We start from the raw sequence: 72,089 nt of genomic DNA on the forward strand, positions 1-72,089 counted from the left end.
ATCTGAAGTCACACCTGAAACTATCGGGTGCTTCAGTGCGGATATGAGAGCTGGGGAGATTGGAATATAGAGTTAGTATTGGTTGGGAGTGGGGAGAATCTCATCTGAACAAAGAAACTGATCAAACCTTAGGAATGCTACATCTCAGATTGAAAACGAATTCTGTGAAATCCTATGTGAAAAGCTTAGAGAGAACTTTTAACCAGTGTTTCAAGGAATTGGGAAGCTGCACAAACACTAGATGAGATGAATCTGTGAGAATGAAAAAACCTGTTTAGACTTGGTAGTGGCCTATTCTCCACCACTGAGAGCTACACACAGCCTAGTCACAGTACAACAAGCTGCTGACAGCAAACTATCTCCAACAAACCTTGTCCTGTGCTATGCACTGGCAAAGGTGGCAGCTACTATGAAGCACCAACACTGGCAATCAGGGCACATGGTAACAGTGGTGTGGATTCAATTTCTATGCAGAGACTTCCACAACAAGGAGTACATTTGAGATGAACTAGAATGAAGATTTTTTTTGGAAAGAAACCACTTTTAAAAGCATGACCTCTTAAGGAAGTCAGTCAGCAGCTGAAATGTGAATATCAACTGGGGCAGTTTAAACACTTGTCTTGCGAATCAAGGTCATTTATTATATGATGGCAATAAGAAGAACTTAAATTACAAGTCAGGCATAGTTACCAAGACTCTCAAGAGTTGTACAGAATACATCTGCTCCCTGCTAAGGCTCATGTAGAACAAGCTGTCTCCGCCCAAAGGCTGTTCGACATTATCAGCTTGCATGGAGCTCCTGCAACTTCAACATTAACTCATTGAGAACCATTACCTCATACAATATAGGGCTGTACAGCACAGAAGCTGACCTAAAGAGAAAGTTTATGCTTCACCCAAACATGCTCCCATTTTCCTAATTAAAATTGTCACCATTAGCCCTTTAAGCCTCCTGAATAGTTTTCTAGTCACTTGCGTGAGGCTCTCACCTTTGTCAACCCATGGAATGCCACAAGTCAGGAACAAGAAGTGTAAATAAAAATCAGAAAATTATCCTAATAATTTTCATTAAAATAGAAATAGAATACAAACATTGATATAAAGCATTTGCACAAATCTATACTTTGAATCACCTAACATTGTACAATTAGACTGCATCTTGAGAATATAATTTTACCACCCAACTTCTCAGCTGAAGTATGAAACTAAAACACACACACAGCCCATTTTAGATTTGGACAAAATCAAATCTTTGATCCACAGTGACATTCATCTTGATGATAATTAATTATCTTTATCACACAGGAGCTCTGAAATTCTTGCATTTTTTCTCCAATTACAGTCTGCAAAGCTTCTTTAAAGCAAGTTAAAAATCACACAACACCATGTTATAGTCCAACAGGTTTATTTGGAAGCACTAGCTTTCAGAACACTGCTCCTTCATCAGGTGGTTGTGGAGCAGGATCATAAGACACAGAATTCATAACAAAAGATCACAGTATTATGCAACTGAATGAATCAAAACCTGCAACCCATTCTAACAGATGAAAGACTTAACAGCAATCTAGGTTTATTCAATATATCATTTTAATATATTATTCCACATCCTTCCTATAATGCAGTGACCAGAACTGTATGCCATACTCCAAGTGCGGCTGCGCCAGAGTTTTGTACATTTGCAGCATAACCACATGGCTCCAAAACTTACTCCTTCACCAATAAAAGCTAACACACCGCATGCCTTCTAAACAACCATATCAAGCTGTATGGCAACTTTCAGGGATCTATGTACATCTATTGTGGTTCTGCACTTAATCTATAGCGATCAATGACTTGTAATTTAGGAGAAGCCTATGTTCTGCATCTGTCTTAGCCCCATTGTGGCTTTCCCTGCCCATATCTCTCTATAACCAACATGAGGCCCCTTATTCTGAAGGCTGCCGGTACATCAGCCTCTGTTAAATTGCCAGCCTCTGTTCCAGGAAAGCTGTTCCACCACGAAGGCCTCTTTACTGTCTCCATTGGCAGCCTTATCCATGTGAATAGGCTAGCTGGCTCCATTAGCCATCTCTGGGAAACCTCTCTACTCGTGAGACTCTGCCAAGGTACCATTCAAAAGTGATTCCCTGCTAATTTCTTCACTCACCTATTTATAAGTTAGGATCATGAGAATTCAGTCTGATAGGGCATCAGAACTAATCCTGAGCTATGAGGAAATCTTGACTGACAATGCTGAGCAGTTCACAACGGACAAGCCATGGGAGAAATAAAGCATTCCAAACACAGGTTGTTACACTCAGGATTATGGCAGATGCATGGATTGGCGGCAGTGAAAGCTTCCTAATTCTTCAGTTTGGGGACTTTCTTCAATGACAACTGGAAGGCACTCATCAACTTTTGAGACTGGTACCTGACAGTTCATCCAATTCTGTTGAGGAAGAAAAACTGCATTATTCTGAAATTGTTGTTTGTTATTGCAATTATCATTGGATCAAACACCCAGATTTTACAGAAACAGGCCATTCATCCCATCATAACTACACCTGCCCCAACTCTTTTACCAAGCTATTCCGTTTCACAGTCTCAGCTCTTTCTCCACCGCATTCAACTATCCAGCCAATGTACCTTTTAGTGGAATGGTGTACCTGCAATCAGCTATCCTTTTAGGTTGTGCATTGGAGATGCTTATAACTGGCAACACAAAACATTTCCCTCTCATTGTCTCTTATACTTTTGTTAATTCTCTGTAATTACTGGTGCACGTATAAAATTAGGGGTGGGATATAAATTGGACAGGGGCCTGTAACTAGAGAATGACCCCCTGTGCCAGATTACCATTTATAGAGCAAAGACAAACATTGACCCTACATCCCCAATTGTGCTCCTTTTTTTTGTTGAACACAGCAGCAATAAATGGTTTGAACCCTGAAGCTTTTGGTATTTGGATTATCAGACAGACTCTGGAGTTCCAGCTGAAATACTGCAAGTGAGAAAGAAGGAGAGCTTGCAACCCCTTCCCTTTTCACTTGTGAGGATGAGCTACTGGTTCAGTCATTGTGGATCATGTATGTTGCATGCATGAAGAGGAATTATTTATAAAATTAGAGATTTTCTATTTGAAGGCAAAGCACAAAATGCATCATTAGCTAAAAATAAGCAGGTGATTGATATTTGATTGTTTAGCCATTAAACATTTTATTAAATAAAAATCAAAAGTACTGCGGATGCTGTAAATCAGAAACAAAATCAGAAACTGCTGGAAAAGCTCAGCAGATCTGGCAGCATCTGTGGACAGGAGTCAGTGAATCTTCCTCATTAGACCCAAAATGTTAACTCTGATTTCTCTTCACAGATGCTGCCAGACCTGCCGAGCTCTTCCAGCAATTTCTGGATTTCATTAGCACCTGCCTACCTGGAAATCACCGTTGTATTCGTCAAATAATGATTTGAACTTCTTTTGAGGACAGGGGATTGGTTTGAGTACAAGTTCCAACATGCTGTAACTAAACATGTTCAATACGTTAGTTCAATCCGTATTCACTTTACATTAATTTGCAAATAAATACAGAAGAGCATTTGGGGTAGTTTGTGACTCTGTCTGATAGTTAAGAAGATGAGTGATATTGGGTCAACAGCCCAATTGTGATCTCACTCCTTATTATTTCCATTGAAGTCAATGGGAAAGCTGGAAAATAAACTGCCGGGTCACTTACATTCATCATATGCCATTCCACAAAGTCAAAATGTACCCTTTTGTTTGCTAACACAGTTTTGAAATACTCACTAAGGTAACATGATTTATTAGCAGAAGTGAGGACTGCAGATGCTGGAAACCAGAGTCTAGATTAGCGGGGTGCTGGAAAAGCACAGCAGGTCAGGCAGCATCCGAGGAGCAGGAAAATCGATGTTTTGGGCAAAAGCCCTTCATCAGGAATGGAGGCAGGGAGCCTCCAGGGTGGAGAGATAAATGGGTGGGGGTAGGGGGGAGGGGCGAGGGGCGAGGGTGGCTGGGGAGAAGGGAGCACAGAGTACAATAGGTGAATGGGGGTGGGGATGGAGGTGATAGGTCAGTGACAAAATACTTTATATTAGCTTTGCCATTCTGAATTCTATCGCACAATTTGAAACAAAAGAAGAAATAGATTTCTAGACACTTAAGGCGTCAGAGGACAAAGTGGAATTACAATATTGAGATAAAGGATGAGCAATGACCAGATTAAATGGTGAGAGATATTGGTGGGTTGAATGGCCTACTCCTCTTCCTGCTTCCTATGTTGCTCTAAGAGCAGCAATTTGTGAGGTCAGGGCTTTAATCCAGTGTTTGTTTTAGAGATGCCAGTAACCCTGGGTTAGGAAATAGAATAACAACTGAGATTGTTAAAATTGACAGCCAAAAAAATGACCCCTTCTGTAAGTCACATATGAAGATGTGAACTAAACTCAAGTCTTACAGTCACGGAGATCTACAGCGGAGAAAAACGGTATTTGGCCCATCGCATCTATACCCGCCAAAAACAATCACCTAATTATTCCAGCACAAAAGCAGAAATTGCTGGAGAAACTCAACAGGTCTGGCAGCATCTTTAGGAAGAAAGCAGAATTAACCTTTTGAGTTCAGTGACTCTTCGTCAGAGATTAGAATCATTGGACTCAAAATGTTAACTCAACTTTCTTTCTTCCAAGATGCTGACAGACTTGCTGAGTTTCTCCAGGAATTTCTGTTTGTGTTTCAAAGCTCCAGGATCTGAAGTTCTTTATTTGATTTTAATTATTTTAGAACTTGGTCCATAGCCTTGTCTTCCTTGGCATTGTAAGTTCACATCTGATTACTCCTTAAATGATATGAGGGTTTCTGTCCCTGACATCATTATGGGCAGTGAGTTCCAGATTCCTAGGCAAAAGTGGGTACTGCAGGTGTTGGAGTTTAGAGTGGTGCGGGAAAAGCACAGCAGGTCAGGCAGCGTCCGAGGACCAGGAAAATCGACATTTCGGGCAAAAGCATTCCTATCAGTCTCTGGTTGAAAATGTTCTTCCTCACCCCTCTTCCAAACCTTCTACCCCTTTCCTTAAATCTATGCCTCCAGTCATTCATCCATCCATCAAGAGAAAATGTTTCTTCCTATCTCCCATATCTCTGCCACTCACGAGTTTGTACATCTCAATCATGTTTCTTCTCAATCTCCTCTTCTCTAAGGAAAAAACCAGCAGCCTATCCAATTTCTCTTCAGAACTGAAACTCTCCAGCCCAAGCAACATCTCCTTTGCTATCACATCCCTCCTGTAATGTGGATTCCAGAACTGCACGCAAATATGATACCTCAGTCTCATAATCTGTGTGAACCCATTTTCGGGGAGGTGTTGGCCATTGGTATTATCGCTGGACTGTGAATCCAGAGACCTGAAATGTTCTGGGGACCTGCGTTCAAATCCTACCATGGTAGATGGTGGAATTTGAATTCAACAAATATCTGGAATTAAAAGTTTAATGGTGACTGTGCAATCATGGCCGACGGTTGAGAAAAAAAAAAGTCTGGTTGACTAATGCCCTTCAGGGGAGGGATCTGCTGTCCTAACCTGATCTGGCCTATATGTGATTCCAGACCCACAGCAATATGTTTGACACTCTGGCCAATTAGGGATGGGTAAAGAATACTGGCCTGGCTAGTTCGACCCAGATCCCGTGAACGATATTTAAAAAAAAAACAAAGGAAGACTGAAATTAAGACTGATAGAGCACATTCAGAACAGGAGATTTCGGGTGAATGTTGACAAGATTAAAAATATAAATCGGGCATTCAATAACCTCTTAAGCCATATCACGACCCAATTATTTCATCAAGGCTACAAGAATTGTATTGGCTGCTAAGTATGAGTTTTAGTAATAAAGATCCTTTGGCTTATTTGTGAAATCACAGATCACTTAATCTTAAAATGTAACATGCCAAATTCAAATAACAGATAATCATCCGTTCAAATAATTCAGAATAAAATTGGAAAATTTATACTCATTAAGGTCTGGGAAATCAATTATTTCTCCACTTCTTCCATCAGTGTCAGCACCAATTCCTTCCAAATCAACCCAAAAAATGCATTAATAATGTAAAACTGCTTATGTGTTGGAGTAACTTAGAAAGCTTTGCTCTTTCGTAATTTTGTGTCAGTAGATACCCTACCACCAATGCACACACCCTCCGGAATCCCTCTGTCTGTAGCAGATTTCAAGCTTTGAAGAATGAAGGTTATGAGAATTGACAAAGATCATCAAACACTCTACAGATACCAGGGTTAACCTCTTGCTATGGACAAGATCAATTACTTGTGGATCACAGCTGGTTTGAGCTGTCAGGTTAGTTGGAAATCTGGATTGATATCCTCAAGTTCTGGGAGAAAGGAAACTACATGCCAAAGCTTTTTCTTAATTATCTTCCACAAAAAAAAGGACAAATACAAGATAACACATATTGTGTATAACCAGGGGCAGAAGAGAGCTGAATGGAACAAATTGTTCCCATCATAACAAATTTAACGTCCTTAGCTCACAGCCAAGTGACGTAGCTGTAAATTGCCTGAAGTTCATTGAAGAAAGGCAGCTAGTTTTAAACACAGAGTAAAGAACTGAAGAAAGTATAGTTTGGAGGAATGAATAATGGTGGTAAAAGTAAACAAAAGGAATAAAATCCAGTTTCTTGATGATTTAGTGGGTAAGCCTCCAAGGCAATGTGGCATTCTGATACAAAGAACAAGTTTGACTCATGACACTCATTGAGAGGCACTGTGATGCTGGGCTGTGAGAATACAGCAATTCCATTCCGGTTTCTCCAAGTTAATGATGGGAATCCGTAGGAAAAAAAAACAGCCAGGGTACTTGTTCTAAATTGGTAGCACTGTGACCTCTGCTGGAAAGTGTACCAGTGCGGAACATAAATGAGGATTGGGTTCAAGTTCAGAAAGAACAGCCCTCCTGTGGGATAACCTTCCAATGTTCATAACTGTGGTGGCATTGACTTTGAAATTCCTTCATGAGTCCTCCAGCCTCCTGACAGGGCATGCCATCTGTGGTTCCTGGAGGTGTCATCATTGACCTCTTGTCTCTAGTTTTCCCACCGACACACCTCTGTCATCAGTCATCAATTACATCCTCACTTGTGATGATTTGAAGGTGCCAGTGTTGGACTGGGGTGGACGAACTTAAAAATCACACAATAGCAGGTTATAGTCCAACAGGTTCATTTGAAAGCACTTACTTTCGGAGCGCTGTTCCATCATCAGGTGGTTGTGGACTAGATGAAGGAGCAGTGCTCCGAAAGCTAGTGCTTCCAAATAAACCCGTTGGACTATAACCTGGTGTTGTGTGATTTTTAACTTTACTTGGACTATCTTCCCACACTGACTGAAATGCAAATGGACCCTTTATTCCTCAATTGGTAATACCTAATATTCATAGAATTATAGAATCCCTACGGTGCAGAAAAAGGCTATTTGGTCCATCGAGCCAGCAATGACCATCCAAAGAACATCTCACCCAGACCCAGCCCACTACCCTATCTCTGTAATCCTACATTTCCCATGGCTAATGCACCTCTCCTACGCATTCCTGGACACTATGAACAATTCAGAATGACCACTCCACCAAGCCTGTACATCTTTTGGACTGTGGGATGAAACTGGAACACTTTGCTCCATGGCAATGAATTCCACAGGCCCACCACTCTCTGGCTGAAGAAATGTCTCCTCATTTCCATTCTAAATTGACCGTCTCTAATTTTAAGGTTATGCCCACGGGTCCTAGTTTCCCCGCCTAACAGAAACAACTTCCCAGCATCCACCCTTTCTAAGCCGTGCATTATCTTGTAAGTTTCTATTAGATCTCCCCTCAACCTTCTAAACTCTAATGAATACAATCCCAGGATCCTCAGCCAATCATCTTATGTTAGGCCTGCCATTCCAGGAATCTCTGCTGGACACGCTCCAGTGCCAGTATGTCCTTCCTGAGGCGTGGGGCCCAAAACTGGACACAGTATTCTAAATGGGGCCTAACCAGAGCTTTATAAAGTCTCAAAAGCACATCGCTGCTTTTACATTCCAACCCTCTTGAGATAAATGACAACATTACATTTACTTTCTTAATCACAGATTCAACCTGCAAATCAACCTTTACAGAATCCTATACTAGCACTCCAGATCCCTTTGTACTTTGGCTTTATGAATTTTCTCACCGTTTAAAAAATAGTCCATGCCTGCATACTTTTTTTTCAAAGTGCAAGATCTCGCACTTGCTCATGTTGAATTTCATCAGCCATTTCCTGGACCACTCTCCTAAACTGTCTAAATCTTTCTGCAGCCTCCCCACCTCCTCAGAACTACCTGCCTGTCCACCTAACTTCATATCATCGACAAACTTCGCCAGAATGTCCCCGTCCCTTCATTCAGATCATTAATATATAAAGTGAACAGCTGCGGCCCCAACACTGAACCCTGCGGGACCCCACTTATCACCAGCTACCATTCCGAAAAAGAATCTTTTATCACAACTCTCTGCCTTCTGTCAGACAGCCAATCCCCAATCCATGCCAGTAGCTCACCTCAAACACCATGTGCCCTCACCTTACTCAGCAATCACCCATGAGGCACTTTATCAATGGCCTTTTGGAAGTCTAGATAGACCACATCCACCGGGTTTCCCTGGTCTAACCTACTTGTCACCTCTTCAAAGAATTCTAACAGGTTTGTCAGACACAACCTCCCCTTACTAAATCCACGCTGACTTGTTCTAATCCAATCCTGTACTTCCAAGAAGTTAGAAATTTCATTCTTAACAATGGATTCTAGAATTTTACCGACAACTGAGGTTAGGCTTAATCGGCCTGTAATTTTTCATCTTTTGTCTTGATCCTTTCTTGAACAAGGGGGTTACAACTGCAATTTTCCCATCATCATTTTCCCTGACTTCAGTGATTTTTGAAAGATCACTGTCAGCACCTTCACTATTTCCTTAGCTAAATCCCACAGAACTCTCAGGTTTAGTCAATCGGGATCAGGAGATTGATCGATTTTTAGACCTTTTAGCTTTTCTAGAACTCCCTCTTTTGTATTGATTACTATACTCAACTCTGCCCCCGACTCTCCTTAATTGTTGGGAGATTACTCATATCTTCCACTGTGAAGACTGACACATAGTACTTATTAAGTTCTTCAGCTATTTCCTTATCTCCCAGCACTAGCCTTCCAGCATCATTTTGGAATGGCCCAATTTCTACTTTTGCCTCTTGGTTGTTCCTTATGTATAGAAAGAAACATTTACTATCATTTCTGATATTACTGGCTAGCTTATCTTCATGCTCCTGTAATTACCTTTATTTAACTGTAACACCATTACTTCTCGCTTTCGAACTGCAGACTGAACTCTACTATATTACGATTGTTGCCTCCTAAGTGTTCCCTTACTTTAAGATCTTTTATAAAGTCTGGCTCATTACATAGAACAAGGTCCAGAATAGCCTGCTCCCTTGTGGGCTCCATCACAAGCTGTTCCAAAAAGCCATCCTGTAAGCATTCCTTGAATTCCCTTTCTTTGGATCCATTGCCCGAAATGTCGATTTTCCTGCTCCTCAGATGTTGCCTGACCTGCATTGCTTTTCCAGCACCACTCTAATCTAGACTCTGATTTCCAGCATCTGCAGTCCTCACTTTTGCCTAACATTATTCACTGAGTCCACCTGGATATTGAAGTCCCCCATGATCACCATGACCTTGCCTTTCTGACATACCCTATTTATTTCCTGGTATATCTTGCACCCCTGGTCCTGACAACTGCTGGGAGGTCTGTGCATAACTTCCATTATGGTTTTTTTTTGCCTTTGTAGTTCCTCAACTCCACCCACACAGACTCCACAGCATCTGACCCTATGTCATTCAGTGCCATACATTTAATCTCATTCTTAACTAACAAGGCAACCCTGACCCCTCTGCCCATCTCGCTGTCTTTTCGATGAGTTGAAGATCATTGAATGTTTAACTGCCAGTCCTGAACCACCTGCAACCATACCTCTGTGATGCCTACCACATCATAATTATTGACGATCATTTATGCTGTTCATTCATCTGCTTTGTTACAAATACTACAAGCATTTAGATAAAGCGCCTTAAAGCTAATTTTCTTATTCTCATGATTTTCAATAACTCTAATAATATGTCCTAATATATCATTCCTTTTTGCTTCATTCCTAGTCTGTCTTGAACTTAAACTCTGCACACATGCTAATCTGCTGCTTATCTTTCTACTTGAGTCATATTCCCTGCTGCTTTCCCTTTCCTTTCCCCCTGACTCACAAGTTTAAAGTCCTACTGACCACCCTATTTATCCTTTTTTGCCAGAACACTGGTTCCAGATCAGTTCATCTAACCTGCACATCTTTGGACTGTGGGAGGAAACTGGAGCACCCGGAGGAAACCCACATAGATGCAGGGAGAATGTATAAACCCTGCAAAGATAGTCACCTGAGGTTGGAATCAAACCCAAGTCCTTATGCTACCCACTGAGGCACTGTACCGCCCCTGTAAACAGAGAGAGTAACTCAATCAAAGGGCTTTTTTTTAACAACTCAACATCTAACATCTTTAGAATTTATTAACTAAAGTGTCTTTTAATTCTCAAGTTTCACATAGCAACATGGAACCTAGTCGTCTGCCTTTGAACCTGCTCCACCAGTCAATAAGATCCTAACTGCACATGATCTTCTCACAGCTTCAATTCCTGGGTGATTCCAGGGAAAACTGAGAAGTTTAGTAATCCTATTATCCACTCCGTTAAACCAGGAGGTTGATGGCACTCTCCCTTACTCCCAGGTGAATGGTCTCACACCAAAGCTCCAATGTAACTCATTGATCCTCAGGACAGTGCAGTAGATTTGGAGCTGAACCCTTTGCCAGTCAATGTAATCAAGGCTGGAACAACTAGTGATAACCAATGAACCTTTGGATGGAGAATTACCTTTTGAATGCAAGCATTACAATCAATCCTACCACCATTACCAATACGGCCAATATAATCAGCATCCAATAAACGTTAAACCTCTGGACTGGTTCTGTAAATAAACAAGGCAGTTTTTATTGATCACAAGTAATATTCAAAAATTATATCTAAAAAAGAGTTGCATTGTGATGTGACCTAACGTAAAATGTGATAAAGGCGAATTACATTTAAAGATATGGCCTGAGAAATGTAATCATGTCCTGCAGTATTACAGAAAGGAAACAAATGAAGTCTCCAATATGACAGACAGAGAACACTCAATAATTCCGCAAGAGAAATTTCTAATTGGATTGGGTGCTTTGGGAGTCTTTGTGCCTGCAACTAGAGTTAGGCCCATTGCTACGCCTGCCCGTCCCTCAATAAAATTTGACTGCGTAGGACTAAAAAACAGTGACGCGCACAGGCAGTCTGATTGCCCTTGGGGTCAGCAATCTTGAGAGGGAACACTAGAGGCTGCCACCTGAATGGGAAGTTTCCAATTGTCTCACTCAATTTTGTTGGAGTTAGGAAGAGAATGACTGCACCTTATAAATCAGGGGTAACTTTGCCATCCATGGTTAATTCTACTTACTCCTAAGACCTTGTTCCACAGTTCAAGCCAATCTATCTTATTGATGCCCACAGAGTTATCCAAATGGGGATGCTGATGGTAGCACACCAGTACTACATTAATGAGCCCTGTGGGTCAATTTGATGTGGTCTGCCTGTAAGCTTCATCAGGTGTAGGCAGTGTGAGCAACAACAAGATCACAGCCTCACATGAGGCCTCCAGGGTAGCCATTGGTCTCTTGGAACTTGCAAAATTGTGGATCTTGACCCACTGGGGCAGTCTGTGGTGTAGAAGCAAATAATCAAAAAGAAATGAGCCCACAATCTCACTGGCATCAGTGAGAAAGAAAAGCTTCTATGTTTCAAAAACCTAGGATGCATGCTACGAAACAGAAAACCCAATGCACACGACAATTAACAAAGGTTCATGAAATGCAGGAAATTGGGAACTCACCGATAAAATCCTCATTGCTCCAGTTGCTCCAGAATTTTGTTTCTTTGCAATACTTCAATTTCATCCTTACTTTCACGGAGTGACGTGTTGTGGGGTTGATGTTTACAAGGACATACTGTGTTTCATACCGGCAAGTGAAGAGCTAGAACAGAACAAAACAATTAACAATGAGTGTGTGTCTGTGTGTGTGTGTCTGTGTGTGTGTGTGTGTGTGTGTGTGTGTGTGTGTGTATGTGTGTGTGTGTGTGTGTGTGTGTGTGTGTGTGTGTGTGCGTGTGTGTGTGTAAGAAGCAGTTCCTGTTTGCTTTTACACAGAGAGGTATGATGATTAGGAATGTACTGTCTGAAAGAAATGGAAGCAAGTTCAACAAGAACTTTTAAGATGGATTTGGGTGCATACTTTGCTTCCTCTTGAACTTTGTCAATCAGCCAGTACTATCACAATGGGCTGAATGGCCTCTTATCTGTGCTACCTGATTCTCGAGCGGACTCCATGTTAAGCATGTCTTCCCTGATTCACAAGTGCAGAGAGAGCGAGCTATTGGCTCTGAAATCCGGGAGGAGGTTCAGTCAGTCAGTCTCCTGCCTGATGCTCAGTTGAATGATTCGTTTGGGAATTGGAATAATTGGGAGGTTTCACTGGCGTTCTGCCTCGGAGAACAGCACAAATTTAGTTGAGATGAAGTTAGGCAGAAACATGAGGGAAATAGGATTAGGTTAAAGGGCTGATAGGTGATTGAAGACTTGTGTGGAGCTTAAAGACCAATATGGACAAATAAAAGGACGTAACGGCTTGATCTTGTGCCATAAAAAGCAGTGCAATGTGAATTTGACAGATTCAATGGATTATTTCTCTTTGGCAATGTAGATTGGTGAAACAAAGAGAGGAGAATGTGCATCTGAACCCCCAAGATCAATGGCTAGAATATTGGGAGCAGCATAAAACATTTACAGGCCTCTGTTTTCTTTCAGTTCCATTTCCTGTTAATTGCGGTTTCTCCTTTCTCAGGTTCGCTTTCTACAAATTTATTCACTCATGGGATATGGGTGTCACTGGCTGGGCCAGCATTTATTGCCCGTCCCTAACTGCCTATGAGAAGGTGGGGATAAGCTACCTTCATGAACCACTGTAGTCCATGTGTTGTAGGTTGACCCACAATGCCTTTTAGGGAGGGAATTCCAGAATTTTGACCCAGTGACATTGAAACAATGGTGATATATTTCCAAGTCAGGATGATGACTGACTTGGATGGGAACTTGCAGCTGGTAGTATTCCCCATGTATCTGCTGCAGTCATCCTTCTAGATGGAAGTGGTTGTGGGTTTGGAAGGTACTGACTAAGGATCTTTGGTGAATTTCTGCAATGTAACATGTATCAGAAGAGATTTACCAGGATGTTACCAGGAATGGAAGGTTTGAGTTATAAAGAAAGGCTGGATAGACTAGAACTTTTTTCACTGCAGTATAGGAGATTGACAGGCAACCTAATAGACGTTTATAAAATAATGAGGGGTATAGATAGAGTTAGTGGTAGTTGTCTTTTTGTTAGGATGGTGGATTTCAATGGAGTATATTTGTAAGATGAGAGGAGAGAGGTTCAATAAGACATGAGGTAAGTGTTTTACACAAAGGGTGGTTCACATGTGAAATGAACTGCCTGAGGAAGTGGTGGACATGGGTACACTTACAATGTTGAAATGACATTTGGCTAGGTGCATAAATAGGAAAGATTTGGAGGGATATGGGCCAAGAGCAGACAGATGGGAATAATTTAGTTTGAGATTATATTCAGCACCAGAAGATATTGGAGCAGTTGAACCGCAGGATCTGTTTCCGTGCTGTATGACTCTAAGTAGATAGCACACATTGTTACTACTGAGCATCGGTGGTGGAGGGAGTGGACGTTTGTGGATGTGGCACCAATCAAGCAGACTGCCTTGTCCTGGATGGTGTCAAACTTCTTAAGTTTTGTTGGAGCTGCACCCATCCAGGCAAGTGAGGAGTATCCCATCACACTCCTGATTTATGCCTTGTAGATAGTGGACAGGTTAATATTATGAAATCAGAGTTCTCTTTATGCAATCAGGGCATTACACCTGTAATCTCTATTTAAACCATCTGCAAACAATGGTGGATTTAAAAATATTTCAAAGGTTAGCAATTCAGAGAGTGAACTTTACCTCAGTTCTACCCTGATCCAGATCGGTGACGTTCAGTTCAAACGCAAAGCAATGAATATTAATATCATAGGCGGGAGGCATGTCCCACTTCACTGTCAGGTTTGGCAAAACCTCAAGGTTTACTGGTGGGTTGTAAACCTCTGAAAGTTAAGAACACAAAGCTATTCACAATCAATTCAACCTTTAATGCATTGAGCAACGCAACAGTTGACAAAACTTAAAACACTGCACTTAGAAAAGAGCAGGTGAGTACCATATTCCTGTGGGTCAAATTCTGTGTAATATTGTTGAATCGTTCTTGAACTATTCGATCCATTGACACATATCAGAATGTTCTCCTCGACATCAACTGTGCCTGGATCAATGTGGCATCCCTTTTTCCCACCGACATCCATATAATGAGTACACTGCAGAGTTACATCATTCTGTCTTAAAGGGAAAATGTTTGTCTTTAATGTAAACACCTTAGCAATGGATTTGAAGATGTCTTAACTTATTATGTACTCACATTTGATGCTTAGATCATAGCACCAGAAGATATTGGAGCAGAATTCTGCTATTTGTGGCTCATCGAGTCTGGTCAGCCATTCAATCATGGCTGATATGTTCCTCAACCCCATTCACTTGTCTTATTTCCACAACCTTTCATCCCTTTAATAATCAACAGCTTATCTATCTCTGTCTTAAATACATTCAATGGCCTCCACAGCCTTCTGTGGCAATGAGTTCCACGGATTAACCATTCTCTGCCTAAAGAAACTCCTCCACAACTCACTTCTAAAGGGTTGTCCCTTTACTCTGATGCTATACTCTAGGATTCTGCTCTCTCCTATGAATAATCATCTTCTCCATGCCCACTTTATCCAACCCTCCTAGTATTCCACAAGCTTTAATGAAACTTCCCCTCATCCTTCTAATCTCCATTGTGTACAGACCCAGAATAGCAATTAGATCTTTATTCACTTTAATTTAAACAAGCAAATTATTGAAATACATATGATCCTGAGGGTTTTTGACAGGGAAGATGCCGAGATGTTGACATTATGTTCCAGAGTGTACAGTTGCGGAATAAAGGAACACTCACTTAAAATTGAGATAAGACCTAATTGAGCTTACCTGTAATACATTTTATATTGTGTGTCATTTGCTGCTTGCCTGCCACTGTTCCATGTACAATTCATGGTTGAATGATTATAGAGAACACATGAGAAATTGAAAGCCAATGTTTCTTGATCACCTGCATGATACAAACAGGATTTTAGTTAAATCATTTCTTATGTCCGGGGCTCGTTAAAATATTTTTAGTTGACAAAATTTTTTTTAAACAGATTGTTGTCAGAGATATTTTCTTTCAAAATTAAATCTGATACACGTAACTACAATGTTGAGTGAAAATGCACTGGTCTCAGCTTTAAAGTAAACTTTAATATAGATTTCCCTCTAATCCCAGCTTTGACAAGGTACGTATTTTTAAAAATATGGACCTTGGAATGATGTACAACCAAGGACAACATTTATTGCCTTGGAAAAGGCTGTGCGAAGCTTTCTTAACGTAACAGACCTCCAACAGTAGGTGGCAATGGTGAGAGAGGACCTGAGCAAGGCCATGAGCAGTTCACCAGGACTGATTCTCGCTGGTGGTGATTATGTGGGAGAGGAGCTGGGGCAGTGAAACAGACTCTCGCACGGGAGAAAAGGGTGCGTTAGTGTCAATGTAGCTGACAGGAAATGGAAGAAGGACAAACAGTCAAAGGTTTTCCTCAGGCTCATTCCACGTGAATCTTTTGACATTTCTTCTTAATTTCATATTTGTAATGACCTGATGCCAGTGGAAGAAGAATCCCTGTTTCATGATCTTTGGCTGTCCATGTGTTCCAGTCTCATGTTATATTCCACAATTGCGGTTCCATGTGGTCCAAGTACTTTGATCTTTAATGGTGGCAGGACTTATTGAGAGTGCGGTTGGAAAAGCAGAAAGGACCTTGGACTTAATAAATAAAGGGTGTTGTACTAAAGCAAAGATAAACCCTTGGAAAGCTCAGCTTTGACCACATACAACATATTCTTAACCAGCTCACCATAACTTAGAAGGATCCTTAAGAAGGTGTTAAGGAGATTTACCAGAGTAGTTCCAGTGATGATGGAAAGTTGAAGGTTGAAGAGGCTGGGCTTATTCTCCTCAGAGTAAACCAGATTGAGGGGAGATTAGAGAGAGTTGGGTAATCTTTTGGCAGTGTCAGGTAAAACAGATGAAGTGCAGTTGTTCTTATTAACTAATGGTAGTTGGATTAAGGGACATAATTAAAGCTTTGGAGAAGTGAGAAAGGGTGTGGGAATGTGAGGAAATAATCATCTGGCGTGTAATGCCTTCAAAGGTGCTAAAAATGGAGATGATGAATAATTATAAATTTTTAATGAAAATATTGAAGATTAAAATTATTATGAAGTTAAGGTGTGTACTGTACCTTTAAGAGAGAGCAAATGCTGTCTGAACTGAGAGCTTACAAGCACCTGTATATATGACTAGATGACAATCTCAGTGTGTACTGGAAAATTGAAAATATGTAACATTTGGCTGTGAAATGGATTCCTGAGTTTTAGTTGCTGTTCTGACACAGCAATTTGAATTTAACCAATCAATTTAAATTATACCCCAGGATGCTAAAACCCAATTGAGTTTGAATTTATTGTTTTGCAAACATTGAACCAATGAGACGATCCGATGTTGCGAAAGTGTAAAATGCAAACGTTTTGAAAATTGGTCAGAGAACAACTGCCGTTGAGACAGAAATGCATAGATAGCTAACACCTTGCTTCCCATGATATTAGGAGACAATCTCTATTAAAGATACCTTTTTTTATATGAAACATACTAGCATAAAAAGAAAGAAGATGACCCTGGGAGATCTTCAGATGAAAGATGAAAGACACAGAAGATGACAGCAGATGGGTGGTTTTGAAATTAAGTTGATGTAATTTTAATAAGTTTCTTATTGGAACAGCATATTGTATAGAGTTGGTGGCAACTAATAAGTTAAGAGAAAGGGAGGCTTAGAGTTGTGAATAGTTGTTTAATGTTCACTTTTAGAGTTAAAAAATAAGTTGATGTTATTTTCTTAAAATAGTAGAATTCAGAAATTCTCTGTCAAGGCAAGGTGAGCTCAGGCAAGGTGAGCTTTTCTGGATGTTTGGTTTAATTAACAGGAGGGTTCACCGCAGTGTCAAAACAAAATTAATAACATTTTTAAACAAGGAAACAAACTTAGAGGGATGGGGAGAAATGAAAAATAAAACATGAATTGTTCTCTTGAGAACTGGCATGGACTCAAAGGACTTCTCTCTGCTATGTAATGACTCTGGCCCAAATTTTCTGAGAGTTAGAATGATTCCAGAATCGTTTAAAAATCGCCAAGATTCCAGTCCACATTTCTGGTGCAATCTAAGTTTCACTGACATTGTTCCAGCAGAGGCTAATAGCCAAGTTCATGAGGAAGGCCTCAACCAGGATTCATATCACGCTACAGGTGACCCCAATACACTACACACTCTGACACACATACTCACACACATGAACACATACACGCACACTCTCACACACAAACACACACGCACACATAAACACATAGACACAGATAATCCGTCACACTCGCACACACCCTTTACCAAGCATACATCGACACACACTCACATGTTTTCTCTCTCTCTCAAACACACACATACACAATACACAAATCTGCACTCCCCCCTCCCCGCGCCCACCATACCAGGTGGTGGTTGAATGTCCATTACTGTCCAGTTGCTTTCTTTTATTGTTCTTTTGTGTTCATCCAGAAGCACATTTTTAACTCGTATGTAAACACCCCTGTGCAATTCAAATCTTTTCATATATTCTGGTTGCAGAAGCCTGGAATCCTATGGTAGAAGTTAGAACAATTTGTGTAATTACTGTTGTTTGAAATCATCCAATCAGTCACATTTTTCTTGTGTTCCTACACTTTGCTAAATAGTTCATGGCGTAGGTTGCACTTTATAAGGGTGTCACAGTCCTCTAAGGTTAAGCAATGGGGAGATCGTGCACCTCCATGATTGGCAGTACTGGCTTTAGAGAAACACAAGTGGTGATTTGAACTTGTGCTGGACCTCAGTTATTATATGATTGTAGAATAGAATGATTACAGCACTTCGATCCATTGTGTCTGTGCCAACTCTTTACCATAGCAATTCTCCCTCTCCAGTGTCATTTTTTTTCAGTAGTCTTGCAATTTTTCTTTTCTATTCAGAAAAAAATCCAATTCTCTCTTGAAGGCACGATTAGACTTCCCACCACCACACCCTCAGCCTGTGCAGTTCACATTCTAACCACTCAATGGATTCAAAAGAACTCTCATTTCATCAGTTTTTAAAAAAATCCATCACCTTAAATCTCTAGTTCGTGAGTGTTGAACTTTTTAAGAACAGTTTGTCTCTCCCCACCCTAACCAGGCTTTTCAACTTGTACTGAAGGAGATTCTCCCCAAAGAGAGTAGACCTATTTCAGCGATCTATCCACATTACCAAACTTCTTCATCACTGGAACAATTCCTTAAAACTTTTCCTTAATCCTGTCATACCTTTTATGTAGTGTGCTACTCAGAACTGGACCACATTCTCCTGATGTGGGTGAACCATTGTTTTTTTTTTAAATTACTGTCAACAATTTTTATTCAAACCAAAACCAGTAGTTAAAACAAATCAGAAAATATGAAACCACAGAACAGGAAACAAGACAAACTTCAGAAACAGGTCTTAATGCAACAAAGAAAACATGTTTAAAAATTCAAAACATGCAATTCTATTTATGCAGCCTCTTCCTCACCCTCTTTTTCAAATTTACCTTCATCTCCAATTCTAGTGTCCTGATATTGCTGGGACTCAGAAACTAGGCCATTCATGTTGCTCTCAGCCTTAGTACGCTCCACCTCATCCAGTGTACCATTGCAAGAAGGCTTTATGCTGTAACATGGCAGTAAACTATTCAAAGATGTGTTTAAACAGATCCTGCTTGGTGTATTACTGCAAATAAAGGTGGCAGACATCTTGAGGTGTGATGTTACCAACATCCACCTTAACTTTATTGGGAATCCATTCGACAAAATTTATTCTGGATATATAGAGGTTTGTCATAATGTCCTTGCTTTTACAGACCACATCTGAAACTCTATGGTCACGTAGGCTTGATTAACTGCTCTCTCAGCCTGCCTTGTCATCTTTAATAAATTTGAACATCAATAATCCTAGAGCCCTCTGTTCTTCAGAATGTTATCCATTATTTTATTTTATTTCGCTGTCATTCACGTTGTCCACATTCCATTTCATCTTGTACTTTTCAACACATTCCAGCAATTTTTTGCCATTATCAAATGTCCATGTCCATCACATCGCTGCATTACCCTCATCTGCCCTCTCTGTGACCACCTCAAAAAACTCAGTCAGGTTTATTAAACACAATCTGTCCATATATAATTTGCACTTGATTTTGTTCACTCATCCGAGTTTGCCAAAATGATGCTTAATTTTATCCCAAATGTTAGTGCTGAAATGCTTCCCCATTACTGAGGTTAAAGTGATTATCCTCACAGCTTTATGGCTGACCAGTGTAACTATGTGATAAAACTATGTAACATGACACTATGGCTGACCCTTTGTCATATTTTGGAGGTGCCGGTGTTGGACTGGGGTGTACAAAGGTAAAAGTGACACAACACCAGGTTATAGTCCAACAGGTTTTTTATTGGAAGCACTTGCTTTTGGAGCGCTGCTCAAAAAGCTAGTGCTTCTAATTAAACCTGTAGGACGATAAACTGATGTTGTGTGATTTTTACCTTTGCCTTATTGACATTGTGCCTGCATCATTCCTGGATAGTGATAGCTGGGACATAAAATAACCCTGACAGCATGGGATAAAAGCAAATTACTGCAGATGCTAGAATCTGAAACCAAAAGAGAAAATGCTGGAAAATCTCAGCAGATCTGGCAGCATCGGTAAGGAGAGAAAAGAGCTGACATTTCGAGTCTAATGGAGGTATTTATACTAGGCTGAGAGAAGGTGAGTCATGGCTCCAGAAGCAAAGGTAGCAATAAAGAGGTGATAATGACAGCGCATAGAGAGATCACAGGGAGATTAGAAGTTGTGAATGACCAAGACTGAAGCCAGTGCTATGTGACAAAATATGTGAAGGTAGTGGGGGGTGGGGAAATGGGTGAAACAGAGGCAAATTGGAAAACAGGGGAGAAGGGTAGCAAAGGGGGAAGAGGAGAGGAAAAAGGTGATGAGAGAGTGGGGAACAAGAGAAAGAGAGACAATCAAGAAATAAGAGGTACAGAACAGTGAAAAAAACTTTAAAAATATGAAATAAATGAAATAAAAGTACAGAGCAGAATGAAAACAGAGGGGTCGAGATGGGATAATCATCTGAAATTGTTGAATTCCATGTTGAGGCCGGCAGGCTGTAACGTGCCTAGTCGGAAGACAAGATGCTGTTCCTTCAGTTTGCGTTGAGCTTCACTGGAACATTGCAGCCAAGGACAGACATGTGGGCATGGGAGCAGGATTATGTGTCAAAGTGGCAAGCCACGGGACCTGATTGCGTACAGACCGAAGGTGCTCAGCAAAGCGATCACCCAGTCGGCATTTTGTCTCTCCAATATAGAGGAGACCACATTGACAGCATGGATTCCCTCATGCTTCTGAATTTCCAAACTCAGTTGTGTTTGCCCAGAAAAGGCAAGAAACATTAAAGACTAAAATGCTATATCTTTTTTTCCCTGCCAATTAAATGTAGCATCTGCAGAAGTTTCACAATTGTTGGCCATCAATGTCTTAAAGGGAGACAGGAGCATTTCTGGGAAGCGCAGAAAGCGAATTCTCCATAACCACATTCCTGTTTTTCTTCCAAGTGAAAGTTTGTAATAAACTACAGCACTTTGGAATTAGATTTCGACACGGAGAGAAAATATCTAAATCTTACTTCTTGCCAAGTGTGAGAATCAAAGTACTTGTATTCAAATGGATATCTAATGCAGCTATGTTGCTTTATGATTTCACTGAGGCCATCATTCCAAGAAATTGTCACTTCCCCAAGCTGTCTATCCACAATCGTGAGGTTGGTCGGCGGATTAAGGTCGGCTGTTAAATGATAAATAAACAAAAATAAATGGTTTGAGGAGAAAGTTATAAACATTTTCAGTATCACGTCCTAATTGCAATTCAACATTAGTCACCACTGATAAAAATGTATGTACTCCTAGCGACTTAATACAACTTTTAGTAACAGTGCAAGGTAGGAAATTCCATCTAAACTCCCCTTCAAAACTATCTATCAAGTTCTTTACCGGGAATCTGCAAACAAAGTCTTCTCTTTAAAGAGAAGGATCCACTTGTTGTTTGATCCACAATTCTATCACATGTTAATCACAAAATTGTTACAGTGCAAAATTAGGTCATTCAAGCCAACATGTCTTAACCACAGTGTCAAAGAACATAGAACATATAGCAAACAGTACAGAACAGTGGTTAGCACTGCAGTATCATAGCGCCATTGACCTGGGTTCAATTCCAGCCTCAGTGACTGTTTGTGCAGAGTTTGCACATTCTCCTCGTGCCTGCGTGGGTTTCCTCTGGGTGCTCCGGTTTCCTCCCACAGTCCAAAGATGTAAAGGTCAGGTGGATTGGCCATGCTAAATTGCTCATAGTGTTCAAGGATGTGCAGGCTAGGTGGATGAGTGTAGGGTCACAGGGCTAGGACAGGGAGTAGGGTCTGGGTAGAATGCTCTTCTGAGGTTCAGTGCGGACTTGTTGGTCCGAATGGCCTGCTTCCACACTGTAGGGATTCTATGATTCACTGAATGAGCATTCTGACTGAGTGCCATTCTCCTGCCTTTTACCCCAAACCCTGAATATTGCTTCCACTCAAATAATCACCTATAATGTCCTCTTCAATGCCTCAGCTGAACCTGTCGACTGCAGTTCTAAGCAGTCCATTCCCGACCCAAACCACGAATGATGTCAAAATATTTGTCTGACATCACGTTTGCTTCTTTTGTAAATGGCCTGATATCTATACTCTCTCATTCCCAATCTATTTGTCAGCAGAAACATTTTTTACCAATTTGCTCTGTCTAGATCCCTGTACATAAGCTTCCAGTAGAGGTTTAAGTAGTGTTTTATACAGTTTCAGCACAACCACTCTGCTCTATACTCTATACCCTATAAATAAAACTTATGATACACTATATTATATTGACTGGTGTCTCCATCTGACCAGCCACATTAGTGTCTTGTGCACATGTCTCTTGGTTCCATTCTCTATTTCCTTTCTTCCAAAATGTATCACCTCACATTTTTCTGCATTGAACTTCGTCTGCCATCTATCTGCCCACTCCACCAACATGTTAGTATATGTTATGTCCTCTTTACAGTTTATAACACTCCCAAATGTTGTATCATTCATAAATATTTACCACCAAATCTTATTACTTTAGACTCAGTTGTGTTGAATCCTAACCCACTACTTGTTTAGCTAACCTTAGTTATTCAAATCTCCCTTAGTTCCAGGCATTGACTCTCCACTTACTTTGACTTCACCTGTTAACATGAGGACCTGGATCATTGATCTGTCCTTTTTTTATTATTTTCCTTATTCTTTCATTTGGTAGACCAGACCAGACCCCTTCAAATATTTTAGGAAGGTAACATAACCCTAACATTTTCTTATTTTAAAGGTAAATGTGAAGTGTTGTGTTCCAGATACAATGTGACTGGTCAAACTGTTAAGCAAAACAGAATTTATTGAAGTATTATAGTTAAAATGCAAACAAAAGAAAGAGAAATTTGGAATAACTTAACTATTGGAAAACCTAATTCAATAATAAATACAACACCCATTACTATTAATCATTACTACTTAACTGTTACAATATAATAACATTCCATAAACATACCCCTTGGCAAAAAGGCAAATTTAGACACAAATTCTTACATGCAGTTCTCCAATCCAGGAGGAAAAACATCAAGAGAAGGTTCAGAGAGAATAGCAGCCAATTAACTGAAGCCTCCAACTCTTTTCAGACCCCAGAAGGCTTCTGATGTTACTGAGTTAACTAAAACCTAGAAATCTGGATCTGTGAGAGCTGGTCATACCCATCCAGGCTGTTTCCATTGTTCCAAATTTAAAAAAAACTAAAGACCTCACAAGCTGTTTACTTAAGGCAGGTCGGCATGGACAAGTTGGACTGAAGGGATTGTTTCTGTGCTGTACAACTCTATAACTCCATAGCATCTTCAGTAGCCAATTCAGCACCTCTCCCTTACAAACCCTCTTCAAAAAAACAAATCAGGACAAATAACTTTTTGTCACAAATGTGGGCATCACTGACAAGGTCAGCATTTGTTGCCAAACTCTAACTGTAATTCGATATGAGGCCATTACAGAGGGAAGTTGAAAGTCAATATTTTGCTATCAGCCTGGAGAGACCCTAGGCTGGACCAGATAAGAATTGCTGTTTACCTTCCCTAAAGGGTATTTCTGAACCAGATAGGTTTTTGCAACTGAAAAACAGAAAGAAATGCAGTTGTTGTAAATCAGAAACAAAAACAGAAGTTGCTGGAAAAGCTCAGCAGGTCTGACAGCATCTGTGAAGAGAAATTAGAGTTAACGTTTCAGATCCAGTGATCCCTCCTGTTCTCACAACAATTGATTGAAGTTGATTTCGTGACTATTACTGAAACAAGCTTTCAATGTGATATTCAATAATTGAAATTGCATTAAGTCAATCGTCTGAGCAATTATTTCTATCTTCTTTTTTATAAGTTGGAGGTATTCATTTGTGACTTTCAAGGCTAATTAATGTTACTTGTTTCCAATAACGTGTGAAGCAAAATCTTGAACTTATATTACATTTTTCACATTCACAGAAATGTTGCAATGTGGTAGTCAATTGTCTCAGACCAAGTGGGAGATAAATGATGAGTTGACCTGGTTTGAGGTAATGTTGGTTGAGGGGTGTGAATTAATCAGAACACTGAGAACGTTTCCTTTCTCTGCCTATGTAGTATCATTATATCTGTTTATGTCGATCTGGGAGGTTAACATTCTGAGGTCAGCAACAAAATTATGCAGGCAAAATTACTGCACTTTGATGGCGCAAAGTGTACACTCTGTATATATGCTTGAAGGCCTGGATGTTAATGTTAACGGGGTAATAGAATTAGAATCAGGTTTATTGTCATGTGTACTCAAATACAGAAGTACAGGGGCACAGTGAAAAGTTACAATGTCACCTCCCACTGTGCCGTCTTCGCTACAAAGTTCCGAAGTATAAATCTGAAATAGAAAATAGAAAAGTAAAGAAGAGAACATGACAGTGATTCACATTATAGGTTAGAGAGTAAGAAATAATGTTAAAACTATGAACATTACAATCAGATAAACAGATTACGGATAAACATTACATTGCAGTAGATCAGTGCAGTGGGCTTCCACACGTGGTCAGACCAGGCTGGCAAACTACTGACCACGTGCAACAGGCCCTTGTGCAACAACTGTCCTTGCTCCACTCCAGTCTTCAGACACTCTGTTCTGCTTCATCCTTCCAGTTCTCCCTGCTCCATGTTTCCACTCTCCCTGCTCCATGTTTCCAGTCTCCATGCTCCATGTTTCCAGTTCTCCCTGCTCCATGTTTCCAATTCTCTCTGCTCCATGTTTCCAGTTCTCCCTGCTCCATGTTTCCAGTTCTCCCTGCTCCATGTTTCCAGTTCTCTCTGCTCCATGTTTCCAGTCTCCTTGCTCCATGTTTCCATTTCTCTCTGTCTCTATGTTTCCAGTCTCCTTGCTCCATGTTTCCAGTCTCCCTTCTCCATGTTTCCAGTCTCCCTGCTCCATGTTTCCAGTTCTCCCTGCTCCACGTTTCCAGTCTCCCTGCTCCATGTTTCCAGTTCTCCCTTCTCCATGTTTCCAGTCTCCCTGCTCCATGTTTCCAGTCTCCCTGCTCCATGTTCCCAGTTCTCCCTGCTCCATGTTTCCAGTCTCTCTGCTCCATGTTTCCAGTCTCCTTGGTCCATGTTTCCGGTTCTCCCTGCTCCATGTTTCCAGTCTCCCTGCTCCATGTTTCCAGTCTCCCTGCTCCATGTTTCCAGTTCTCCCTGCTCCATGTTTCCAGTCTCTCTGCTCCATGTTCCCAGTTCTCCCTGCTCCATGTTTCCAGTTCTCCCTGCTCCATGTTTCCAGTCTCCCTGCTCCATGTTTCCAGTTCTCCCTGCTCCATGTTTCCAGTCTCCCTGCTCCATGTTTCCAGTTCTCCCTGCTCCATGTTTCCAGTCTCCCTGCTCCATGTTTCCAGTCTCCATGCTCCATGTTTCCAGTGCTCTCTGCTCCATGTTTCCAATTCTCTCTGCTCCATGTTTCCAGTCTCCCTGCTCCATGTTTCCAGTTCTCTCTGCTCCATGTTTCCAATTCTCCCTGCTCCATGTTTCCAGTCTCCTTGCTCCATGTTTCCAGTTCTCCCTGCTCCATGTTTCCAATTCTCTCTGCCCCATGTTTCCAGTCTCTCTGCTCCATGTTTCCAGTCTCCCTGCTCCATGTTTCCAGTTCTCTCTGCTCCATGTTTCCAATTCTCCCTGCTCCATGTTTCCAGTCTCCATGCTCCATGTTTCCAGTTCTCTCTGCTCCATGTTTCCAGTCTCCCTGCTCCATGTTTCCAGTTCTCCCTGCTCCATGTTTCCAGTCTCCATACTCCATGTTTCCAGTGCTCTCTGCTCCATGTTTCCAATTCTCTCTGCTCCATGTTTCCAGTGCTCTCTGCTCCATGTTCCCAGTTCTCTCTGCTCCATGTTTCCAGTTCTCCCTGCTCCATGTTTCCAGTCTCCCTGCTCCATGTTTCCAGTTCTCCCTGCTCCATGTTTCCAGTCTCCCTGCTCCATGTTTCCAGTTCTCCCTGCTCCATGTTTCCAGTCTCCCTGCGCCATGTTTCCAGTTCTCCCTGCTCCATGTTTCCAGTCTCTCTGCTCCATGTTTCCAGTCTCCATGCTCTATGTTTCCAGTCTCTCTGCTCCATGTTTCCGGTTCTCCATGCTCCATGTTTCCAGTTCTCCCTGCTCCATGTTTCCGGTTCTCCCTTCTCCATGTTTCCAGTTCTCCCTGCTCCATGTTTCCAGTTCTCTCTGCTCCATGTTTCCAGTTCTCTCTGCTCCATGTTTCCAGTTCTCCCTGCTCCATGTTTCCAGTGCTCTCTGCTCCATGTTTCCAGTTCTCCCTGCTCCATGTTTCCAGTCTCCATGCTCCATGTTTCCAGTTCTCCATGCTCCATGTTTCCAGTTCTCCATGCTCCATGTTTCCAGTCTCCCTGCTCCATGTTTCCAGTTCTCCCTTCTCCATGTTTCCAGTCTCCCTGCTCCATGTTTCCAGTCTCCCTGCTCCATGTTCCCAGTTCTCCCTGCTCCATGTTTCCAGTTCTCCCTGCTCCATGTTTCCAGTCTCTCTGCTCCATGTTTCCAGTCTCCTTGGTCCATGTTTCCGGTTCTCCCTGCTCCATGTTTCCAGTCTCCCTGCTCCATGTTTCCAGTCTCCCTGCTCCATGTTTCCAGTTCTCCCTGCTCCATGTTTCCAGTCTCTCTGCTCCATGTTCCCAGTTCTCCCTGCTCCATGTTTCCAGTTCTCCCTGCTCCATGTTTCCAGTCTCCCTGCTCCATGTTTCCAGTTCTCCCTGCTCCATGTTTCCAGTTCTCCCTGCTCCATGTTTCCAGTCTCCCTGCTCCATGTTTCCAGTTCTCCCTGCTCCATGTTTCCAGTTCTCCCTGCTCCATGTTTCCAGTCTCCCTGCTCCATGTTTCCAGTCTCTCTGCTCCATGTTTCCAGTCTCCATGCTCCATGTTTCCAGTGCTCTCTGCTCCAGGTTTCCAATTCTCTCTGCTCCATGTTTCCAGTCTCCCTGCTCCATGTTTCCAGTTCTCTCTGCTCCATGTTTCCAATTCTCCCTGCTCCATGTTTCCAGTCTCCTTGCTCCATGTTTCCAGTTCTCCCTGCTCCATGTTTCCAATTCTCTCTGCCCCATGTTTCCAGTCTCTCTGCTCCATGTTTCCAGTCTCCCTGCTCCATGTTTCCAGTTCTCTCTGCTCCATGTTTCCAATTCTCCCTGCTCCATGTTTCCAGTCTCCATGCTCCATGTTTCCAGTTCTCTCTGCTCCATGTTTCCAATTCTCTCTGCTCCATGTTTCCAGTCTCCCTGCTCCATGTTTCCAGTTCTCCCTGCTCCATGTTTCCAGTCTCCATACTCCATGTTTCCAGTGCTCTCTGCTCCATGTTTCCAATTCTCTCTGCTCCATGTTTCCAGTGCTCTCTGCTCCATGTTCCCAGTTCTCTCTGCTCCATGTTTCCAGTTCTCCCTGCTCCATGTTTCCAGTCTCCCTGCTCCATGTTTCCAGTTCTCCCTGCTCCATGTTTCCAGTCTCCCTGCTCCATGTTTCCAGTCTCCCTGCTCCATGTTTCCAGTTCTCCCTGCTCCATGTTTCCAGTCTCTCTGCTCCATGTTTCCAGTCTCCATGCTCTATGTTTCCAGTCTCTCTGCTCCATGTTTCCGGTTCTCCATGCTCCATGTTTCCAGTTCTCCCTGCTCCATGTTTCCGGTTCTCCCTTCTCCATGTTTCCATTTCTCTCTGCTCCATGTTTCCAGTTCTCCCTGCTCCATGTTTCCAGTTCTCCCTGCTCCATGTTTCCAGTTCTCTCTGCTCCATGTTTCCAGTTCTCCCTGCTCTATGTTTCCAGTTCTCTCTGCTCCATGTTTCCAGTTCTCCCTGCTCCATGTTTCCAGTTCTCTCTGCTCCATGTTTCCAGTTCTCCCTGCTCCATGTTTCCAGTCTCCATGCTCCATGTTTCCAGTTCTCCATGCTCCATGTTTCCAGTTCTCCCTGCTCCATGTTTCCCGTCTCCCTTCTCCATGTTTCCAGTTCTCCCTGCTCCATGTTTCCAGTTCTCCATGCTCCATGTTTCCAGTTCTCCCTGCTCTAGGTTCCCAGTTCTCTCTGTCTCTATGTTTCCAGTTCTCTCTGCTCCTTGTTTCCGGTTCTCCATGCTCCATGTATCCAGTTCTCTCTGCTCCATGTTTCCAGTTCTCCCTTCTCCATGTTTCCGGTTCTCCATGCTCCATGTTTCCAGTTCTCCCTGCTCCATGTTTCCAGTTCTCCATGCTCCATGTTTCCAGTCTCCCAGCTCCATGTTTCCAGTTCTCCCTTCTCCATGTTTCCAGTTTCCCTGCTCCATGTTTCCAGTCTCCCTGCTCCATGTTTCCAGTTCTCCCTGCTCCATGTTTCCGGTTCTCCATGCTCCATGTTTCCAGTTCTCCATGCTCCATGTTTCCGGTTCTCCATGCTCCATGTTTCCAGTCTCTCTGTCTCCATGTTTCCAGTTCTCCCTTCTCCATTTTTCCAGTCTCCATGCTCCATGTTTCCAGTTCTCTCTGCTCCATGTTTCCAGTCTCCCTGCTCCATGTTCCCAGTCTCCCTGCTCCATGTTTCCAGTCTCCCTGCTCCATGTTCCCAGTTCTCTCTGCTCCATGTTCCCAGTTCTCTCTGTCTCCATGTTTCCAGTCTCCCTGCTCCATGTTTCCAGTTCTCTCTGCTCCATGTTTCCAGTCTCCCTGCTCCATGTTCCCAGTTCTCTCTGCTCCATGTTTCCAGTTCTCCCTGCTTCATGTTCCCAGTTCTCTCTGCTCCATGTTTCCAGTTCTCCCTGCTCCATGTTCCCAGTTCTCCCTGCACCATGTTTCCAGTCTCCCTGCTCCATGTTCCCAGTTCTCTCTGCTCCATGTTTCCAGTTCTCCCTGCTCCATGTTTCCAGTTTCCCTGCTCCATGTTTCCAGTCTCCCTGCTCCATGTTCCCAGTTCTCTCTGCTCCATGTTTCCAGTCTCCCTGCTCAATGTTTCCAGTTCTCCCTTCTCCATGTTTCCAGTCTCTCTGCTCCATGTTTCCAGTTCTCCCTGCTCCATGTTCCCAGTTCTCTCTGCTCCATGTTTCCAGTTCTCCCTGCTCCATGTTTCCAGTCTCTCTGCTCCATGTTCCCAGTTCTCCCTGCTCCATGTTTCCAGTTCTCCCTGCTCCATGTTTCCAGTCTCCCTGCTCCATGTTTCCAGTTCTCCCTGCTCCATGTTTCCAGTTCTCCCTGCTCCATGTTCCCAGTTCTCCCTGCTCCATGTTTCCAGTTCTCTCTGCTCCATGTTCCCAGTTCTCCCTGCTCCATGTTCCCAGTGCTCTCTGCTCCATGTTTCCAGTTCTCCCTGCTCCATGTTTCCAGTTCTCTCTGCTCCATGTTTCCAGTCTCTCTGTCTCCATGTTTCCAGTTCTCTCTGCTCCATGTTTCCAGTCTCCCTGCTCCATGTTTCCAGTTCTCCCTGCTCCATGTTCCCAGTTCTCTCTGCTCCATGTTTCCAGTTCTCCCTGCTCCATGTTCCCAGTTCTCCCTGCTCCATGTTCCCAGTTCTCTCTGCTCCATGTTTCCAGTTCTCCCTGCTCCATGTTTCCAGTTCTCTCTGCTCCATGTTTCCAGTTCTCCCTGCTCCATGTTTCCAGTTCTCTCTGCTCCATGTTTCCAGTCTCCCTGCTCCATGTTTCCAGTTCTCCATGCTCCATGTTTCCAGTCTCCCTGCTCCATGTTTCCAGTTCTCCCTGCTCCACGTTTCCAGTCTCTCTGCTCCATGTTTCCAGTTCTCCCTGCTCCATGTTTCCAGTCTCCCTGCTCCATGTTTCCAGTCTCCTTGCTCCATGTTTCCAGTTCTCCCTGCTCCATGTTTCCAGTTCTCTCTGCTCCATGTTTCCAGTTCTCCCTGCTCCATGTTTCCAGTTCTCCCTGCTCCATGTTTCCAGTCTCCCTGCTCCATGTTTCCAGTTCTCCCTGCTCCATGTTTCCAGTCTCCCTGCTCCATGTTTCCAGTCTCTCTGCTCCATGTTTGCAGTCTCCCTGCTCCATGTTTTCAGTCTCTCTGCTCCATGTTTCCAGTCTCTCTGCTCCATGTTCCCAGTTCTCCCTGCTCCATGTTCCCAGTTCTCCCTGCTCCATGTTTCCAGTTCTGCCTGCTCCATGTTTCCAGTTCTCCCTGCTCTAGGTTCCCAGTTCTCTCTGCTCCATGTTTCCAGTTCTCTCTGCTCCATGTTTCCAGTTCTCCCTGCTCCATGTTTCCAGTTCTCTCTGCTCCATGTTTCCAGTTCTCCCTGCTCCATGTTTCCAGTTCTCTCTGCTCCATGTTTCCAGTCTCCCTGCTCCATGTTTCCAGTTCTCCATGCTCCATGTTTCCAGTCTCCCTGCTCCATGTTTCCAGTTCTCCCTGCTCCACGTTTCCAGTCTCTCTGCTCCATGTTTCCAGTTCTCCCTGCTCCATGTTTCCAGTCTCCCTGCTCCATGTTTCCAGTCTCCTTGCTCCATGTTTCCAGTTCTCCCTGCTCCATGTTTCCAGTTCTCTCTGCTCCATGTTTCCAGTTCTCCCTGCTCCATGTTTCCAGTCTCCCTGCTCCATGTTTCCAGTTCTCTCTGCTCCACGTTTCCAGTCTCCATGCTCCATGTTTCCAGTTCTCCCTGCTCCATGTTTCCAGTTCTCCCTGCTCCACGTTTCCAGTCTCTCTGCTCCATGTTCCCAGTTCTCCCTGCTCCATGTTTCCAGTTCTCCCTGCTCCATGTTCCCAGTTCTCCCTGCTCCATGTTTCCAGTCTCTCTGCTCCATGTTCCCAGTTCTCCCTGCTCCATGTTTCCAGTTCTCCCTGCTCCATGTTTCCAGTCTCCCTGCTCCATGTTTCCAGTCTCTCTGCTCCATGTTTGCAGTCTCCCTGCTCCATGTTTTCAGTCTCTCTGCTCCATGTTTCCAGTCTCTCTGCTCCATGTTCCCAGTTCTCCCTGCTCCATGTTCCCAGTTCTCCCTGCTCCATGTTTCCAGTTCTGCCTGCTCCATGTTTCCAGTTCTCCCTGCTCTAGGTTCCCAGTTCTCTCTGTCTCCATGTTTCCAGTTCTCTTCACTCCATGCTTCCAGCCCACTCCTCTCTAAACCTCAACTACTCCACTCAACTGTATTAAGTTAATTTTAGTTCTCATTAAGTGAAGGCTGATAGCCATGTACGCTAGTGATCTGAAAATAACCTCAACCAACTCCTCCAACATCCTTGCAATGTAATTAACAGGGCGACTATTTTTACTTTGTGTTTCCAACCTTTTCTCCCATATTGTCTTGTGGGATACCGACCCTTTCCAGCCTGTGCTCTTTCAAGCAGTCATCTCTCATCGTTTTTCAGTGGCTAAAAATTGCAACAAATGACTTGGTACATCCTTTACTTCTGTGTTCTCAAATATTACTTCCCTGACACAATTATAACTAGGTTAATATCCCATGATGCTGCTTAGATACATAACAAATGCAGTGTAACATCCATAAAGCTCTTGTTATATTTTTTATATCTGCATCTCATGTATCTTTTCAGGCATGTAGATATTACTTTAATGGAATTTTCATCTTCCCTAACAGTGATGTTTCTCAATTACTGTTTTTAAAATCATCTTCTTTCATCTTATTGCATTCTCTACTTCTCACCTTACTCATCTGTTTTAACTTTGTCTTGTTTCTGGGATAGATAGCTTCTGTAAAGTAAAACATTTCTCCCTTAAATTTCACTGACGTGTTCTCCTCATCCTTTTCCTTAAATAATCCTTCTCAACTTATTCATTTCCTGCAACATTTTAAACCTTCAAAAGTTAGCAATCCCGGTCCACCATTTCTGAACACATTTTCATTACGTGTTCCATCCTCGTTTTTACCTTAAAATTGCGAGAGTTCAAATGTTCCCTCCTTTCATGCGTAACACAGTATGTTGTTTTCTACATATGTTTTTCTACATTGTGGGCGGCACGGTGGCACAGTGGTTAGCCCTGCTGCCTCACAGCGCCAGAGATCCGGGTTCAATTCCCGTCTCGGGCGACTGACTGTGTGGAGTTTGCACGTTCTCCCTGTGTCTGCGTGGGTTTCCTCCGGGTGCTCCGGTTTCCTCCCACAGTCCAAAGATGTGCAGGTCAGATGAATTGGCCGTGCTAAATTGCCCGTAGTGTTAGGTAAGGGGTAGATGTAGGGGTATGGGTGGGTTGCGCTTCGGCGGGGCGGTGTGGACTTGTTGGGCCGAAGGGCCTGTTTCCACACTGTAAGTAATCTAATCTAATCTAATCTAATCTAATCTAATGTTAGTCCATGTAAGATACAGCACAGATAGTTAGGATCTGTTGAGTCAGATATCTTGGCGTTTAATCACTATACTAAATATTTGCAAAGCTATGACAGCACAGATTCACACTTAGGTCTGGGCTCTGTGCTTACTGATATTATTATAGGTTACACATATGTACTGAACTGACTACAACCAACAAAACGTTGAATCCATTATTGAACCTATACACTGGAACATCATTTATCATAATGTCATGTAACTTTATTAAATACAGAGTTGTCTTAAATCCAAGTTATAATACAACATAGCTAATATAAATTTAATACTTACTGAGGTTTGCGAGGAAGTCCATATATCCATCACTTAGAAGTATTGGTAAAACAAAGGAAATTGCAAAGCAGGTGATTGGTGGAACCATGGTAGAAATCTTCAACAGAAATATTGCCTATTCTGAAGCAAAGTCAGGTGCTGATAATGAAACATCCTGAAAAATAGCAAAAAGAAAAATGCATCATATTATTTAAAAAAAGGAAGAAAAACTGTAAGCATAGTTCTGAATAAAAATTATTTTTATCAAAGTTTAATTCATGGCCAGCAAGGGAAGCAAATTCCATAAACACTCAGACAGCTCAAACTGTCTAATTTCAGCATTGTCCAGGAGTGTTAGCCTCTGTAAATCAGAGGAGTGAATGTTATCCTGTGAACCACAATGACTAAGTGTGTTATTGAACAAAAGAGAAAGAGGAGACTTCAAACAAATATAAAAATGGACACTACCTGAATTATTTTACACAGTAGAAAATAAAAATCAAGCTGTGATCATCTTTTGCAGGTCAAAAACCAGGCTGGGATTTTTATGACTAAGGTGAACAGCTTGAGTCACTAAATTAGTTCAGAGACAGGCCTACTGTGTTTGGAAGTAGGTCAGAGGTAGTGTCGAAGAAATGTGCCCAATAGGTTAGAGGTCACAAAACACAGCTCAAAGTGAAATTGACAAACAGTTTATTGCAAGCCATATCACTGGAAGAGAAACTAACTCGGCTGACACAGAACTGACAGTTTGTACAGGTAGATCAGATTTCTCTTTCCAGAGCTGAGGATGAGACCAGTTTTATAATAATGCTGCACAATAAAATGGATTAAGAAATGGGAAACTACAATGTATTGGGAAATGGAGTAATCTAGTTACAAAGATGCTAATTGGAAAACAGTTATTGGATGCATGTCCTGTTCCTTCACACGATGCAACATCCTGACAGTATCGATGGTTCCGTTCCTCTTCACAGGTAGGTGTTAATGTCTCCTCTGAAGTGGTGAGGTGCTTCCATTGTTCTGTTCCTGGAGCATGTCCTTGCTGGTGCCTTTCTGTCTGACCTGCTCTTTGTGTGGCTTTGATATTGCTGGGTTGTGAACGGGTCCTTGGGGCTTTGAGATATCTGTGGTGCTCTGTCATTGTTAACGAGCTTAAAGTGTATTCTTTTGTCTGCATGGGCTGTCTGATTTGGCTTGTGAGCCTGCTTGGGAATTCTGGGTGTTTTTGGTACAGTTTGGCCAATTTTGCTTTTGTGGGCCTATCATGGGTTAGCAGATATTTTCCCACAGGTAGCAATGCAGATTGGTTAAAAGATCACATTTGTCCTCTGGAGCAATTTACCAGTCGTCTTTTCTTTTTAGATTTTTAGATCCTCGAGCCCTCACCCTTCACACACCATCACCCCACTACCCAAACCCATTCTTATTCTCCATGGCACCTCATGCCCCCCATCCTGCCCCAGTGCTCCTCATACCCACCATGTGAACTCAAGTCACTTTCATGCCTATTAATCCAATAGAAACTCTGTACAGAACTAATGAGCCATACAGTAACAAATGCATGTTTAAATGTTTCAAAGTATGCTTTAGAAAACATCCATTCATAATAATCTTAAAAATATGGCAATTGTTACAATTCTATAGAAGTATCAATAAAACAGATCTTCAAAGTATCAATAACAGAAGCTCTTGAATCAAACAGCAGAGAAAAAGGCCCTTCAGCGCATTGCGTCCATAACTATCAATTCATTGACTCTGTCTACACTTCCTATTGCCTCGGGAAAGCAATCAACATAATCAAAGACTCCTTCCACCCCAGTTATGCTCTCTTCCACCCAAAGACGATACTGAGGTTTAAATATACGCATGAACAGTTTCAAGAACAGCTTCTTCCCTGCTGTTATCAGACTTCTGATTAGATTCCCTACGGTGTGAAAACAGGGCCTTCGACCCAACAAGTCCACTCCGACCCTCTGAAGAGTAACCCACCGCCCCCACCCCCCCCCCACCCCCACCACCACCACCGCCTCCCCCCCTACCGACTAATGCACCTAACAGCTATAGACAATTTAGCATGGCCAATTTAGCTGCCCTGCACATCTTTGGACTGTGGGAGGAAACCGGAGCACCCGGAGAAAACCCACGCGGACATGGGGAGAATGTGCAAACTCCACACAAAACACCAACTGGATCATTGGGTTAATAACCAAGTGATGATACCATTAGCCCATCAACTTCTCTTTCTTGGAAAGGAGATGGCTAGGGGCCATAAAACTCTGCCTCTCAGATGATACTCTTGTCCAGCACTGAGGCTCTGCCTTTCAGTTGAAATACTAAAGAGGTCCCACTTGGGTGCTTGGGCTGATGTAAAAGTGAAGAGAGCCTCATGACAAACATTTTTTCTGGAGATGTCGAAAATCCTGAGACAGCACTTTCAAAACCAGGACTACTTCTATCTAGAAGGAGAAGAGCAGCAGATACATGGGAAGACCAGTTTCTGCAAGTTCCCTTCCAAGCTACTCTCCTGGAGTGGCCTGATGGCTTAGCGATTAGTATGTTGCCTCATAGTGCCAGGGAACTGGGTTTGATTGGACCCTCGAGTGACTGCCTGTATGGAGTTTGTGCATTCTTCCTGAGTTTGAAAGGTGCTGTCTAAGAATCTTTGACATCGTCAGATTAAATGTTTGCTATGAGGTTCTCTTCACTTTTACATTCTCCCTGTGTCTGTGTGGATTTCCATTGGTGCTCTAGTTTCCTCCAACAGTCCAAAATGTGTAGCTATCATGGATGAGCCATGGGAAATGCAGGGTTAAGGGATGGGGTGGGTCTGGGTGGAATGTTCTTTGGAAGCTCGCCATGGATTGGATGATCTGAATGGCCTGCTCCTACACTGTGGGGATTCTATGGTACTTGTTTGGAAATATATTGTTGTTCCTTCATCGTCACTGGGTCAAAGTCCTGGAATCTCTTCCCTCACAGTATTGTGGGTCTGGCTACAGCTACAGATTACTGTGGTTCAAGAAGGGAGCTCACCACCAACCTCTCGAGGGCAACTAGGGACAGGCAATAAATGATGGCCCAGTCAGTGATGTCCACGTCCCATGAATGAATTTTAAACATGCATTTTTTTTAAACCTTTCTCGACAGGTAAAACCTCTTCTCTGGCCATGGGTGAGATAAAGTCAACAGCAGGATTGGAGCAAGCTTCTTATTCTGTTTTACAGCTCTGTATTATAAATAAAGTCACACACACATCTCCAAATGTAAGGAAACCATCTTACGCAGGGGGATGAGTAGGTTTCAGCGGTGAGCATTGTTGCCTCATAGCACCAGAGATCCAGGTTCAATTCCAGCCTCAGGCAATTGTCTAGAGTCTGAACATTCTCCCTGAGTCTGCATGCATTTCCTCCGGTTTCCTCCCACAATCCAAGGATATGCAGGTGAGGTGGATTGGCCATGGCAAATTGCCAATGGTGTCCAGAGATGTGCAGGTTAGGTGTGTTAACCATGGGAAATGCGGGCTTACATGGATAGGGTAGAGGAGTGGGTCTGGGTGGGATGCTCTTCAGACTGCCAATGTGAACTCGATGGGCCAAATGGCCTGCGTCCGCACTGTGGGGATTCTGTGTATTCGATTTGGTCAAGCAAGACATGAGGGTTGGGCAAGTCACAGTCTTGGCATGATATGTACCTTCCTTCACTGAGGTGGTACTTAATCTAAAAATGCCTTCATAAGTCAGTTGCTCCTTGTTAAATGAGCTGGAGCTGAATGATTTCAGTTCAGTAGACATTATATCCAACAAGGTAAAAACAATGACTGCAGATGCTGGAAACTAAATTCTGGATTAGTGGTGCTGGAAAAGCACAGCAGTTCAGGCAGTATCCAAGGAGCAGTAATATCAGGCACAAGGAATTCATGGAATGCTTACAGGATGACGTTTTGGAACAGCTTGTCATGGAGCCCACAAGGGAGCAGGCTATTCTGGACCTAGTGCTATGTAATGAACTAGACTATATAAAAGATCTTAAAGTAAGGGAACACTTAGGAAGCAGCGATCATAATATGGTAGAGTTCAGTCTGCAGTTTGAAAGAGAGAAGGCAAAATCGGATGTAATGGTGTTACAGTTAAATAAAGGTAATTATGAGGGCATGAGAGAGGAACTGACGAAAATAGACTGGAAGCAGAGCCTAGCGGGGAAGACAGTAGAGCAAAAATGGCAGGAGTTTGTGGGTATAAATTGAGGACATTGCAGAGAGGTTCATCCCCAAGAAAAGAAAAATTATCCGGGGAGGGATTAGACAACCATGGCTGACAAAGGAAGTCAGGAAATGTATTAAAGAAAAAGAGAGATCCTATAAAGTGGCCAAGAGCACTGGGAAATTAGAAGATTGGGAAGGCTACAAAAACAAACAGAGGATAACAAAGAGAGAAATAAGGAAGGAGAGGATGAAATATGAAGGTAGGCTAGCCAGTAATATTAGAAATGATAGTAAAAGTTTCTTTCAATACATAAGAAACAAACGACAGGCAAAAGTAGACATTGGGTCAATTCAAACTGATGCTGGAAGCCTAGTGATGGGAGATAAGGAAATAGCAGGAGAACTCAATAAGTACTTTGCATCAGTCTTCACAGTGGAAGACATGAGTAATATCCCAACAGTTAAAGGGAGTCAGGGGGCTGAGTTGAGTATGGTTGCCATTACAAAAGAGAAAGTGCTAGAAAAGTTAAAAGGTCTTAAAATTGATAAGTCTCCTGGCCCCAATAGGATACATCCTAGAGTTCTGAGGGAGGTGGATGAGGAAATAGAGGAGGCGTTGGTTGAGATCTTTCAAAAGTCACTGGAGTCAGGGAAAGTCCCGGATGATTGGAAGATTGCTGTTGTAACCCCCTTGTTCAAGAAAGGATCAAGACAAAAGATGAAAAATTATAGGCCAATTACCCTAACCTCAGTTGTTGGTAAAATTCTGGAATCCATCGTTAAGGATGAGGTTTCTAAATACTTGGAAGAGGAGGGTCGGATTAGAAAAAGTTAACACAGATTTAGTAAGGGGAGGTCGTGCCTGACAAACCTGTTGGAGTTCTTTGAAGAGGTGACAAGTAGGTTAGACCAGGGAAACCCAATGGATGTGGTCTATCTAGACTTCCAAAAGGCCTTTGATAAGGTGCCACACGGGAGGTTGCTGAGCAAGGTGAGGGCCCATGGTGTTCGAGGTGAGCTACTGGTATGGATTGAGGATTGGCTGTCTGACAGAAGGCAGAGAGTTGGGATAAAAGGTTCTTTTTTGGAATGGCAGCTGGTGACAAGCGGTGTCCCGTAGGGTTCAGTGTTGGGGCTGCAACTGTTCATGTTGTATATTAATGATTTGGATGAAAGGACTGGGGGCATTCTAGTGAAGTTTGCCGATGATACGAAGTTAGGTGGACAGGCAGGTAGTACTGAGGAAGTGGAGAGGCTGGAGAAGGATCTAGACAGGTTGGGAGAGTGGTCCAGGAAATGGCTGATGGAATACAATGTGAGCAAATGCGAGGTCTTGCACTTTGGAAAAAAGAATACAAGCATGGACTACTTTCTAAACAGTGAGAAAATTCATAAAGCCAAAGTACAGAGGGATCTGGGAGTGCTAGTCGAGGATTCTCTAAAGGTAAACGTGCAGGTTGAATTCGTGATTAAGAAAGCGAATGCGAAGTTGTCATTTATCTCAAGAGGGTTGGAATATAAAAGCAGCGATGTACTACTAAGACTTTATAAAGCTCTGGATAGGCCCCATTTGGAGTACTGTGTCCAGTTATGGGCCCCACACCTCAGGAAGGACACACTGGCACTGGAGCATGTCCAGCAGAGATTCACACGGATGATCCCTGGAATGATAGGTCTAACATACGGGGAACAGCTGAGGATCCTGGGATTGTACTCATTGGAGTTTAGAAGATTAAGGGGCAATCTAATAGAAACTTACAAGATAATACATGGCTTGGAGAGGGTGGACGCTAGGAAATTGTTTCCGTTAGGCGAGGAGACTAGGACCCGTGGACACAGCCTTAGAATTAGAGGGGGTAAATTCAGAACAGAAATGCGGAGACATTTCTTCAACCAGAGAGTGGTGGGCCTGTGGAATTCATTGCCGCGGAGTGCAGTGGAGGCTGGGACGCTAAATGTCTTCAACGCAGAGATTGATAGATTCTTGATGTTACAAGGAATTAAGGGCCACAGGGAGAATGCGGGTAAGTGGAGTTGAAATGCCCATCAGCCATGATTGAACGGCGGAGTGGACTCGATGGCCGAATGGCCTTACTTCCACTCCTATGTTTTATGTTCTTATGGTCTTATCAGGAATACAGGCAGAGTGCCTGAAGGGTGGAGAGATAAATGAGAGGAGGGTGGGGGTGGGGAGAAAGTAGCATAGAGTACAATAGGTGACTGGGGAAGGGGATGATGGTGATAGGTCAGGGAGGAGGGTGGAGTGAAAAGTTGGAAAAGAAGATAGGCAGGTAGGACAAGTCATGGGGACAGTGCTGAGCTGGAAGTTTGGAACTGGGCTGAGGTGGGGGAAGGGGAAATGAGGAAACTGTTGAAGTCCACATTGATGCCCTGGGGGTGAAGTGTTCCGAGGCGGAAGATGAGGCGTTCTTCCTCCAGACATCGGGTGGTGAGGGAGCAGCGGTGAAGGAGGCCCTGGACCTCCATGTCCTCGGCAGAGTGGGAGGGGGAATTGTAATGTTGGGCCACTGGGCGGTGTGGTTGATTGGTGCGGGTGTCCCGGAGATGCTCCCTAAAGCACTCTGCTCGGAGGCGTCCAGTCTCCCCAATGTAGAGGAGACTGCATCGGGAGCAACAGATATAATAAATGATATTGGTGGATGTGTAGGTAAAACTTTGATGAATGTGGAAGGCTCCTTTAGGGCCTTGGATGGAGGTGAGGGAGGAGGTGTGGGGGCAGGTTTTGCAATTCCTGCGGTGGCAGGGGAAGGTGCCAGGATGGGAGGGTGGGTTGTTAGGGGGCATGGACCTGACCAGGTAGTCACGGAGGGAACAGCCTTTGCGGAAGGTGGAAAGGGGTGGAGAGGGAAATATATCCCTGGTGGTTGGGTCCGTTTGGAGGTGGCGGAAATGTCGGCCGATGATTTGGTTTATGCGAAGGTTTGTAGGGTGGAAGGTGAGCACCAGGGGCGTTCTGTCCTTGTTACGGTTGGAGGGGTGGGGTCTGAGGGCGGAGGTGCGGGATGTGGACGAGATATATTGGAGGGCATCTTTAACCACGTGGGAAGGGAAATTGCAGTCTCTGAAGAAGGAGGCTATCTGGTGTGTTTTGTGGTGGGACTGGTCCTCCTGGGAACAGATACGGTGGAGGTGGAGGAATTGGGAATACAGGATGGCATTTTTGCAAGAGGTAGGGTGGGAAGAGGTGTAATCCAGGTAGCTGTGGGAGTTGGTGGGTTTGTAAAAAATGTCGGTGTCAAGTCGGTCGTCATTAATGGAGATGGAGAGGTCCAGGAAGGGGAGGAAAGTGTCAGAGATGGTCCAGGTAAATTTAAAGTCAGGCCTCCAAGCCCTCCGTTTCTTCCTCTCCTGACGTCCCCAACAGTACCCTTCCACCGACACTCTCATTCGTTTGGCCGAACTGGTCCTCACCCTTAACAATTTCTCCTTCGAATCCTCCCACTTCCTCCAGACCAAAGAGTAGCCATGGACCACTGTATGCGCCCCAGCTATGCCTGTCTCTTTGTTGGCTATGTAGAACAGTCCATCTTCCGTAATTACACTGGCACCACTCCCACCTCTTCCTCCGCTACATTGATGACTGCATTGGCACCATCTCGTGCTTCCGTGAGGAGGTCGAGCAATTCATCAAATCCACCAACACATTCCACCCTGACCTTAAATTTACATGGACCATCTCTGACACCTCCTTCCCCTTCCTGGGCCTCTCCATCTCCATTAATGACGACCTACTTGACACCGACATTTTTTACAAACCCACTGACTCCCACATCTACCTGGATTACACCTCTTCCCATCCAACCTCCTGCAAAAATGCCACCCCTCCAACCGTAACAAGGACAGAACGCCCCTGCTGCTCACCTTCCACCCTACCAACCTTTGCATAAACCAAATCATCTGCCGACATTTCTGCCACCTGCAAACGGACCCCACCACCAGGGATATATTTCCCTTCCCACCCCTTTCCGCCTACCACAAAGACTTTTCCCACCATGACTACCTGGTCAGGTCCATGCCCCCCTACAACCCACCCTCCCATCCTGGCACCTTCCCCTGCCACCACAGGAATTGCAAAACCTGCGCCCACACCTCCTCCCTCACCTCCATCCAAGGCCCTAAAGTAGCCTTCCACATCCATCAAAGTTTTACCTGCACATCCACCAATATCATTTATTGTATCCATTGCTCCCGATGCAGTCTCCTCTACATTGGGGAGACTGGATGCCTCCTAGCAGAGCACTTTAGGGAACATCTCTGGGACACCCGCACCAATCAACCACAACGCCCTGTGGCTCAACATTTCAACTCCCCCTCCCACTCTGCCAAGGACATGGAGGTCCAGGGCCTCCTTCACCGCCGCTCCCTCACCACCCGACGTCTGGAGGAAGAACGCCTCATCTTCCGCCTCAGAACATTTCAACCCAGGGCCTCAATGTGGATTTCAACAGTTTCCTCATTTCCCCTTCCCCCACCTCAGCCCAGTTCCAAACATCCAGCTCAGGACTGTCCCCATGACTTGTCCTGTTACAGTTTGGTGTTTAAGTAAACTTGTACAATTTGGTTCCTTATTGCACTGAGGCATGCAAGCTTTACTAAGAAATTAGCACAATAACAAGTGAGTTTTACCGATAAAAGATCAAGTTCCACCATTCAGGAGTTTATTCTTGATGCAGTTTCTTCAGAGAAAAAAATAGAAGTCTTCAACTTTAGCATTTTGAGATGAGCCACAAGTTACCTTCATTCTAATGTATTATCAATTGCAATCAATACACTTCAAATGAAACCTATATGGCTCTGCACCTTTGTAATGAATCAGATAAACTTCTAACCAACACTTTTTATCCCTGAGAAGTCAATTCACTTTAAGTATTTTAAGTACTGAGACAAAAAATAGTTGACATTAAATTTTGTGACCTTTGTTCTGTTCCTTTCAAGTTATTGTTTTGCATGCTTTTATTTAAGCCCTACCATTGACATTAACACCCTTCAACGAAAATGATTGATTGTCTTGACCATTGAGAAGCAGGACTAATCTAAAGATTCAACTCGGCGAAAGTAAGGACTGCAGCTCCCGGAGATTAGAGTCGGGACTATGATGGTGGGAAAGCACAGCAGGTCAGGCAGCATTTGAGGAGCAGGAAGGGCTTTTGCCCGAAGCGTCAATTTTCCTGTTCCTCAGATGCTGCCTGGCCTGCTGTGCTTCTCCAGCACCACACTCTCGACTCTAATCCAAAAATTCAGCCCAGTTCATTCTTCACCTTTGTGCTCACTGACCTACAATTCCAAATGATGCTTTTTAAAGCTTTTTTTTATTTACGAATGGGACATGGGCATTGCTGGTGGGCCCAGCATTCATTGCCCATCCCTAGTTGCCCTTGAGAAGCTGTCTGCTTTATCCATTGTTTTCCATACTATAAAGAGAAACTAGATAGAATGGATTGTTTCCCTTCAAACAGAGAAGTCTAATGGTGGGTCTGATTGATGTGCATAAAGTTCTGAGGGGCATAGACAGAATAGGTAGGGAGAAACTTTTCCATTTAGTACATGGGTCAATAACCAGGTGACACAGTTTTGAGATAAGGAGCAAAAGGTTTAGAAAGGATTTGAAGAAAGATGTTTTGGTTTGGCTATTTGGACTCACTGCCTAACAGGGGTCTTGGAGTCAGAAACCCTCAAGACATTCAAGAACTACTTAGATGAACAGTTGAAATGCCATACCATATAAGGACACGGGCCAAATGCTGGAAAAATGGGATTCGAACAGATGGATGTTTGGTGATTGGTGGCATGATGGGCTGAGGCCTCTTTCCATGATGTAAAGACTCTATATTGGCATCCAGATCAGCAATCTTCATTGAAACTATTCATCTCAGTCACTCCTACCCCTGTGACCACCCTTAGTCCTACAACCCTGTTTCCTCACCCTAAGCCTCTCGACCATTCCCGATTTCTCTTGTTCCATCTTTTGCTGGCCATGTTTTATGTTTCTCAGCCATAAGATTTCCTTCTGTAACCTTCCCATCTCTCTTTCTCCCCTCCTTTAAAAATATCTTCTTATGGTGGATCCTGAGTAAACATATTTTGACAAAACACATTGACCTGGATGGCGCAAGTTGCTGTTGTAAATGGTAGAAGAACATGGTTTTTACACAACATTGTTTGAAAGCAACAACATTACGCTGTCACTAAAACTGAAGACAAATACTGCTACCAGTAAGTTCAGCATGACTAATCAATTCTAATCGGGGGGGCTTGTTAACAGTCTCCAGTGATAATGTCAATATTTACCATCAGTCTCAGATGTCATTGCCCCTTTCAAATTTATTGAAGTTACAAAGGCATCATTGTCAGAATCTGATTGAGACACAGGCTTTCAACCACAAAATGTCATTATCAGATTTTGACTTATGCTTTTGAATACTAGATTATGGTGGAATGGACATGTTGCCTAGACTTCTATGTTCAACGATCATTGCTTGAATACTGTATCGTAGCCCTGATCACAGGTCCCCATCTGTTCAAAGTTTGGGAGTTCAAAGTTTGTATTCACTTGATCTTTACACAAAACAACAACAGTCCTGCCTTCCTTAAAGTGCAGATAATGCACAACTTCCTTCCTCTTTGTTACGATACCGGCATTAAGACTAAGACAGAATGGTGAAAGATTCAGCTGAAGTATGCAGCCAACTGAAACATTTTAAAACTCAGCAAAACACCGTAAATTACACATGTTTGTAGTGATTGTTTGATTTGATTGTTCACCTAAAACAAAGGTAAAATTAAAACTGTTCAAGATTGTGCATGTTGATTCCAGAACACTTTGCGCAGTTAACCTGTAATGAGAAACCACCTTATAGACTGACTGATGTGGATGATGTTTCAAAATGATTTGATCATTCGTTGGGTTTCATAACTGTTCATAATTAAGCCAGATATTTCAGGTTGTATTTTGTTTCTTTATAAGTAGATGTGGAGGCAGGTCTGAAAAAGGTTATTCCGTTCAGGTGAATTAGTTTTCTCATATGATTATGTTCTTGTCCACTCGTAAATGCACATGTGTGTAAAAATGCCAAATTTTACGTGAGGTTCTGTGGCTAATCCCCCACCTCTCACTCTGCCAGGACCTTCCAAGTTCCATCTTACAAGTTACATATTTCAAAGGCAGCAGAACAACACTTCTTTCTACCTACAGTTCTGGACTATATCCAAGCCTGGAGACATCAAAAGACCATACCACACTTCAGCTTGCCAGCCCAGGAGAGAAGAGACTGTGTCAGCCTGGGCAGATGTGGCTGCAGATGTCAATGCCCTTGGACATTTCAGGTTGTTATGACACAGGGGTGAACCCCTCTGTTAATTAAACCAAACACCCAGAAAAACTCACCTCGCCTCATAGTCTATTAAAATATGAGTGACAGAGAACTCCCAAATTCCACTATTTAAAGAAAATAATATCAATTTTTAAACTTTAAAAATGAACATTAAATAGCAACTACTCACAACACTAAGCCCCCCTTTCTCTTAACTGCTTATTACCTGCCTCCAACTCTATAATAATATATTGTTCCAATAAGACACTTACTAAAATTACATCAACTTAATTGAAAACCACAAAGTGGCTATTGTCTTCAGTGTCTTTTTTCTTTCAGCAGAAGATCTCCCTGGGTTGTCTTCTTTCTTTTTACTGAGAATATGTTTCATATGAAAAGGTACCTTTGATAGAGAGAGCTTCCTAATGTCTTGGGTCTCTCTTGATGGTAGTCACTCTGTCTCCAATTTTCAAAATGCCTGCATTTTTGTATCCCCAACATTGGATCGTTTCATTGGGTTGATGTTGGCAAAACAATAAATTCAAACTCAATTGGATTTTAGTATTAAACTGATTGGTTAAATTTGCATTGTTGTCAAAACAGCAACCAACTCAGGAATCCATTTCACAGCCTAATGTTACATATTTTCAATTTACCAGTGCACTCTGATACTGCCATCTAGTCATATACACTGGTGTTTGTAAGCTGTCAGTTCAGAACAGCATTTACTCTTTCTTAAAAGTACAGTATATGCCTTCACCTTCATAACAATGAGAACCTGGCTTCAGTGTTGCAAAAGGAAGAGTTGTCTACTGAGCTTTGCAAGGCATATATCGCTATCTACTCAAAGCCTCATGCCCCTTTTTGAGAGTGTGCATTCACATTGTAACCTTGCCACATTGTAAGCTTGACACATAAGAAATTGGATGCCAGGTTCCTCCATCGGACATTTCATGTTTAACCAATATTGGTCAGTTTGTCACAAAAGTGATGCCATTGGAACTGGCTCTTGTACATCTGCCAGGATTCACACTTAAAGCATTTAAAGGCAACACAAGACTCAGGCACTGTCAGTTCACTGACCTTTCATTACAATTAGGAGAATGCATCAAAATCCTTGCATGGGACAAGGGTGTAGCAATAAAAGATGGTCTTTTGAGTCATGCCCCTTTTTGAGTTCAGCTCCATTTACTTATCCTCTGGTCTGGTTTTCCTGATGTCAGCCAGTATAGCTGCTGCTCAGCTTCACCTTTTACACTGTAAGCAAAGATATACTATGTTATGAAGGAGCTAAGTAATGGGGGATGTTTGTAGTCATTGAATGTTGGAAGAAGAAGCCCAGCCTGTTGGATAAATACATCCCACAATTAGTTGGGTTTGAACACAGCTGGGTTTATATTTCCCACTTTTACCCTGAATGTAATTCCAGCAGGTTCAGCTGTTCGTAAATACTCATGGCATGTCAATGTTAATTCTAAATCGGAGGGAGAAACAATTTAGTTAAGAAAAGTTATTAGAGATATGGATCAAAGGCGAATATATAGAGTTAGGCCATAAGTCAAGTCAGAGTTGAGATTGTGTTGCTGGTAAAACACAACAGGTCAGGCAGCATCTGAGGAGCAGGAGAATCAATGTTTTGGGCAAAAATCCTTCATCAGAAGTTCCTAGTTCTGTTCCTGTATTCCTTTGTTTGCAACAAAATCATGAAAGCCAACCTGTCTGAATTTAATAGTGAATCTTGAACATCTCACTTCAAAGGCAGCAGCTTTAACAAAATGGAGTTTGAAACGTAAGAAAGAGTAAACAACCCTGTACTGGAAGTATCAGCCTGCATTTTGTTCTGTAGTCTCTGGTGCATGAACTGAATTTGTTGACTCAGGTGAGAATGAGACACTCTGAGTAGAGGCTATCATGTGAAGATGAAGCTCTTTGAAGAAGCCAGGGGAACATTACTATGGACTTCAGGCTACTTCATTTATGAATGGTCCACTATCATTCAAGAGATACAATTCAAGAGATTCCGGCTACAATATATTTAGAGAGAAGTGTTGGAGATAATGCAGCTGCATACAATAATGCAGAGGTACCATCGAAGACCAAAAAGAGTCTTACAACAGAAAAATGTTCATGTTAAGCTATTGTAATGGATGAGACTCCCTCAAAATATATTAAGAAGGTAGCCTAATATTTTCTTATTTTAAAGGTAAATTTGGGGTGCTGTGTTCCAGATGCAATTTGACTGGTCAAACTACTCAAAGTTATGCAAATTATTCAAATTTATTCAAACACAATAGTTAAAATACAACAAAATAAAACAAACTTAAGATAACAACTTGATTGCAAAACTTAACAGTGTAATACATACAGTGACAATTACTTATTAACTGCTCTAATATAGTAAAATCCCAGATACACACCCCTTGGCATAAAAGCAAATTCAGAAAACAGATTTGCTCACACACAACACCTGTAGAGGGAACAGAAACCCCACTTTGTAGTTGTAACCAAGAGAGGTTAAAAAATAGCTTTTACTTCTTCAAAACTACAGCAACTTTGGCTGAATCCAAAACTAAAAACAAAACTAGCCATCCTGTTCTGTGAGAACTGGCCACACCCATCCAGACTGTTCCAACTTTAATTAAAAAATCCATAGCCCCACAAGCTGTTTACGTTACCACAGACTGCTCCTTACCTCTTGTTCAACTTCTCTTTTTAAAGAATCAAGGACAACATACACCTTTTAAAGATAGAGCATCATCAGCCTGCCAATATCTTACTCGAAGTTCAAACAGGGGTCACTGCACAATCATGAGCAACAAAGCCTCAAGTAAGTTGCAATTAGATGCAGAATTGAAAATATTAATGCCATACTGCATTCAAGTGAAAAAGAAACGCAGATATTGTCACTTAGTGCATTTGTCCGTGGAGGTAGTGAGAATGTGAGTCAGATAGAGGAAGGCACATTCAGGGTCAAAAGTCCACTTTAAACTAGGAGATTGAATTCAAAGCAATTTCTTTGGAGAAAGAGCGAGGTAGGGGTTGCAAAGGAAGGGAACACTGGTATCCATTTAATTGCTATTAACAACAACCTGCACATAATATCGCACTTTTAATGCAATAAAACATCGCATAACAGGAGCTTGGTCAAACAAAACCAAGCGCTAGACTTTTCCTCATTCAGTAATGGGCTGTGGGGGTCACTGGCTGTGCCCAAATTTATCACCCATCCTAATTGCTGAGAGGGCATCCCATTACAATCCCATTACAATATTTAAAAAGTGCTATTGTCACATTTGCAGGTGAGATAAAATTAGTTAGGAAGCCAAGTGGTGAGGATGACACAGAATCTGTAGAGGAATGTGGACAGGTGAGGCAAATGGGCAAACATTTGGCGGATGGAATATACTTTGGGGAAGTGTGAGGTGATGCACTATAGCAGGAAGAAGAGAGGAACTGAATATTATTTAACTGGGGAAAACTGAAGACAGATTTGGGAGTCACAAATTTTTTGTAACAGGAAGGAAAATTGAATGTTGGCCCTTATTTCAAAGTGAATGGAGTATAAAAGTAGAATTAGTGAATTGATTCTCGAGCTTAAATTCACAGCAGCTCAAGGCCCAGTTAATAATGGTGGTGGGGGTTAACATTTGGAATATATTCAAGGCTAGGATTACAGGAGAGCTGGTACCTCAGAGCCTTATAGGGCTGGAGGAGGTCACAGCGAAGGTGAAGCCACAGAGGAATTTATAATCAGAATCAGAATTTTAAACGAGAAATGCTGCTTAACCCAGAGCCAATGTGAGCATGGTGGGTGACAGGTGAATGGGACTTGATGTGAATTAGGGTACAAATGGCCTACTCCTGCTCCCATTTTATAAGTTCACATCATTCTTGGCTTCTGGTCAATTTCCTGCTCTCGATCTTCCAAGCTCATTTCATCCATGAGATTTTACAATGTGGTAGCCAGAGATAGGAGAAAGTGAGGACTGCAAATACTGGAGATCAGAATCAAAAAATGTGGCACTGGAAAATCCCAGCAGAGATAGACAACTGTGGGGTGCTGAAAGTTCCGCTTTAAGGAAGCTTGCAAGTGTGGCATCAAATCTCTAGACATTAATTATCACTACTTGATGACAGACAAAAATGGCAACAGCACGTGGGAGCTGTCACATACCTTCATGGTGACCAGTCATTTCCAGTGCATTGGTAAGAGATCTCAACACTGAAAGCAAGAACCCACAATGAGCCCTGATAGTTTCATATGCAGCATTTGCAGTAAAACCCATCTCACAAAGCTTGGTCTCTACGGCCATCAGCAAATGAAGACAGCCCATCTAAAATAAATAGAGGTAGAGCAACATTCCCATCTTTTGTCGACGGTGGTCTGCTGTATTGAACTCTTTCCTGAAATGCTGGACATTTTATTTCTCTGTTGTCTAAAATCTTGTGGCATATGAAACTGTGCCCAGGTACGTCTGTATCTAAGTTGGCATTGCAGTTGGTGATGCATCTGAAGTGTGTTGACCCTCAGGTTAAATCACTAACAGTCACCTCAGTTGTTGGAGAGAGCAGCCCTCTAGTCTAGTAAGACTATGGCAATTTTATTCTGTATTAAAAGGGGAAAATTCTAAAAGTCTAAAGTATAAGTTGCCTACAAAAATTATGTTTGATAATGCTGCTATTAGTTTGTTGCAGTTAAAGCTGTTAATCTTGTTATCTTGAGAGATCTTGTGGGTGATCACTGAGAATTAACTCAGAGAAAGAAACTTGATCAGTCTCCAAGAAAATTGAAACTATGTAAGTAAATATACCTTGGGCTTAAGGAGGCAGCAATAAAGTTTGACCTGGGGAAATCACTGTGGTAAAACAGAGAGAGCTTAATGGTTTTAATGGGAACTTGGTTTTAAAAAGTGGAATGGAAATTGTGTTCAAGTAGATTGTTTGTTGCAGATGATTTTCAGGGCGAATGGAAAGCCAAAGACTAGATTATTAGTAGCTTGAAAATGTAGGTACATATGAATGGGAAAGAGCTTTGAATTTCCCAAGTAAAGCATGGAAAGGTGTAAGATTGTGGGTGCATCTATATCAAATGGATTACAGCAATTCATGAAGCAAGCTCACCACCACCGTCTCAAGGGCAGTTAGGGATGGACAATAAATAAATTGATAGGATAGAATAGAATAGAAAGTTATTGTCACATGTACTTTAACATGAAAAATGCAGTGAAATGCTTTATAAATCACTCCACCATGGTGTCTTTTCTAATGACAGAAGTCATACGTAATAATAAAAAATAGCAAAATTTTTATAATTCAGAAAATGGCTCCTGGGCTCAGTGAATGCTGATTGAGCGAGTGGCATCCACGTTTCATGAATGAATTACAAAAAAGGAATTTGGGCTGAAGAGTGACATAAGAAAGCATTGGGAAATGGCCTTGCCTGTGATTGATACAATGGGAGTAAAGAGGCCCACATGAGACGACAAGACAAAGTGAGAGGTTGTTAATTTGGATGGAGGAGTTTATACAAAGGAACAGATTAAGAATGAGGCACAGCGGTGAACTCCCAGGACACTATCTAATGTTGGAGACCATTTGTGGACAGAAAGCAGACAAGACTAAGATGTGTTATGCCATGGACACTGGTTACTATAAACAGCTTGCTGACATTTATTTGTCCTAATTATTTAACTGATGTACCCATGAGGAGGTGAGAACTCTGGAGCCTAACTCCAAGAGCCTGGACGTTCAAGAGAGTTGGGGATTTTGAGGGAAAAAACGTGGATTTAAAACAAAATTTTGAAATATTGAAGAGGTTGAAACATCCCTCTTACCTTATTTCTTAAGCTCACAAAATTTCCAGTACGAGAAACTGAAATAGGGCCAAATAATTGATTAAATGTTTGGTTTAGTTCTAAGGATACACAGGAAAATCTCTGATGAATGTAAGGACTGGAATAGATATGAATAGAGTGGGATTTTGTTGATGTAAAATGCTTTGATCGTGTGTGATGTAGTAGTAGTGACCCTACTTTGGGTTAGGAACATCAGGTTCGAATCCCACCTACAGCAGGCATGTACTATAAAACATCTGGACCTGTTAATTAAAAAATATCTAAAGAGAGGAAAATTAAATATGAAAACTAAAATGCTCACATTCATCTTATGTTCTTCTTGCAAATCAAATGGTTTTGAAGCACATAAAGAAAGAAATAAAAGCCAAGAATGCTGAGATATATTTTGAATTAAATCAAGAAGTTACTGAAAATGCAATGCAAGCCAATCAGCAAGACATTGGATTTGCTACAGACTTGACTGTGGTTTGAAATCACAGTAGGTCAGGCAGCATCCATAGAGACACAGCTAGCTAACACTTTGAATCTAGATTGCACTTCATCAGAGCACTGATTTCCCTGCACAAATGCTACCAGACCTGCTGAGCTTGTCCAGCAATTTCTGCTTTGGTTTTGGATTAAAGGAGGTACCTGGCACCCAATCTCCTACGTGACAATCTAGCAATGTACAGTGTGAATGCCCAAATAGGGGCATGAAGCCTTGAGTAGATACCAAAATGTGCCTGATAAAGGAGCAACGCTCCGAAAGCTTGTGATTTCAAAAAAATCTGTTGGACTATGATGTGGACGTGCCAGTGTTGGACTTGAGTGGACAAAATTAAAAATCAAACAACACCAGATTATAGTCCAAGAGTAGCCTGTGGTAAGTCTGATGGTGGTTTTAAACTTGTTGATATTACTGTGTAGTTGCTTCAGTGACTCCTTGCCATGGATCCAGAGGAGGAAAATATTGTCTAAATTTCTAGAGGTCCTGTGCAGCAAAGAGGTCTTGTTCAAACTTGTGTATGAAAATGTTGGCATACTGGGGTGTAAATTTGCTCCTCATGGCTATTCCGTGTGTCTGGATGAAGAACTGGTTGTCAAAGGTGAAGACATTGTGGATGAGTTGTGAGATGGTGTCCTGATATTGGCAGTTGTTGATATTGAGTGCTGAGGCTGTTGCAGCGATGCAATTGTGGTGGGGAATACTGATGTAGAATAATGAACATTGTGGTGCTTGAGACAGTCAGTCCATGTGACAATTCATAAATTCCTACTTTGGAAATAGAATCAGTCTGACTCAAGATTGGAATACAGACAGACTTTAATCTCACGTCTTTAATGCATTGTCTGAGCTGAGATGTTGCCTTTTCTTTAAAACCTTAAGTTATCTCAGGAATGTGACTAGAAAGAAGTTCTGGGATTTACATATCAATGAATCAAAACCTGCAACTCATTCTAAGTGATTAAAGAGTTAACAACAATCTGAGTTTGCTCAATACATGGCATCAGTTGCATGACACTTTGACCTTTTACTATAAATTCTGTGTCCAATTATCCTGCCCCATAATGAAGAAGCATCGCTCTGAAAGCTTGTAGTTCCAAATAAACCTGTTGGACTATACCTGGTGTTGTGTGATTTTTAACTTTATTGGACTATAGCCTGCTGACAAATATAAATGGGAATAGACCGAACAAGGAGGGGAAAAAACAGCGTCAAGACAGGAAAAAATAAATTCAGTGGAGATGGAACAGGCTGAAAGGATGGGTCTGCCAGAGCTGTGCAGTTGTAGACCTTGGAATGGAGGTAACAGCAAATAGTGCACAGTTGTGGGGACTGAGAGTTCGGAAGCTATAAAGGGGACATCGACAAAGGAGATATTGTCGACATCAATTTGGAAACAACAAAGTAGAAGAAGAGTCATATGGGACTCAGATGTTAACTCAGTTTCATTCTCTACAGATGCTGTTAGACTTGCTGAGTTTCTCCAGCATTCTCTGTGTTATAGAGTCATCCAACCAGTTTCAGCTTTCTAGCATCTGCAATATTTTGCATTTAACTTGACAGAACTATCAGGCCGTGTGAAATAGTAAGCCCACAAGAGTCAATCCACTCAGGACACGAGGGAACAAATTTTCAGAAGAAGCCCAAAATGTTACAATAGAAGACAATTTGTAAAAGTTTGCATGTTTCAGTTTCTACTGTGTCTCAAAGTGACAGGAAGAGAATTAAAAAAATGAAGTGATTCAAATAATTTCCGTCCCTTCTAAGAATTCAAAGCAGCTTGAAAACTCCCCTAGCCCCAATTCATGATACAAAAATGTTCCAGCCGAAACCATACAACTATTCCTCACCACATCCAAAAATGTTAAATGTGTTTCAGAGCGCATGGTTATAAAGTCAGTCCACATGGAGTCTCCAAAGGCTTCAGATTAGATGTAAATATATTTTGAATAAAAATTACTATTCCACAGGCACTTTTAGAAAAGCACCACATTGTTAAGGTGTCAGTGGAAATGTTCCACAGATGCCGAGGTTTGCAACTGTGACTAAAATAAGTTGCTTCTGAATTAATGGTTTTTTTTAGATTACATTACATTACAGTGTGGAAACAGGCCCTTCGGCCCAACAAGTCCACACCAACCCACTGAAGCGCAACCCACCCATACCCCTTACCTAACACTACGGGCAATTTAGCAAGGCCAATTTACCTGACCTGCACATCTTTGGACTGTGGGAGGAAACCGGAGCACCTGGAGGAAACCCACACAGACACGGGGAGAACGTGCAAACTCCACACAGTCAGTCGCCTGAGGCGGGAATTGAACTCAGGTCGCTGGCGCTGTGAGGCAGCAGTGCTAACCACTGTGCTACGATGCCACCCACAAATACTTAAGAGCCTGGATCAAAACTTCACTTGATCAACAAGTTGTTGGATATTTCAAGTGGGAGGTGAACATGGCTATTGTGACTAAAGGGATCAGGTGATGGAGGAGGCCCAGCACATGGTTGTCCTTGGCGGGTTGGGAGGGGGAGTTAAAGTGTTAGGGTACGGGGCGGTGAGGTTGCTTTGTGCGTGTGCCCTGGAGATGTATTCTGAAGCCCAGTGACTTTCCCACTGGATAAGCATTACACCTTAAGCAAATGATGCAAATCTAAGTGGGAATGTATAAACCAGCTTCAGACGATTTGGACAGGCTTAGTGAATAGACAATAATGTAGCAGATGGAATGTAATGTTGAGAAATGTGAGGTTACCCACTTTGGTAGGAAAAATGAATGTGCAGAGTAGTCCTTAAATTGGCATTTGCTATGCTTGCCTTTATTGGTCAGTGCGTTGAGTATAGAAGTTGGGAGGTCATACTGTGGCTGTACAAGACATTGGTTCGACCACTTTTGGAATACTGTGTTCATTTATGGTCTCCCCGCTATCAGAAGGATGTTATGAAACTTGAAAGGGTTCAGAAAAGATTTACAGGGGTTTTGCCAAGGCTGGAGGGTTTGAGCTACAGGGAGAGGCTCACTTGGTTGAGGCTATTTTCTCTGGAATATCGGAGGCTGAGAGGTGATGTTATAGAAGTTTAAAAAGTCATGAGGGGCATGGATAGGGTGAATAATCAAGGTCTTTTTCCCAGGGTAGGGAAATCTAAAACTAAAGGGCATAGGTTTAAGGGGAGAAGGGAAGATTTAAAAGGGACCTAACTGACAACTTTTTCATGCAGAGGAAGTGTGGAGGCTAGTACAATGTAAAATTTAAAAGGCACCTGGATGGGCATATGCATAGGGAGGCTTTGGAGGGATATGGGTTGGGTGCTGGCAGATGAGACTAGATTGGGTTGGGATAAACACCGAACGAACTGCAGATGCTGGAAATCAGAAACCAAAACAAAATTGCTGGAAAAGCTATGCAAGTCGGACATCATTTGTGAAGAGAAATCAGAGTTATTGTTTTGGGTCCAGTGACACGTTCTGTGAAAGGGACACTGGACCTGAAATGTTAACTTTGATTTCGATTTACAGGTGCTGCCAGACCGGCTGAGCTTCTTCAGCAATTTCTGTATTAATTCAGGATAGCTGATCGGCATGAACATGTTGGACTGAAGGGTCTGTTTCTGTGCTGTGGAGCTCTGTGACTCTGACTGTAAGAGGTTGGAAAGTGGTAATGCATAAAGGGGCTTTGTTGTTCTTGTTGATAAGTTATTGAAGGCCAACGTACAGGTGCAGCAAGCTATTGGATAGGTTCATGGAGTGTCAGACTTTATTATAAGAGGAGATGAATACAGAGGTAGTTAAGTCTTGCTCCAACTTTTTAGGAGCTTGCTTAGACCACTCCTGGAGGATTGTATTCTGTGCAGTTTTAGCCTCAATGAGGGAAAGCCGGAATTTTCACAGCAGATGAACACTAGATTTATTAATGCGATGACAGGGCTATCTCATGAAGAAAGATTGTGCAAACCAGGCCTGCATTCTCTAATGTGTCAAAGAATAGGAGGTGATTAGATTAAATTAGATTCCCTACAGTATGGAAACAGGCCCTTTGGCCCAACAAGTCCACAACGACCCTCCGAAGAGTAACCCACCCAGATCCATTGCACATAAGACCATAAGACCATAAGATATAGGAGCGGAAGTAAGGCCATTCAGCCCATTGAGTCCACTCCGCCATTCAATCATGGCTGAAGGGCATTTCAACTCCACTTACCCGCATTCTCCCCGTAGCCCTTAACTCCTTTTGACATCAAGAATTTATCAATCTCTGCCTTGAAGACATTTAGCGTCCCAGCCTCCACTGCACTCTGCGACAATGAATTCCACAGGCCCACCACTCTCTGGCTAAAGAAATGTCTCTGCATTTCTGTTCTGAATTTACCCCCTCTAATTCTAAGGCTGTGTCCACGGGTCCTAGTCTCCTCGCCTAATGGAAACAATTTCCTAGCATCCACCCTTTCCAAACCATGTATTATCTTGTAACTTTCTATTAGATCTCCCCTTAATCTTCTAAACTCCAATGAATACAAACCCAGGGTCCTCAGCCGTTCCTCGTATGATAGACCTACCATTCCAGGGATCATCCGTGTGAATCTCCGCTGGACACGCTCTAGTGTCATTATGTCCATCCTGAGGTGTGGGGACCAAAACTGGACACAGTACTCCAAATGGGGCCTAACCAGAGCTTTATAAAGTCTCAGTAGCACAACGGTGCTTTTATATTCCAACCCTCTTGAGATAAATGACAACATTGCATTCACTTTCTTAAGTACACATTCAACCTGCATGTTTACCTTTAGAGAATCCTCTACTAGCACTGCCCGATCCCTTTGTACTTTGGCTTTATGAATTTTCTCACCATTTAGAAAGTAGTCCATGCTTGTATTCTTTTTTCCAAAGTGCAAGACCTCGCATTTGCTCACATTGTATTCCATCAGCCATTTCCTGGACCACTCTCCCAAACTGTCCTTCTGCAGCCTCCCCACTTCCTCAGTACTACCTGCCTGTCATTCGTATCATTGGCAAACTTCGCTAGAATGCCCCCAGTCCCTTCATCCAGATCATTCATATATAATGTGAACAGCTGCAGCCCCAACACTGAACCCTGAGGGACACTCTTATCCAAGAACCTCTTATCCCAACTCTCTGCCTTCTGTCAGACAGCCAATTCTCAATCCATACCAGTAGCTCACCTCGAATACCATGGGCTGTCACCTTACTCAGCAGCCTCCCGTGTGTCACCTTATCAAAGGCCTTTTGGAAGTCTAGATAGACCACATCCATTGGGTTTCCCTGGTCTAACCTACTTGCCACCTCTTCAAAGAATTCCAACAGGTTTGTCAGGCATGACCTCCCCTTACTAAATCCATGTTGACTTGTTCTAATCCGACCTTGCTCTTCCAAGAATTTAGAAACCTCATCCTTAATGATGGATTCTAGAAGTTTCCTATATTTACCCATCCTATATTTACCCCTGATTAATGCACCTAACACTGTGGACAATTTAACATGGCCAATTCACCTAACTTATACATCTTTGGATTGTGGGAGGAAACCAGAGCACCCGGAGGAAACCTACGCAGACACGGGGAGAATGTGAAAACTCCACACAGCCAAGTCACCCGAGGCTGGAATCTAACCCATTGAAATCTAGAACATACTTAAAGGGATAGACAGGGTAAATGCACGCAATAGGTTTCCCCTAGTTGGGGAGTTTAGAACCAGAGGGCTTGATTTAAAAATAAGGGGGATGCCAATTAGGTCAAAGATGAGGAGAAGTTACTTTCGGATGATCAAATCCCTACAGTCATTTAGGCCCACTGAGTCCATACCGAATCTCCAAAGAGAATCCCACTCAGACCTACCTTATTCCTGTAATCCTGCATCTCCCATGGCTAACCCACCTCACCTGCACATCCCTGTACACTATGGATAATTTAGCACCGCCAATCCACCTCACCTGCACAATTTTTGGATGATGGGAGGAAACTGGAGCACCTGGTGGAAACCCACGCTGACACAGGGAGAATGTGTGGACTCCAAACAGACAGAACCTGGGTCCCTGGAACTCTGACACCACAATGCTAGCCACTGAGCCAAACGTCCTCTCCTCTACCCCCCCACCCCCGGTCCAAGCATAGTGGCTATGAGGGTTGTGAATCATTGCATCCTCTGCCACAAAGAGCTGTGGAGGTTTAGTCATTGAGAAGCCTTAAATTGGAGTTGGCCCGAATTCTGCATACCAGTGGTGTACATAGCTCTGGGAATAGAGTGGGTAAAAGGTACTGAAGTGTTCAATCAACCATCATAGTATTGAAAAGTGGGGTAGGATTAGTGGGCTGTATGGGCTACTCCTGTTCCTTATTCACTGAGCATGCTTCAGTGGGCTTAATGGGCTACTCCTGTTCCTTAGGAGAAAGTGAGTACTCCTGAAGCTGGAGATTAGAGTCAAGAGTGTGGTGCTGGAAAAGCACAGCAGGATTCCTGATGAAGGGCCTTTGCCCAAAACATTGATTTTCCTGCTCCTCGGATGCTGCCTGACCTGCTGTGCTTTTCTAGCACGATACTCCTGTTCCTTATTCACTGAGTAGGCTCCATGGGCTGTGTGGGCTACTTCTGCTGCTTTTTCTATCATCACGCTTCTGCCTTGTGATATAGAAAACGGAATCTAGCCATTGTAAAACACAAATGTTCTTCACAAATAAGTATTTTCTACTCATGTACAAACCAATACTAACACAATTCGAATCATTTAGAAATAGCCAATATTTGTCCAGTGACTCATTCTAAAATAAACACAACTTCTCTTTCTAGAAACTGACACATTTTCTCAATTACATTTCTATTGTGAAACTGAATCACACAGTGTAGGATTGTCTTACAATTTAGTACTTGGTCCTATGATGAATTTGAAAACAGCTTATAATCATTCCCTGTACTGCATAGTGCTGTTTCAATCTTCTGCTGCTGAGCTCATCATCTGTCACGTTCACTCTCAATTGCCTACCATCCTCCTTTTATCATCCGAGAATTCTGCAGTGAGTAACTCACCTCCCGAAAGCCTGCCCACGATCTACAAGGAGCAAGTCAGGAATGTGATGGATGAGCCAAGATACAATGCAGAGCGTTGTTGTTGCTGTATGACATTGTAAATCCATTGCCCCAATATAGACCAGGTTGCTAATTCCCTTTTGGTTCTGCCCAGCCCCACGTGCAGGCAAACATTTTGAATCAGAATGACAAACTGGACATGGATGCAGAACTCCTGCCTCTGCCGCCAATTATAAACCCAGTTCACTAGTTTTAACATGAATACACCTTAAACGAAACCCGCTCACTCTCAACCCCATTTCCCAGACATGGATCAGACTATGACTCATATTCACTCATTCTAGGAATTACAGCTCAAGAAGCTTAGCTTCCTGAGAACACCAAGAGAAGTTAAAGGGTAGCAGTACAAATCTGTGTCATTGATTTACTAACAAACATTAAATTCGCTGAGCTAAAACAAATTGAAATTAATGAAGCATTTTTCATTGTACCACATCCAATTAAGAGCACTCACCATTAGAATGGGAGTTCTTGCAAGAACAATGGGCCAAATTGTTTGTTGACTTTCTGAGCTTGATTCCCGATATGTAGCCACTTCTTGGTGAGAAACAGCTTTTCCTTCACGTGCATTTATGGCCCCTTGGCAAGTGACAGCAGCTGTGTAACTCTCTGCCTCTCAGCGTGGCTTTTGAGGTTGCTGCTCAAAAGAACTTCCTGTTCATCTGACTGACTGTGATCTCTGAAGCTGGGACTAGAAATCACACAAACTGGTTATTATCAAAGCTGCATAATGTCACTTTGTAAGTTTGAATGCTGGAGCAACACTGTGAAGAAATTAGAGGCAGGAGTGCATAGCGACACCATTTTTCCAAGGTACACATGCATCACCTCTGCTTTGGAACTACATCCTATCCTTGTCACTGGGGCAGGTTCCTCCCTTAGCAGCACTGTGCATGCATCCGTAACACATGGACTGCTGCAGAACAGGCTCACTATCACTCTCTCAAGGTGAATGTCCTTGGCAAGTAATATTAACGAGAATCTCAAGGCACTTTATGCATGTAATTAGGAGCAGAGGGCTAACTAGAAAAAGAGTAGGTCCACCCAAGGACAAAGGAGAGACTTTATGTGTGGAGCTGGAGGAAAGTGGTGAGGTCCCACATGGATACCTTTTATTGGTATTTATGAAGGAGAAGGACATGGATGTTGGTAAAATTAGACAGGGCTATGTTGGGGAATGACGATATTCAGAAGGTGGGGGGTTAGTCTTGCTGAGGGAGCAAAGTGCACAACAGCAAGGCAAAGCTAGGCAAAGGAGGAATGCAGTGAGCATCCAGATAGGCTCAGAGAGAGAGAGAGAGAGAGGGAGGGAGCGCAAGAGCACTATGACAGCAAATGAAGAGCCCAGAGATGCAGCCTGGTCCAGTCCATGAGCTGGGTAATGTCCCTAAGTGTCTATGTTGCTGCATTTCAATGCGAATTGGTGGTGCAGCCTGAGATTGGAGTGCAGAAGCATCCTTTCAGTTGACTGGGGATGTGCCATGAGGGTTCTCATTGGCTGCCACATGTCAATGGAAATGTGGCTGGTGCCCATGGAGCTGAGATGTTAGCACCCAGTGGCCAGCCTAAGGGTCCTTTGGAGCTAGCAGTGAGCTGAAGTTACTGGCTCTAATTTTCATATCGAGAATTCTTGATGTCTAATTCATTTGGCAGATGGTCAGCTGAATATGAATGAGGTGAACTGGGCCATTAGTAAAGTGTTTGACAAGTAGTAATCCATCTTAAATGTCAACTCACCAATGCGTAGTGAGAAACCCATTTCAACAAATGAAGAAGTATAAAAGATGCAGAGAGATGCTGCCGACGTCAAGATGGGTCTCACTGTGCTGTGACAGATTTTGAATCGCCTACTTCATTCAGACCCCTAAACAAATCCAACTTATTTCTCAGAACACTCGTACTTATTACACATTGTAGTGAATTATGTGGCTTTCCTACTCTTTCATTGCTGTTAATTATCTCTGGTGTTGCTTTGATTGCAAATAGAGGTGGAAAATATATAGGAGAAAATGATGACATTCAGAAAATGATCGGAAACCTTTTCTGCTCTGAGACTGAGCTTAAGTCTTGTAGCTTGTGATATTCTCTTCAGTGCTAGTGAGAAACAACGGAATAAAGCCAACAAATTCAGCTGAGAGGAAACCCCAAATCATCACCTCAATTCTAACCTTTCGAAGTACTGCCAATTGTGACTTGAAATATTTTCAAAACCATAAGAAATGGCACAGAAAAGTGTCAGGAGGAGATGAGACCTGTGAGGTGGAGAAACAAGGAAAAAGTTTCACGTTGGAGCACAACTGGGATTTGATTTCGGCATAAATGGTCCTCGACTTTACTCCACGCTTTTGATAAAATTCATGAGCAGCATTGCAAATGGTGGTGGCATAATGTTAATATCTCTAGGCTAATAATGCAGAACTCCAGGCTAAGGTCCTTCATAGGTCCATATCCCACTAGGTTTGCCCAGCCAAGGATGCACACAGCTTATGAATGGATTTTTAAAAAAGAAAAAATTAATTCATGAGCCAGAACTTTTGGGCAGCACAATAGAACGCAGTTATTTATTATTTTGCCTTGCATTGAAAAACATGCATTGAGTGATCGTTTCATAAATCCAACAAATCTATCACAAGAAATAAATATTTTTAATAATTATGTGATTAACATGATCTTAGTTCAGAGCAGATGTCTTAAAAAATTGTGCTGACCCATTTTCTAGATATGTTGGTGTACATGAGTCCATTTCTTATTAAGTTAGATACTTACAATGCCAATTCATGGTTAATCCATGTCAAGCTGCAATTTAAGGAGACTTCACAACAGATATAAATAAAAGAATTGATGAAAAGTTAGACAACTGAAATGTTAAGTCTGTTTCATTTGTTTGGTATTGGGTATTTACAGCATTTGCTAATTATGTTTAAGACTTCTTGCAGTGCACAATAATCTGCGTTCAAAATATATTTTACAAGGTATGAAATTCATCAATGTGCACGCCTTTATTTCAGTGTTAGTTGACATCATTACTACTTTTAGAATACTGCGTACAATTCTTGTTGCCCTTCTATAGGAAGGATGTTGTTAAATGTGAAAGGGTGAAGAAACAATTTACAAGAATTTTGCCGGGATTGGAAAGATTTACTGATTGGGAGAGGATGAATAGGTTGGGACGCTTTTCCTTGGAGTGTTAGAACCTGAGGGGAAATCAGGAAGGGCATGGATAAGATGAATGACCAAGATTTGGAGATGCCGGTGTTGGACTGGGGAGTACAAAGTTAAAAATCACACAACACCAGGTTATAGTCCAACAGGTTTAATTGGAAGCACACTAGCTTTCGAAGCAACGCTCCTTCTTCAGGTGATTGATGAAGGAGTGTCGCTCCGAAAGCTAGTGTGCTTCCAATTAAACCTGATGAATGACCAAGGTCTTTTTCCCAGGGTAGAGTGGTTTCAAAACTAGACAGCATGGGTTTAAGGTGAGAGGGAAAAGATTTCAAAAGGACCTGAGGGTTAACCTTTTCACACAGAGGTTGGTGTGTGTATGGAACAAGCTGCCAGAGAAAGTGGTGGAGGTGGGTACACTTACAGCATTTAAAGGGCATCTGGATATACGAAGAGGAAGGTTTTATAGAACATAGAACATAGAACAGTACAGCATAATACAGGCCCTTTGGTCCACAATGTTGTGCTGAGCATGTATCTTAATCTAAGATCAATCTAACCTGTACACCCTCAATTTGCTGCCATCCATGTGTTTGTCCAGCAGTTGCTTAAATTTCCCTAATGTCTCTGACTCTACTACCACCTGCTGGCAGTGCATTCCACACACCCACCACTCTCTTGGTAAAGAACCTACCTCTGACATCTTCCCTATAGCATCCTCCAATTACCTTAAAATTGTGGCCCCTCGTGACAGCCTTTTCTGTCCTGGGGAAAAGTCTCTGGCTATCTACTCTCATTACCCTGTACACTTCTACCAAGTCACCTCTCTTCCTTCTTCTTTCCAGTGTGAAAAGCCCTAGCTCACTCAACCTGTCTTCATAAGACATGCCCTCCAATCCCAGCAGCATCCTGGTAAATCTCTTCTGCACCCTCTGTAAAGCATCTACATCCTCCTTATAGTGAGGTGACCAAAATTGGATCAGTGTGACAATATTCCAAGTGTGGTCTAACTAGGATTTTGTAGAGCAACAGCAAAACCTCGCGGTCCTTAAACTTGATACCCCCGTTAATGAAACCCAAAAGACCATACGTCTTCTTAACAACCCTATCAACTTGGGTGGCAACTTTGAGGTATCTATGTACATGGACACCAAGATCCCGCTGTTCCTCCACACTGCCAAGAATCCTGTCTTTAATCCTGTATTCAGCATTCAAATTTGACCTTCCAAAATGAATCACTTCACATCTATCCACATTGAACTCCATCTGCCACTTCTTAGCCTAGTTCTGCAGCCTGTCAATGTCTTGTTGTTGCCTGCAACAGCCCTCGGTACTATCTACAACACCACCAACCTTTGTTCATCGGCAAACTTACGAACCCATCCATGCATTTCCTCATCCGAGTCATTTATAAAAACTACAAAGAGCAGAGGCTCAAGAACAGATCCCTGCAGGATACCACTAGTCACCAACCTCCGGGCAGAATACTTTCCATCCATTACCACTTGCTGTCTTCTTTCGGCCAGCCAATTCTGTATCCATACAGCCAAATTTCCCTTTATCCCGTACCTCCTAACTTTCTGAATGAGCCTACCGTGAGGAAACATTTTGAATGCCTTACTGAAATCCATATACTGGACACTATATCCACTGCTTGACCTTCACCAACTTGTCTCAACACATCCTAAAGACATGCTCCTAACAAAGCCATGCTGACTATCTTTAATCAAACTATGTTTTTCCAAATAGTCATAAATCCTATCTCCCAGAATCTTTTCCAATACCTCACTTCCCACAGACGCAAGACTGACTGGTCTGTAATTCCAAGGGATTTCCCTTTCTTGAACAGAAGAACAACATTCGCCTCCCTCCAATCGGTCAGTACTACTCCCATGAAGAGTGAGGATGCAAAGATCATTGCCAGAGGCGCAGCAATCTCATTCCTTGCTTCCCATAGTAACCTTCGATATATCTGGTCTGGCCCTGGGGACTTATCTATCTTGATGCTTCCCAGAATTTCCAGCATATCGACTTCCTTAATATCAATCTGTTCAAACCTACTAACCTGGTCCACGGTGTTCTCACTGTCATCAAGATCCCTCTCTCTCGTGAATACTGAGCAAAAAAACCATTTAGGACCTCCCTTACCTCTTCAGACTCCAGACACAGATTCCCTCTCCAATGCCTGATCGGCCCAACCCTCTCTCTGATCATTCTGTTATTCCTCACCTAAGTGTAGAACACCTTTAGGTTTTCTCTAATCCTTCCTGTCAAGGCTTTTACATGCCCTCTCCTCGCTCTCCTCCATCCATTTTTGAGTTGTTTCCCAGCTCCCCCATAATCCTCTAAAGCTGCGTCAGATCCTTGCTTCCTCAACCTTCAGTAAGCTTCCTTCTTCCTCTTGACAAGAAGCTCCTCTTCTCTTGTCATCCAAGGCCCCTTCATCTTACCATTCCTTACCAGTTTCAGTGGGACAAAGTTATCCAACACTCGCAACAAGTGAGTGCCTCCACATTTAAACAGCCTCCGCATTTCTGTTGGGCATTTCCCATAGAACAATTGTTCCCAATTTATACTCCACAGATCCTGTCTAATAGCAGTATAATTTCCCCTCCCCCAATTAAATGCATTCCCATACTGTCTGTTCTTATCCTTCTCCATGGCTATGGTAAAGGTGAGGCAGTTGTGGTAGATGTCACCAAATGCTCTTCCACCAAGGGATCTGACACCTGGCCTGATATGTTGCCTAGCACCAAATCCAAAATGGCCTCTCCCCTAGTTGGTCTATCTACATATTGAGTCAGGAATCTTTCCTGGACACACCTGACAAAATCAGTTCCGTCCAGACCATCTGCACTAAGGAGGTTCCAATCAATACTGGGGAAGTGGAAGTCACCCATAACAACAACTCTATTACATCTGCACCTTTCCAAGATCTGCTATCCAATCTGTTCTTCCATCTCTCTACTGCTATGGGGGGGAGGGGGGGAGGGTCTATAGAAAACACCTAATAAAGTGACTGCTCCTTTCCTGTTACTGACTTTCACCCGTACTGACTCAGTAGACAAAGCCTCCCCAACAACCTCCTTTCTGCAGCTTTAATGTACTCTCTAATTAACAATGCTACTCCCCTCTCCTGTTTTACATCCCTCCCTGCTCTTTTCAAAAGATCTAAACCGTGGAACATGCAGCTACTATTTCTGTCCCTGTGAAATCCATGTCTCCATTATGACCACAACATCATAGTCACAAGTACTGATTCATGCTCTAAGTTCATCACTTTCATTTCTGACATTCCTTGGCATTGAAACAGACATACTTTAACCCATCCTTTTGCCCTATCAACTGTATCCTTCCTGATAGTTTCTCTGAAGTCCATTTACGCCCATTTAACAGCTGCCCTCTCCTCTGATCTGTAGCCCTGGTTCTCTTCCCCTGCCAAACCAAGTTACACCCTCCTGAAGTGCTCCAAGAAATCTCCCACCCAGCACATGGATGCCCCTCCAGTTTAAGTGCAATTCATCCTTCAGGTACAGGTCCCACCTTCCCCAGAATATACTCCAATGATCTACATATCTGAAGCCCTCCCTCCTGCACCAGCCCTGTAGCCACATGTCTAGCTGCACTTGTGCCCTGTTCCTCACCTCACTAGCACGTTGTACCATTAGTAAGGATTTAGGGGGATTGGGTCAAGTGCTGTCAAATGGGACTAGATCAGATTGAGATGTCTGGTCAGTGTGGATGAATTGGACTGAATGGTCTCTTTCTGTATTGTATGACTGTAAGACTCTATAACTCTAAGTCAATATGACACATTTCAGGGAAGATAAAGTGACCATAGCCTTACAGAATTAGAGATCTGCTCTCTCATTAGAAACAGATAACTGGTGATGGTTTAACCTGAGGATCACCACAAGGTTGAGACATAGAGTCAAAAAAATGTACAGCACAGACAAAAGTATTTTGGCCGATCACATCACACTGGTCAAAAACAACCAGCTAATTATTGTAATTCCATTTCCCAACTCTTGGTCCATAGCCATGTAGGCCTTGGTGTCACAAATGCACGTCGAAGTATCTCTTAAATGCTATGAGATTCTTTATTTCTACCACTGTCACAGCCAGATTCTTAACACCCTCTGGGTGAAAAAGTCTTTTCTCACATCTCCTCCAAACCGTTGCCCTTTACGATAAATCTATGCCCCCTGGTCATTCATCCCTCCAACATGAGGAGAAGTTTCTTCCCTATTTATGCCCCTCATAATTTTATGCATCCCAATCATGTCTCCTTTCAGTCTCCTCTGCTATAAGGGAAACAATCACAGTCTGTCCAATCTCTCTTCATAACTGAAACTCTCCAGCCAAGGCAACATCCTGATAAATGGCAAAAGTGAGGACTGCAGATGTTGGAAATCAGAGTCAAGGTTAGAGTGGTGCTGGAAAAGCACAGCAGGTCAGGCAGTATCCATGGAGCAGGAAAATCAACGTTTCAGGCAAAAGCCTGATGAATGGCTTTTGCCTGAAATGTCACTTTTCCTGCTCCTCGGATACTGCCTGTCCCCCAACATCCTGGTAAATGTTCACTCTTTTTAAAGGGATCTTCGTGGTAACCTCAGCTCATATAGCAATGGAGCAAGTGCTGTTAGTGTCACAAATCAGCTATCCAGCCAACTGAGTTAACTGGTCTTTGTGACAGAATTGTACATCATGTGGCTACTATGGTCCCAGGAATGAAAAACTTAACATATGAGGAACATTCCAGGACTCTGGGACTATAGTGGTGGAGGCTGGTACAATTACATTTAAGAGGCAGTTGGATGGGTATATGAATAGGAAGGGTTTGGAGGGATATGGGCCAGGTGCTGGCAGGTGGGACTAGATTGGGTTGGGATATCTGGTCGGCGTGGACAGTCTGGACCGAAGGGTATGTTTCCATGCTGTACACCTCTATGACTCTATACTCAAACAGATGAGGGGGGGATCTGATTTGAAACATAAGAAATATTGAATGCCCTGGACAGAGTAGATGTTGGGAAGATGTTTCCATTGATAGGAGAGACTAGGACCCAAGGGCCAAGCCTTAGAGTAAAGAGAAGACCTTTAGGAATGGAGAGCAGGAGAAACTTTTTCAGCCAGAGAGTGATGAATCTATGGAATTCACTGCCACAGCCTTCTGTGGAGAGCAGGTCATTGAGTATATTTAAGACTGAGATAGATACATTCTCGAGTATCAAGGGGATTAAAGGTTGCAGAGAGAAAGTGGGAGAATGGGGTTGAGAAACATATCAATCATGATTGAATGGCAGAACAGACTCGATGGGCTGAATTTCTGCTCTTGTGTCTTATAGTCTTGTGGTTGTATAGTCTTATATTATGATGGTGCCGTCACTTTAAAAGGTTATTTTGTCCTGGTATTTTTTTAAAGAGGAGTTGTAAAGAAGATGAACTGAGAGAGCAGGTCAGGCAACATCTGAGGTGCAGGAGGATTGAGGTTTAGGGCATAAGCCCTTCATTAGGCTTACATCTGAAACATAGATTATCCTGCTCCTCGGATGCTGCCTGACCTGTTGTGCTTTTCCAGCACCGCACTCTCCACTCTGATCTCCAGCATCTGCAGTCCTTACTTTCACCTCGCAGAGATAATGAACTGACTGCTGAAGGCCTGGGGTTTTTTTTAAGTTGAAACAACAGAAGAGCCTTGATGTAGCCAATTCTTACAGACCAAGCTTTCTAGTTTTGATAGCTTTAAGCAGCTGAAGTCTTTAGGGTCCGGAAAGAATTTGGAAACTTCAGTGAATGATTCATAGTGGCTATTCTCTCAGAATTTTCTCTTGAATTTTTTTCCTCCAGGGGTTTGGATTGGAGAACTGCATGTGAGAATCTGTGTCTGAATTTGCCTTTTTTGCCAAGGGGTGTGTCTATGAGATGTTACTATATTAGAACAATTAATTAGTGTCGAAAATTGTGGTGCTGGAAAAGTACAGAAGGTCAGGCAGCATCCGAGGAGCAGGAAAATTAACGTTTCCGGCTTAAACCCTTCATCAGGAACGTGGGTCGGGGGGAAGGGGGCTGAGAGATAAATAGGAGGGTGGGGGTGTGGCTGGGGGATTAATTTGTTAATTAGTAATGGATACTGTATCTATTACTCAATTAAGCTTTCCAATAGTTAAGTTATTCTAAATTCCTCTTTCTTTAGTTTGTATTTTAGCTACAGTATTTAAGTAAATTGTGTTTTGCTTAATGTGGAGTAATTTGACCAGTCGCATCACATCTGGAACACAGTACTTCACATCTGCCTTTAAAACACAAAAATGTTAGGGCCTAGGCTACCTTCTTAAAATATTTTGAGGGGGTCTGGTCTCATCCATAGCACTACCTGATAATTAATTCACATACAAAGTAGATGGGGGACACTGTGGTCAAACATGTCAGGACTCAGCCTATTTTCAACTCCTGATCCTCTGGGGCTATTGTATGGAGATGGTTGAAGGGCAACGTGTGGTTCTCTAATGGTTCTCTGATTCTCCCTGTTTTGCTGTATTCTCTCCTGCCCACATGCTCCAGCCGGTTTCATAACAGTTTCTGCCCTATTGTTGTTAGAATACTGAATGGACTCACAAACTCTTAACATTCACCTGTACCTGTGTTCTTTTTTTTGTTTTTGTCACTGTTTACCTACTATTTACTTACCTATGCTACTTAACTCTGTGATCTGCCTGTATTTCTCACAAGACAAAGCTTTTCATTGTGCCTTGGTGCATGTGACAATAAATTCAATTCCTGCCAGGAACATAAAAAATAGGAGCAGAGTAGACCATACAGGCCCTCAGGCCTACTTCACCGTTCAATATGACTAAGGTTGATTTTTAGCCTTACTTTCCCTTGTCCATATCACTAAATTTCTTGAAAAGCCAAAAAGTAAACACATCAGCTTAAAGTATATTTAATGAAAGCTTCCGGCACCTTCTGAAGGTGAGAGTTCCAAAGGCCTAAAAATCCTTTGAGTATGAAATTTCTCCTCAGTGCAGTCTGAAATTACTGACTACTTATCTTTGGAATGTTGCAGATTCCCTAGGCAGAGGAAACAACGTCTCAGTGTTCACATTGTAAAACTCCTTCAGAACATCTACCACATCTGCTGCTACTACATGGTGTGCTCTCTCCAAGGAAGAACAAACAGAGACTGTGAGGCTGCTTTGTGGAGAACCTCTGCTCAGAGCACAACCAGCATATCAACCTTCCATTTGCTGTCATGCTAATATCTCTGTCTTAGGCCTGCTGCAGTGCTCTAGACCGGCAAAATCCAAGCTGGAAGAACAACACTTAATTTACAGATCAGTCACTTTTCAGCTTTTTGGACTCAACATTGATTTATATTTAAGTTCTTACATGTCAGTTATCAGTACTTTTGGCAGTACAAATTTGATCGGCCTGTTATGGACCAGAGCAGACCCCCTCAAAATCGGGATGGGACCATTCGCTGCCACCAATTAGCCACTGCCCTTTCACCGCCAAGGACGCTTCGCCACCACCCATTGGCCGCCGAGGATGCTTCGCCATCACCCATTGGCCACCGAAGAAGATTCGCCATCGCAAGTGTTTGTAACTCATTTTTATGTATAAACCAATAAAATATTTATTTCACCTTTTTTTAAATCAATATGTACTATGTTGCTGTATAAATAAAGGGGACTGAGAAGTATGAAAGAACAGGCGGGAGGGAAAACAATCAGTACATATATATATATTTCCGGTGGCGAATAGTGCCCAGAGGTCAAACGACCCCAGTGGAGAAACACTGGTGGCGAACTGGCAATGGCTAATCGACGGCAAAGATGCTGCGGTGAATCATCACCAACCCCTCAAAATGTATTATGAAGTTACCCAAAACATGAACCTTTCATTTTAAAGGTAAATGTGAGGTCCTGTGTTCCAGATGCAACTCGAATGGTCCAACTACTCAAAGTTAAGCAAAACATAATTTATTCAAACATTATAGGTAAAATACATCAAAATAACGAAGAGTGTGAAGTACCAACTTTATTGCAAAACTTGATAGAATAATAGATACAGTAAGTATTACGAATTAACTGTTCCAATATAGTAACATCCCATTAACACAGCCTTGGTGAAAGGCAAACTCAGAAAGACAGATTGCCTCACATACAGTTCTCCAATCCAGGAGGAATGAACATCAAGACAATTCTGACAGAGAAAGTGTAACAGCCAAGAAACATTCACTGCCTTCCAAACCTGCTGAGACCTCAGCAACAATTGCTGTTGAAAACTAAAAACTAAAAGTCATTAGCTCTGTGGGTGGGAGCTTGACCACACCCACTCAGGCTGCTTCTATTGTTCAGCCTCAGAAAAGAAAACCCAAGGCTTCACAACTTGTTCATCTTCTCATCGACCACTCTGCATCTGTCCCCTAATCTCTCTGTCTAAAAGAAACCAGATCAAAACACACTTCTTCAAGTCACAGAGCGTCATCACAAACCTGAGGCTTTCTACTGTGCTATACGCAGCATCTGAGCATCACTCTCAAGCCCCGTATTTGTTGCTTAATGAACTGAGTGACTTGCTGGCCCATTTTAGAGGGCAGTTTAGAGTCTACAATAGTGTAGTGAGCCTTGAGTCACATGTATGCCAACTCAGGTAAGGATGGCACGTTTGTTCCTGCATTCTAATCTCCTTGTTATAATGGCCAACAAATGATTTGCCCACCACCTTCTGAAGGGCAATTAAGGATGGGCAGTAAATGTTGGCCTAGACAGTGATGCCCATGTCCCATGAATGTATAAATAAAAACTGCTCACCATACCTGTATGCTAACTTTCTTGTAGAAGTTCCTTGTAGACCTTCCTCGTAAAAATATTTGTTTTTTTCATTCTCTCCTGGAATTTAGGCATCATCACCAATGCTGCATGTAATAATCATCACTAATTGGTCTTGAATTTTGAGAAGTTTGTCCAACCATTGCAGAGGCTACTTAAGATTTATGTTACAAAAATAGACATTGCTGGAAAAACCGAGCAGCTCTGGCAGCAACTGCAGAGAGAAATCAGAATTAATACTTCGGGTCCAGTGACCTTTTTTCAGAATCCATCTTCTGTTCTGAAGAAGGGTCCCTGAACCCGAGACGTTAAATCTGATTTCTCTCCACAGATGCTGCCAGACTTGCTGAGTTTCTCCAGGGAAGTCTGTTTTTGTTTTTGTTTCTGATTCCAGCATCCACACTTCTTTCAGTTGTTTTGATGAGACTTAAGCTATACTTCCTTGCTTTCTCTTATCATCCTAACTTGATTAGCCAAACAGTATTTGCTAACTTCCAAACCATTGGAATTGCTCTAGAATCTAGGTACTTTAGAAAATCAGAGCCAGTTATTTCACTATCTCTGGAGCGACATGTTTTAGAATCCTTAGGGAATTAGATCCTGGTAACCAGTTAGATTTCTGTCCCTTAAATTTCTACAAAGCTTTTACTCTGCTGATACTAATTACCTCAAGTGCTATGCCTCTTTTTAGCCCCTTGGATACCCTCTATCTATAGTATGTAACTTGATTACTCCACTGTGAAGACAGACAAATTATTTGTTAATGTCTCTGCTATTTCCTTAATTGCCATGATAATTTGTCATGTTTGCTCTTCTAAGCAATGTTTGCTTCCTTGACACTCCTTTTGACACACTTAGACAAGATCTTACAGTGTATTTTATTTCCTTGTTGGTTTACACGCATTTTTTAAATCAACTTTCATTGGCCCTTTGCTAGTTTCTTAAAAAATCCCCAGTCCTCAGGTTTCCTAAAATTCTTTATCACATGATAAGTTTCATGTGATATTTTAATCCTTAACATCAATAGTAAATCACGAATAGATCTCTCTTCCTAATTTTATCAGTGATGTGGAGGAGTTGGTGTTGGACTGGGGTGGACAAAGTTAAAGATCACTCAACACCAAGTTATAGTTCAACAGGTTTATTTGGAAACACTAGCTTTCAGCATGCTGCTCCTTCATCAGGTAGTTTATCAGGATTTTCCATATTTTGTTAAACATTTAAATAGCTTTTTGAATATTTTTGACTTTATTAATCACTCATTCCCATTTAGTCCATTCACCCAATCTTTACCTAAACGTTATCCAATTCTTGCCTCATACCTCTGGAATTGATTTTGTTTACGATTAAAATTCCTGTTTGGGAACGGAGCATGTTATTTTCAGATCTAATGTGGAATTCAATCATACTACATTATGATTAGGTATTCTCTGCAAATCTTTTACTATGTGATTGCTAATGAGGCCAGACTATTTGCGCAATACGACTACTAAAGGAGCAGTTTGGCAAAATGGCTGTAGGACATAGGAGGCTAGATCAAATAGACTCATTGCTGTAGTGATAAAGTGATTGAATGCACTTATTCAGTCTGAAATGGTAAGTGAAACATCCACCGAATAGGACAAATCCTTGGAAATCATGCCCTTTGAATTAATGATGTACTTTGTAGAATGGATGGGTCAGTTGTGCAGGTAACCCAGAGACAGCTGGAGAGTACATTTGTCATGTCCCAGTGACAGCCATCCTCAAACAAGCTGGAGTGGCAACTGAGGGCCGAGGCTAGGCCCGGGGATGAAAAAGGTGCTACATCTTTGACAGCAACCTGATCTCCCTCAGTTTCTCTGAGAGAGGGAACGCTTGTAGAGTTGGGCCTGGTAGCAAGAGCATAAGACCATAACATCTGGGTACAGAATTAGGCCATTCGACCCATTCGCATGGCTCCCCCGTTCTCCTGCCTTGATTCCTTTACCAATCAAAAACCTATCTATCTCTGTATTCAATACACTCAATGACTTGACCTTTACAGCCATCTGCAGCAATGAGTTCCACAGATTCACCACTCCCTGGCTGAAAAAAATTCCTCCTCATCTCAGTTCTAAAGGGTCATCCCTTCACCCTGATGTTGTGCCCTTGGGTCCTTGTCTTTCCACGTCCATTCCATCCAGGCCTGTCAGTATTTTGCAAGTTTCATTCTGATCCCCTTCATCCTTCTAAACTCTATTGAGTACAAATCCAGGGTCCTCAACCCTTTTTCATGTGGCAAGCTCTTCATCCCCAGGATCATTATTGGAAATCTCTTCCAAACCCATTCCAATGCTCAGACATCCTTCCCTAGATAGCAGACCCAAAACTGCTCACAATATTCCAAATGCAATCT

General features: G+C 42.5%; 1 protein-coding gene across 3 annotated transcripts; it reads right to left on the bottom strand.

Annotated features, from left to right (window-relative positions):
- Positions 1-1,388: 1,388 nt before the first annotated feature.
- On the bottom strand, positions 1,389-58,285 carry LOC140480983 (interleukin-13 receptor subunit alpha-2-like). 3 transcript variants are annotated; one of them, XM_072576594.1, is made up of 11 exons: positions 58,171-58,285; positions 32,770-32,923; positions 21,223-21,380; positions 17,980-18,127; positions 15,332-15,452; positions 14,469-14,644; positions 14,216-14,355; positions 12,036-12,177; positions 10,991-11,084; positions 3,413-3,503; positions 1,389-2,428 (listed from the first exon to the last, which is right to left on the bottom strand). In XM_072576594.1, exons 2-11 carry the CDS (start codon positions 32,855-32,857, stop codon positions 2,303-2,305), a joined length of 1,284 nt encoding a protein of 427 aa, XP_072432695.1. In that variant the 5' UTR covers positions 32,858-32,923; positions 58,171-58,285; the 3' UTR covers positions 1,389-2,302. The 3 variants fall into 3 exon arrangements, with proteins under 3 accessions (XP_072432695.1, XP_072432694.1, XP_072432696.1); XM_072576593.1 differs by lacking the exon at positions 58,171-58,285 and adding an exon at positions 36,033-36,428; XM_072576595.1 differs by lacking the exons at positions 3,413-3,503; positions 58,171-58,285 and adding an exon at positions 36,033-36,428 and having other exon boundaries at positions 2,311-2,428.
- Between the last annotated feature and the right edge of the window lie 13,804 nt (positions 58,286-72,089).

This window comes from Chiloscyllium punctatum, chromosome 9 (genome assembly GCF_047496795.1).
Source record: "Chiloscyllium punctatum isolate Juve2018m chromosome 9, sChiPun1.3, whole genome shotgun sequence".
Classification (NCBI taxonomy): Eukaryota; Metazoa; Chordata; class Chondrichthyes; order Orectolobiformes; family Hemiscylliidae; genus Chiloscyllium; species Chiloscyllium punctatum.

Excerpts from the sequence above, each read along its gene's own strand:
- LOC140480983 (XM_072576594.1), bottom strand. The coding sequence starts at position 32,857 with ATGGTTCCACCAATCACCTGCTTTGCAATTTCCTTTGTTTTACCAATA. Across the intron at positions 21,381-32,769 it reads GGACTTCCTCGCAAACCTCA|CCGACCTTAATCCGCCGACC; the intron begins GTAAGTATTAAA and ends ATCATTTAACAG. Across the intron at positions 18,128-21,222 it reads ATTCTCACACTTGGCAAGAA|GATTCCAGGCTTCTGCAACC; the intron begins GTAAGATTTAGA and ends CTTCTACCATAG.